General features: G+C 43.1%; 1 protein-coding gene and 5 non-coding genes across 6 annotated transcripts in view; 5 read left to right on the top strand and 1 right to left on the bottom strand.

The window, feature by feature from the left end:
• Nucleotides 1-36,390: 36,390 nt before the first annotated feature.
• trnad-guc (transfer RNA aspartic acid (anticodon GUC)) lies at nucleotides 36,391-36,462 on the top strand. The gene has a single exon. It is a non-coding gene; the product is annotated as a tRNA-Asp (tRNA).
• A 5,628-nt stretch (nucleotides 36,463-42,090) lies between these two features.
• trnas-gcu (transfer RNA serine (anticodon GCU)) lies at nucleotides 42,091-42,172 on the bottom strand. The gene has a single exon. It is a non-coding gene; the product is annotated as a tRNA-Ser (tRNA).
• A 291-nt stretch (nucleotides 42,173-42,463) lies between these two features.
• Nucleotides 42,464-42,547, top strand: trnal-uaa (transfer RNA leucine (anticodon UAA)). The gene is given in 2 exon segments: nucleotides 42,464-42,500; nucleotides 42,512-42,547. It is a non-coding gene; the product is annotated as a tRNA-Leu (tRNA).
• A 616-nt stretch (nucleotides 42,548-43,163) lies between these two features.
• Nucleotides 43,164-43,255, top strand: trnay-gua (transfer RNA tyrosine (anticodon GUA)). Its single transcript is given in 2 exon segments — nucleotides 43,164-43,200; nucleotides 43,220-43,255. It is a non-coding gene; the product is annotated as a tRNA-Tyr (tRNA).
• Nucleotides 43,256-47,761: 4,506 nt separating this feature from the next.
• Nucleotides 47,762-47,833, top strand: trnaq-cug (transfer RNA glutamine (anticodon CUG)). Its single transcript has one exon. It is a non-coding gene; the product is annotated as a tRNA-Gln (tRNA).
• Nucleotides 47,834-66,292: 18,459 nt separating this feature from the next.
• Nucleotides 66,293-72,089, top strand: part of LOC114429869 (NACHT, LRR and PYD domains-containing protein 12-like) — a 35,758-nt gene continuing 29,961 nt past the window's right edge. Inside the window, exons 1-6 of the mRNA XM_028398482.1 lie at nucleotides 66,293-66,298; nucleotides 67,820-68,021; nucleotides 68,242-69,280; nucleotides 69,329-70,105; nucleotides 70,195-70,368; nucleotides 70,457-70,630. Coding sequence (XP_028254283.1) covers nucleotides 66,293-66,298; nucleotides 67,820-68,021; nucleotides 68,242-69,280; nucleotides 69,329-70,105; nucleotides 70,195-70,368; nucleotides 70,457-70,630 — 2,372 coding nt within the window. The remainder of the gene's footprint in view (nucleotides 66,299-67,819; nucleotides 68,022-68,241; nucleotides 69,281-69,328; nucleotides 70,106-70,194; nucleotides 70,369-70,456; nucleotides 70,631-72,089) is intronic.

The raw sequence follows: 72,089 nt of genomic DNA, 5'->3' as shown, positions 1-72,089 counted from the left end.
AGTAGAGCAGGAGTCCTATTTATGTGCCTCATTTGTTGAACTTTAAACAGCATATTTATTAGATTTCTCCCTCAGACTTTGCAGGAGCAGGATAAATCTCAAAAATCAGAAATCTGAGTTTAGATTAAGGATTTTGGGGAAAGAAATTGTCTAAATTGTCAGAATTTAAAGTCAGAATTCTGAATTGAATCTAAATGAGCTATGAATATATGATTACAAAATAGATTTTTAATTTGTATGAATTTAATTTATTCCTTGAAAAATATATACTCCATTATTGACTGTTTATCTTACTGTGTCAGGTCCCCATTAAAATGTACCCCCTCTTGTATTATTTGAACCTATTGTGTGCAGAGGCAGCTGAGTGATACTATCACACTGTATTAAAAAGAACAAAATAATTACAGAGAGCACAAAATGAACTGAGGAAAGACTGCAAGCACCTCAAATAACAAACTCTACTCTCTAATCTGAGTTTTATGTGTTCAGGACCTCTGTGGGTGGATCTTGCAGGAGCTACCATGACTAAGATCTCTCAGAAAGTGTGTCTGGGCCCTGTGCAGGACTAGTTGACGGCCCATAGTTAGAGTTTTAAAATTTGAATGGGAGTGAAGTCTGCTAGGCAAAACTGTAGCATATCAATATGTATCTGCCATCAATAATGTATAGGAAAGCATGTATACTGATTAAATCACAAAACACGCTGTTATAAGTGTCCTATAAGGAAACACAGACACTAGGATCCATTTTCCTGCACACGCTGTGACAGTGCACTTTCTATGAGTTCAAGGATGAATTTGTAGTACTCAGTATCTGTAGCTGTATCAATAATAAATGAACAGTCATTTGGCCTGAGGATTGCTTCAGTTTACTGTCACTTGAAGCTAATGTGCTGTAAGCTATAGGGCTTGGTTTGTCTCTGACATCAAGCGGAGAGTAGGGAAATCCAGTTAATGCAGTATTGAGGGCATCCAAGTCTAGTTGACCTAAAAGAACTGAATGTTTAACACACACTTTATTTCTAATGGAGCAATGCCTTCAAGAATTACATGCATCATATCCTGAGGTGTTTGTTCAATCAAGTTAAAGGCTGGAAATTCTACCAGCTTGCTCTTCCTGTTGATGCCAAATGTAGTCTTTAAACTGTTCCTAAGATCCTCTGTATTTGCTTCTCAATGTCACTGCACTGCCGAACATGTCTTTCTAGTGTCCTTAGTTCAAAGTTGTCTTGGTCAAAATACATTTGCGTGTCCTTAAATGAACATTCACACTGCCGGCACTTACTCTAGGCTGAACCAACAGCCTCTTTAAATCCACAAAGCTCATGTTGTGCTAAGGTGTCTCCACATATCGACACTAATGCTCCAGATATTTCACGTTCACCAGCTGCAGTCTGAATATTAACACCATCATATAGCATTTTCAAGTCCTCATACAACCTGCCCAAAATTCCATCCACTCCACAATCAGACAACTCACTCTTCTTTGCAACAGCCAGTAGACGGATGCAGCAGGTTTTGATCTATATTTTGGATGAATGTTTCCTAATGTATAATAAAACATCAGCAACTTATTGTGGGAAGCATGAGATCCAATGCATTGCAGATTTCAAATAATGATCTGTAAAGCAGAAGGTGGGGCTGAAAATAAAGGCTGTGATTTCATGAGCTCTCCATCTATGATGTCATAGAGAGAGCCACTTCTGTATTTTTGTGGCTCATCTGTCAGTTCTAACACTTTTGGATGGGACAATAACTGTTCTGAACTTGTAATCAGAGGTATGTAATGAAAACATTCAGGAACTGTGGCAAGAACCCTTTTTGTCCCTTTTTCCTGCAGCAGGCGGTATAGCCAACAGAAAGCTCTGACTCCACACACTTGACATTGTTCTTAATCACATTGTCCTGTCTGTATGCTGTCCAAACAGATGTGAATGGATCCTCAATCCGGTCCAATACAGCCAACGCTTCCTTTTCAAGTTCACTTCCCTGATGTTGAAATACAGTTTGTAGCTGACTCCTCAGACTAGTCACCAACAGAGCTTGATATTGCTGCATTGCTGCCAAGACATCATTCACACCTCTGCAGAACAGACAAGAAATAAGAGCAAATTAAATACAAGCAGTCACAAGTTTTTAATTTATTGGCATGCAATCTCTATTACAAAGTGTATTATATTAACATCCACACAATGATGCTATTTAACTCATTATTAAGGCATTCAAAGTACATTCAAATCCTAATTAGATAGCAGAGAGCAAATACAAGGAATTATTAAACATCACATCTCATAGAGAAATATGCTGCAGCTCATTGACTAATAGGGTCACTGTAAATGTATTTTTTATTTTCAATATATATACACAATATTTGAAACACAATGTTTTCAATTGCAGGCATCAGCCCAGATGTGCACCATTCAGTGAGAGTTAGGCTTGTCCTTGACATGCAGATAATCAACAGAGCCACAAATCAAAACAGATGTAATAATGTTGTATGTAGACAGACCTGTGAAAGATGGTGCTTTCTCTTGCAGTCAACATAACAGCAGTAGCTTGTCTGGTCAGACGGTTACACCTGATGTCCTCCTTAAAAAGAAAATCACTGTTCCTCCACACAAAACATGATGCTGTTATTAAACTGGACAGGACTCACCTCTGACTGACTTGATGCAGAGAGTCTACAGGAAGACATGACCCCCTGTTTCCAGCACTGCTTCATCCGTTCGCTCACTGGTTTCCCCCGTCGCTCAGCTGGACTGTATGCCCACACGGTTCTGTTCACCTGATGAAGCTGCTGTTGTCTTCTCTCCCTGTGAATGGTTGCTGCCATGTTCAAGGTGTTCGCGGTGGTTTCTTCCAATGTGACCATAGTGAGTTGTAGACTCCATATTCTTTGGTGCATCCATCAATTCCACAAACAAAGTCCGGACTACGACTATGAGCAGTATTTATATGACTCAGTAAAGACTTGAGAGTGAGAGCTACAAACACAAAGCAGATAACACAGCGCCAAATCATTCCCTGTTTTTAGCCTTAGCTAGCAGCTAGCTGCCTGCTCTGCATGAAGCCGACCTGCTGACACGTCATGATGAAGGTACGTACCACAATTCCATGTCTTATAACAACAGAAACCACTTACTATTTATCAATTATCCAGATATGCCGATATATTATGAAGCAATATGACCTTATTTACGTAAATATAGTTTGTACAAATGCAAATTAAACGTATTTAGGCTTAGTGCCCCTCCCCGCTCCCTCTTGGAATATGGTACATTCCACCTGTCGCGTTTTTTTCCACTTGGAGTCCGTGAAGCTAAACTTTAAGCTAGAGGTTACCTGCTGCTGCTGTGAAATCATAATTCTCAACAAACTGTGGATGTCAGACTCATAAAATGGACAAACTGGACGAGGTTACACCTGCCACAGTCAGAGGTATGCTACAAGGGTTACTTTGATGTTGTGCTGGTGTTAATGGTGAGTTAATGTAGTTAGCCTAGCTTAACAAGTTGTGGATTCGCGGCTAAAGTTTAGCAGCTAAAACACATAAAACGGGCTAATCTAGTAATAGCTTATGTCTCATTGAGCTGTGGGGCCATTCTCTCAATGTCAAGGACTGTAAACACTGAAAATACAGCAACAACTGGTCATTTGTAAGACATGAATACATGATGTTAAGTTCACATACTACTCTTGAAGTAGAAGTAGCAAGAAATAAAAAATGTGGAAACAGGTGCTGACAAAATATCCTCACCTACTATGTAAAAATCTGAAGGAATTTAATGATAACCTCTGTTTCTTGGCCCTGACTAACTTTTCTGTTTTACAGCTGCTAATATTGGAGAAGACTTGATCCCATCGCTTTCCCGAGATGACGTTAAAGACCTCTTTCCTGGTCCTGAACATTTCTGGAGGCGCCGGGCTATATGGCTTGTAGTGAATCAAAATGAAAAGGTCAGATCTGTCTGTCACAGTATAACAGGACTGATAAACAGAACATGGTTCAATATCACTATCTGTTTCAAATACATTTTTCAAAAGTTATAAGTGTTTTTTTCATTCCCCAAAATGATCATGTGACTATGACAAAAATGCTCAATAAATGTTTGTGTAAATGTGTTTTAGGTGGATACTGCTCCGGAAATTCATCAATCTCCCCCACTGGAGGCAGTGACCTTTCAAAAGAGGAGGCAAATACTTCTAAATTTGTGACTATGTCCAACCCAGAATACATGGTGTTCACGGACAGTGAGCTTGAACAGGTGCGACGCTCCTACTTCGAGCAGAAAGAACTGGGAACTGAGCACAATGTGACCTTATCCAAGGAGCTCTTTTGCCGACTCATAAGAAACACTATGACTGATATGATCTCCATCGCAAGAGCCACAGAGGACTCCAGATACCCTGCCAAACATGAGGTGCAACCAAAGTTCCACCTTCCAAGAAACCACGGCAAGAAGTCAGTTCTGGAGATTCCAGTGCATCCACCATTATTCTGGAACATTCACCTGTTAGTTCCATGGGCATCCCAGTGTCACCTGGAGCCAGCACCCCAGTGCAAAACGGGACAGCAGTGATGAAGAATGTATGAATTGTATTAAATATAATTTTGGCTGAGTTCATTCATATGGCACATTCTGGACATTCAGCAGCTTTGGAATGTTTCACTATGTGTCCAAGAGTGTCTGTACTCTGGTCCAATATTTTACTTTTATATCAAGTAACACAAACATTAATGAATTAATGCTACCACTTACTCAGTTTATTATACTGACAACTTGCTTGTTTGGATATCTCATGTCCTCTTTCCATCATAATGTCCCTGTAATGTCTTCAGCTTGTTCAGTTGATGTCTGGACAGCCAGAAAATCCAAGCAAGACACTACAAGACCCTCCAAGAAATGTACAAGTCCAAAAAGCCAAACAAAGCTGCAGTAACTCAATTGCTGAACCTTGAATCCGAGTCTCGAAGACGCTTCATCACCTCTGACGTCTTAAAGGATTCTAGAGGCTTACCCTTGTTTCAGGGAACTGGATCACGTAAGTAATGTTGGTCCCACTTAGTTCACATGGCTCAGTTTGTAGCCTGACATAAATAGCATAATGTTCATATGTCTCACACATTATAGATTTGTTTGGCCTGATGGTGAATCATTTTAGATAGAATGTTAGACTTTTTTTAAATTCTTGAATCTGTTTTTCAGGTGCTTGACGAGCTGCTGCCAATTATCCAACCAACCAACTTCCAGCACATATCAGAGATGCAGAACAGATGGAAAAGCTTCTACTCAAAGGTCCAGTTTTATGGTGTGATGAAGAAGGCCATGAAGCCTCCAAAAACTTTGAATGGAGGTGAAGTCATGATGCATTTAGTTCTTTTTACATAATAATGTCTCAGTTATTTATGTTACAGTTACTTATAGTACCACATTGTATTGTGCCTTTTCCATTCAACCAGTGGAGCATATCACAGCTGTCTTCAGAGCCCTGCCACTGCTCTGTCCGTCCAGCACTATGCCACCAAAGAAACTGGGCTCAAGCAGCCAGGCTCTTTTCCATGTCCTTTCGGTAAGATTGTTCATAATATATTCCTGTTTTTCATACATTTTATATTTAGTTTAGTTACTTTGAGATAAACTTTGATCATTTCCAAAGTTCCAGGGGAAGGGGAAGTGTTTTCTACAGTGTGCTTAATGTAGTACTGACTTCATTGGCTCTAGCTGTGCTGCATTTAGCATTTGCAGGGCTGAATGCTAAGGGGATTTATTGTGACCATAGAATTTCTCTAATGTCCTCATCCAGGTCAAAGTTCTGTTTTTCTAATCTTCTTCATTTATTTGTGTCATCCAGACTTCTGAGGATCCTGATGGGTTCATGCAGCAGCGGGGCCTGTCTTCTCCTGTTCTGCTTGTTTCTGAGGACAACTGCATGGTCGCCGTTGGAAACACTCCAGTGAGCAGCTTCACCATGGACAGACTTAATGAGGGACTTCTCTACCTCATGGCATATTACTATGCCCTGCACATACCCAAAGTGCATTTCTACACTCCTGTCAGTACTGCAAACAGAGTTACACAACCATTCAGTCCACGAGCAGGATTTGACCCCCCACTACAAAGAAGCGATTGGTGAGTGGAAGTCCTTCCCTGAGTGAGTGAGCCCCTTTGTTTGTAGAAGCTTGTGTTTGATTTTCAAAGAAAAGTTCATCACACTCGTCACATTTGTTGTTGATGTTTTTTGGAATGTGGAAGTGGTCCGGTTTTGAATTAAATACAATATATTGAATGAAAAACTTTTGGTGTCTTGATTTAAGACAACTTCACTTATATTTGTTATACTGTTTTAAGAAATGATGTCTTATTTTAACTACATTTGTGCAGATTAAGGTGTCATTTCCTAAAGGTAATTTAGTAGATAGACTTAAATTCTAATTTTAAGTTACTTAATCTTAAATTAGTGGTTTTTCATTTCTAATTATTAATTGAAGGTTTTCTGTCATGTTTTAAGTTGCATTTTAGTCTTACAGAGCCAAGAATTTTGTGCCTATTTTAAGAATTCTTGTCAATGTCTGGAGTACATCTTCCAAATCACAACGGTGTTACAGCACCTCTGATTGACCCCACACCCCTGTGAATCACCCAGGAAGGGGAAGACCTTAACACACATGGAGGAGGCACATGTTAGCCCCAGTGGCCTAATGGATAAGGCACTGGCCTCCTAAGTGCAGAGGTCAGTGGACCAAACCAACCTGTGTGAAAATGCATCTCAATGTTTTCCCTAAAGAAGCAAAGTCCACATGTCGGTGTGTCTCAGCAGCTCACTGTTCATGAGCACTATGCTGCACGGTGAACTGATATACACTCTAAAAACTGTAAGCAGGCTCTACTCAATGTGGTGAAACATTTTTACACTTCAAAATATTAAGTAAACATGAAACTAATTATTTAAATATACTAACGAAACTGAGTAAATGTAAGTAGAAAAGTATATCTGTGGATGCTCTCATTCATCAGGTCAGAGTCATTTCCAAGAGTTTAAATCGAGGCAGCTGGACTCCAGGACTGTTTTTGAAGATGTTTCCCACTCCCCCGAGTGGCTTCGTCAGTTCTGCTACTGTTCTGGTTGGAATCTGAGTTTTATGTGTTCAGGACCTCTGTGGGTGGATCTTGCAGGAGCTACCATGACTAAGATCCCTATAGTTGGTTAATGGTCAGTTAACAACCGGAAAGTGTGTCTGGGCCATGTGCAGGACTAGTTGACGGCCCATCGTTAGAGATTGAATGTGAGTGAAGTCTGCTAGGAAGGGATGAAGGGACAGAGCTGTAAACAGGTGAGAGCTGATGCAGCATCACTTATTACCTGAGTTTCCCCTCAGGGAAGCTGCTGTTTACAAGCTGTTTAAAGAGAGAAGCAAGAAACCAACAGCCAACAGAGTGAAGGAGCTCCATCCGTCTGATGCACGTGCAAGGTAACCTCACCTTCTTGTTCTGGTGTCTCAAGGTGTTGGTTCAGGTATGTCAGCGCTGAAGTTACAACATAATAACTAAAGTCAATGCAATTATCTTTAAATCTTTAAATTGTGATTATGTGACTTAAAAGCGGACTATTATACAACAAGCCAAATGTGTTTTATTTACTTCATTTTGAAATAAAAAATATAAATAATTAATAATGGGTAGCAGGGTAGTAGGCTGCGTCATCCAGAGGATTCCAATTCCCTGAATGGGAAACAGCTGGTTTGGGACTTCCACATGCTTTCCTAATGGAACACATGATGTGTTTGTGTAACACTGGAGATGTTAGCTGTACATGTGCAGAACAAAGACATGACCCACAGCAGACCATCATGTTTAAGGAGCAGCAGGAAGTCCTCTTCTTAGTAACATTTAGGTGAATGGGACGGCACATTTGATGTTTGACTTCATCTATGAACACATGTCTGCAGCATGTTTACTGCATTTGAACTGTTACTAATGTCATGACGCCAGCTGTGTCAGCTTTGTTTCCCTTTAAGTCCTCCATCTTCCTGCTGCATGTACTTTGTTTTGTTCTTTGTTGCTGCCTCAGCAGTCTGAATGTGGCTCCTTCCTTCCTGAACTCTAACTTAACCACTAATAGAATTCCACCTGCTGTTTCTGTCACTTCTTTCATTATGAGTTAAGACTCCAATAAGTTCCATTAAACTCACAGTGATGTATGCAGACTTCATAGTAAAGCCTTTCTTCTTCATGCCTCCTCCCACCTTACCCATTAAGCACATGTGTTTGTTACCAGCAGCAACATGATTTTAGTAAAAAGCTCTTTGAACACTGTGCTCAGGGCTCTTGGTAGTTTCTGCTTCTTCTCCTGTGCTCCTCCAGACACTCCCAGTCCTCCCCTCTGACTGAGCTCACCTGCTTCCACTCCATGTTGATCGGCTGCCCTGATGGTTCTCACCTGTGTCCTTGTGTATATAATCCCCGAGCTTCTCCTGGTCCTTGGTCAGTGTGTGTTCCACTCTGTGTGTCCTCTTTGTTCCGGTCTCACTCTGTGTGTCTGCAGTTGTTCTCCTGGATTTGCAGTTTTTTTGTCAGCATAATTAAAGACTGTTGTTATTTTTTAAGCGCTCTGTGCCTGAGCATTTGTGTCGCATCCACGACAACCCCCTGACAGAAACTGATTCTCAATCAGTGTGGCTGACTTTTTGGGGCAATATTATAACAAATACTTATGAGACATTATATAAGAAAGACCCGTGCATCATGACTTCAGCTCCATTCAAAGCTTTAGGAGGCTTCATGGCCTCCATCACTCCATAAGACTGTTCCATCTGTTCTGCATCTCTGATATGTGCTGGGACATGGTGGCTTGGATGTTTCACTGCAGCTCATCTAGTAATAATGTGTAACACATACATGAACATCAAGCTGATCATGTCATGCTAAACTGAGTCCTTGGAAGAGAAAACTGACATCCATGCTGGACAATGAGTCCCACCCCCCGCAGGACACCCTGTCAGCACTGCAGAGCATCTCCCAGCTGTAGACTGTGTCCTCCTCGTCTTTACGCTGGTTGGATGGACTGTAGTTGTACTTGATTATGTCTCAGAATGCTGCCTTTGAAGGAGGTGCATGCATGTTGGTGAAGACGGGCATCCAGTTCGTCTTCACCACATGCCACAGCCTTCCAAAGGCATTCAGTCCATCAGTAAACTGGCTAATAGGCTTGGTGGTCCTATTATAAAAACAGATTTATATTACTGTTAAGTAGTGTGGCACCATCGATATCTTTGAAACAGGGATGCAGTAGCTGACTCCATGAGAACATACAAGAACTAATTAGCTAACCAGCTCTAAATGCATTCACTAGTTAACTAGTGCAACGTTTTGCCTTACTAGTGCAAGAAATAACATTTAATATCAAGAAATGAACTGAACTGATCCAGAGTCTGAGAGTGTATGACTGGCAACAAATAACAATTTCACTTTGTAGATTAAAGCAACATGTGCTTACACCAGAATCAGTCCTGTCAGCTGATATGAACAGGACCCCCCCCCCCCCCCCCCCTCCTCCTCCTCAGGTTCGGACAATATGTAGAAGTCCTCTATAAAAACACATAAATTCATTAAGTATGTATTCTTTATGTGTATAGGACCACTGTCCTCTGTGGACTCACTCACAACAAGGTCAGTGTGCAAATGGCTCTCTTCCTCTCTAACATACACACACAGTGTGTAGACACACAGTTATGTGCTAAAATACTCCCTAGAACTCCATATACAAGCCAGAAACTACACGAGCCACTAGTCCAACTCAATACTTCCAGATTTGTAGAGATCATATACATGCTACACAACTCAATGTGTGAGTAATCCAAGTATTCAGCATTACATTTTAGGGCCTGTAATCTGTATTCAGTAACTGAATACTTTTTAAAAGTATTCTTCCCAACACTGTTAGTAACATACGACACCAAGAGATGGACAAAACAGGCATTCACCTGGCAGTCCCCAAACACAGTGGAAATGAAATATGAAGGAGACAGACAAAATAATACACTGAGAGGAGGAACTACAGCTGAGTGAGCATACGATATAGAAGCTAGGGTACCGTTTCATCACAAACCAATGTATATGTTCTGGGCAACAGCATTTATAAAATATGCCTATTGTATTATAATATACAGACGGATTCTTGGAAATGTGTGTGTGTGTGAAAGATGATGTCACATTTTTGCGTCATTGCTTTTATTACAGCAGTAGCCCCTACAGGTGCATTATGAGGCACTTGTCTGTTGACTGTGAACATGAGAAATCAATCCATCTCTCATACTATCCAGTATAATTTATGATGTTGAGTGACTGAACAAAGCAGCATCTGCAGGGATTAATGAGGTTTTTCTGATTCTGCACAATATGCACTTTAGGACAGATTTAAAATGGTGGTCAGCCTCCACTCTATGAACCAGCTATTCACATTTTTTATATACATTTCTTGTTTACAATCTTCCAGTTTTTTTCATTTGACTCCCACAGGCTGCATGCACTCCCACCAGTCTCCTGGGCTTGAAATCTGCCATTTACAAACAGTAAGCGCCAGAGAGGAGGAAGGAGACGGCAATACCTCAGAAACAGCTCAGTCATTTCAGGGTAGGAGACTTTTCACAATTCCAATTAAGTCATTCAAATGGAAATATAATGAAATATAAAGAAAACAGAAACCTAGTCTGAAGGAAATATTGGCATTTGTAAGTCATACAAAATGTATGGTTTGTAAAAGAACTATAAAGCAAGGAGCAAAAACAAGTAAACACAGCGCTCAGAACCTGTGGCTGCGCCTGGCGTGTGGAAACGATTCGGAATTAGAAAATTCTGAATACAAGTTTGATAGAGCAGCATCTAATGAGCGTTTTAAGACTAAAATGGAGTCTGCAGCTTGAAATTTCTAGGAGGAGATACATTTGGCAGATGACACCGAAATTGCTTAATATTTGAAAAACTATCATTTTTGGAAAAAAACGTGAAGTTGACCCGGAATGTCCTCTGGGAGATGAACAACAGATGAACAACGGCAATCAAACAAAGAAGAAGAAGAAAGAGGGTGAATAACAAGAGTTGATTGCCTAGCAACGGCAAGTTGCCTAGCAACAGAAATCAAACAAAAAAGATGAAAGAGGGTGAATAACAAGTGTTTTATTGCCTAGCAACGGCAATCAAACAAATGAACTGAACAAGGAGAAGGAGGGGGAAGAGGAACTAGAAAGACGAGCACAGCGACAGCAGAAGTTCAACAGAAGTTTTCCACTGTAAGTGTTTTATTACATCTGAATGGCTGCTGCTGAGTCTCTGAGAGGTTTTATCAGCGAGCGGCTAACTGCTGCTGCTGCTGAAATATTGGGAGTGTTTGAACAAACTATCGTCCAGTACGAGGGAGAGCTGGACCGTCAGCGCAAACTGCTGGATCTGCTCCTGAAGCCTGAGATCAAGCTACACAGAACAGGTATGTAAACATGACAATGTCACGGAACAACAACGGCTCTGTGTGAAAAGAGTGACATTCAGCACATAGTGTTTCTGACAGGAGGACACTAACTTCATGACTTGGAGCTACAAATGTGTCCCTCCAGCTGTTCTCTCTCTGCTTTAGCTCCTCAGAGCTCTGTGCTTTGTTTATTTACCGTTGAAGTTACCGTCAGTTAGCATCAGAGATGCAGCGATTGATCGGCCATGACCGCCGTCCGCAGATCAGACTGAGATATGCCGATTTTATGCCGGTCAAGCGCGCCACATGATCGGTCGCGTCACAACCATTAGCTTACCTTAGCTTAGTTTAGCTTAGTTTAGCCTAATCCACCAGCTCAATCCGCTTGTGGAAGTGTGCTCACCTGTATGTGCGCATGTGTCTGCGTCCTATGTGCAGACTGTATGAAGTTACATTTAATCAGTGAATGATTTGCTGCCTGTCAAATAAGATAAATAACATAAGGCTGTTTAGTTTGTTTAATTAGTCAGCAGCTGTGGAATTATATAAGGGTACCTACGCACTGACATGATATAGAGCACATATGTACTCGATTGTATATGCTTACACTCAGAGAAAAAGGGAGTTTTTACACACACATACACCCTTACAGAGAGTTAGGGAGGATGTTTACATTACTGGAGCCCTTTTGTTATGGTGAAGGTGGACGTAAGATAAAGCATCCAACAGAGGGGGGATAGAGAGTGTTTCACAGTCATAAATAACAGTTAGACCAAGTATTATAATTGGTAGGTGGGAATAACAGGGCAACATGTCCCAATATGGGAATACCAACGAAGGTCTTGAAAAACTGTTTATATATTATGCAAATGTACCTCCACTTTTCAATAAAACGAGCCTGTGTCCAGGGAGGGGCAGAACACTTATGGACGGGAGTGAAGCAGACTGAGAGGCCTGTGGTCACTAGGTGTTCTCCCTTTTGCAAAAGGTGAAACTACAAAACCCAGGGTATTTTCTTTCACTCAATGTTCTGATCAGGGCCGGGTCTAGACAGGCATGTATGAGGGGGCAGTCCGAAATGTGAAGTGAATTGTGTTGTTAGCTGTGTCCAAAGCCAGCCTGGAGAAGTGGATTGCACTTTGTCAGGCCTTTATCTTCAGACCTGTCCAACTTGTGAGTCCCAGCTGAAGACTAAGCTTCTGCTGGTATAGCACTGAGGCACGCAATCCCCCTGACCACTATAAGGTGGATCCCTCAGGGGAAAACTGAAACATAAACATTGAATAAATAAAATATCCTTAATCCAGCTTTTATTAATCAACAACATAACATTTATCTGGATGGTCTCATTCTCAAAAACATGTAATCTAAAGTAAGTTTAAGTTTACAACACTCAAAGGTCTTATGAATAAAAGTAACACTTAAAAAAATTAAACCCTAGCAGACAGGCTATAGATCATGTAATGTTTTCTCTTTTTTATTATTTGTTTGTTGTAGTTGTATTTTTTAAAGCACTCTACTCCTGTCCACTTTACAACCACAGTCTCCTATTTCCCTTTGCAAAAACTTTCGTATAAAATGATGCATTGCAGTGTCTGTGTCCTGCTAGAGTTGGAGTGGAAATTAAGTCAGCTGGCTTTGTAGAAACTGCAGTGTGATCTGAAACAGAACAGAACTACAGTCTGAGGCTTTACATAGGGCTCTGTCAGACAGCGGTCATTTGTCTTCAGTCACATTCAGCGGACATGGACATGAAACCTGTCACTACACCGTTAGACCACGTGTTGACTCATTTGCATACGGACGCTGATTGGATGTTTACTCAGGGTGTGTGTGTGTGTGTGTGTGGCAAGACATTTGAGGGGGCACTGCCCCCTCTTGCCCCTGCCTAGAACCGGCCTCGGTTCTGATTACAGAAGACGGAGTCTGACAATCCGGGGTGACCAGGGAAGGTCACGACATTTTGGGGGCCCGTCCAGGATAGAAGGTAATTATATTCTTCTCAGATCCGTCAATTGAACACAGGGGTTGATTACGAACAGACAGAGGACACGTGGCGCGCCAACAATAAGGTGAGCAGACCTTTTATATCTGCATTGACTACTCTAAAGTTTAACATGTCCCGAGTCTTAGTAGTAATCTGCCTGTAAATTATACGAACATTGACTGAAACAAAAAAAAAGAGGTTAAAGAATTCTTGTAAGAGTAAAGATAAAGAATAAGAGAAAGGAAAAAGGGAAAAGGGGTTGCAAAATCCTGAGTGTGGCGACCGGTGCTCTGACGAGAGGCCGGAAAAGCTGGGTTTGAGTCCCGGGGCTTGAGGAACCCTAAATCACTAAAAAAAGAGAGAGGAAAAGGAACAACAGGCAAACACATGGTATGAATGTTGGAACGACTGGAAACTGAAACAACGACCGCACTAGTTAGGCGGAAGTTGTAGTAAGTCTGCAGGCTTCCAAATTACAGACGTATAAGATTCTGGTGTCGTGGAAGAGAGGCTAGTCTCAAATCCACTGGACTGAGTACTAGGGACATAGCGTGCCATATTTCTCAGTCGGCCTGAATCTAGACAGTGAAGAACACTGTTATAACTGTGAGCCGTCTAAAAGAGAGACGGCAAGAACAGATGAACTGTGAGTAGTTGGACCGGCTACAAGAACAGAGGAAAGTCCTGTGAGTTCAAAAGCACCCCTTACTGAGACACACAGCTGAGAGTGAAGCTGTAACACACACACATACTGAGCGCTCATATTATGGGTAATGCATGAATGAGAAATGTGGATGAGTGCCAGGGACGTGTGAGCTGAAGCAGCAGCAATGCTGGAAACCTAACTGGTGCTAACGTAAAGCAGTGGTCTGTTGAAGTAGGTTCACTCACGAACTGGATTAGTTTTTTCTTCTGATGTGTACATAGTTTGGTAGAGGACATAGAAACATTGTAACTGCAGTTTTGTAAATTTGAACTTAAACTATAGTTTTGTAATTCCTACGTGAGCACGAGATTAAGACTTTAATGACTGACGACATGGACTTAAGTGTGCACCGAGACACGACTGATGATGGGTGGGGTCCGCACAGCCCACTAAAGACGGTAGAAGAACAGCTGACGGTCTTAGGCGACATACTGAACCAGACTTATGACTCTAAGACTGCAGCGGCAGAAGTGATTCTTATGAAGGATGCTGTAGATAAGTTGTTGGCAGAAAGATGTTGTGAAAGTTGATGGTGAAAGATAGAGGAAGTTTGCAGAAGGAGTTCCAGAGAAAAGGGGGAGAGAGAGTAATACTGATGTACATCAGTGTCCTCTTAGACAACATGGAAAAAAGACACCCGCAGTGCACACAACATGCAGGAATAGCTAAGCGAATTCAGAAAACTGAACACATGGTCATGGGACACCAGCTGTATGTACTCACAACACATAGTGTAGTCGCATATGTAAACTCAGAGACATTCACACTCACCCCACTGACACAGGAGGCGTATGGAGGGGACCGGATGGACGACCCATACTGCCACCTGGATTGAGACAAACTGCCATGGAAGAAGCACATGGGCTAGGCCATGTGGGGGTAGCTCAGATGTTAAGAAATCTGGAGCACTGGTGGCACCCCTACATGAAAGACATGGCTCAGTATGTAATTTGAACATGTGATCAGTGTAATAAATACAATCCGAGACCAACCATCAAACCAGAAGCAGGACACTACCCACTAGAGGCCAAGACGGGCAAAGAAATCATCATTGACTACACTGACATGATTAACTCTGTGAGGGGATTCAGATACATTTTGATGTGTGTTGATGCATACTCAGGATGGCCAGAAGCCTGTCCTGCGAAAAGGGAGGACAGCAAAACTGTCATTAAATTTCTGATTAACACCTACATCCCTAGACATGGTTTTCCTGAAAAAATCAGATCTGACAATGGAACACATTTCAAAAACAAAGACCTCCAGCAGGTGGAGGCTATGTTGGGACTGAAGCATGCTTTTGGTACTGTTTATCATCCACAGTCTCAAGGAAAGGTGGAAAGGATGAATCAAACCTAAAACAAAAATTGGCTAAAATGTGCACAGACCAAATTTATATGGGTTCATGTATTAGTATTGTATTGATGTTCTGGTAATAACGCCATATAATCTACACCTTATGAGCTTCTTACAGGTCGACAGTTTCCTGGACCAGCTGGCCGGCTGAGACTGAAAGAGTATGTTACGACCCTGGCTCAGGGGGTAGCAACATGACAACACAGCAAGTGGTTTAAAATAAGATTTACATTTATTTACAAATTAATTTACAACAGAACTAACAAAATAAACAAAGTGGTGTGGTGTGGCTCTGCTCCTGCTGGCTGAGAGAGAGAGAGTGAAGAGTGGAGGAAGGGCCTTCTTATACCCTCAGCAGATGACCAGGTGCAGCTGATCAGTAGAAGGTCCCTGTTGATTGGGCATCTGAAACAAAGCACAGAACCAACCAAAAAAACGAACACCCCAGTGGACGTAACAAGTATGTAGTATGATATTAATATAAACCATAATGAATTTAAAGCTTTGGTGTTAGTATTTAGCCGAGTGGGTACTCCTGAGGGTCATCAAGAGGAAGTGGTCGGAGCCAAGGTGGACAGGTCCCTATCAGGTGACGGAACGCACCTCACACGCAGTTCGGCTGAGAGGAAAGGGGGACACCTGGTTCCACTGGAGCCAGTGCAGCTGCAGAGGAGCCTCAACAATCTCTACAGGACGTCCACGCTGATCTGAGGGCGCAGAAGTCTGAATCGGCTGATTCAGATACGGATCCTGTCACAAAAGGGGCAGAATAATCCCCTGACAGGAATCCAGGATCCCGGGTAGTCTAACCCCAGGGATCCGAAGAAAGAAAACACATCCTGCGGGACGAGAGGACCAGAGAACCAGGCGGGGCGCTGGACGATGAGGCAGACGGACAGGAACACATACATGAACTGATAAAACACAATTTTGAACATTCTAACTGTAGGATAATTTTCATTACATTTGAGCTGTTAGGAGTATCTGGGGGCGGGAACGGTGAAAGACCGACCGATTAAAATACCCCCACATACTATGATGTATAACATGTATTTGTTTTCTTGTTGGGATAACCATATTAGGGTTGTTCATAATTTTTTTGATCTATTGGTTACACTGCGAGTTCCCTGGACAGAGGTATAAACTACATATTCATTTTTTATATTATTAATCTTTATACTGCTCTACTTGTTACTTATATTATTTTTATATTATCCTATTGGTTATAATCATGGTTGTGGTTCTATTCCTCCTGACGGTCTATGTGTTGTTACAGATGGGTCAACACACTGTACTATTTGATCCATGCACTAACTCCACTATTACTTCCCGAAACACAGAATGGCACATGGTTCCTTGTCTGTGCTGTGTTTGTAGGTCATGACCCCTGTTGGATGGTGGGATTTTGGCAAACACATAGTCTGCCTAATACAACCACCTCCACAATCCCAGAGAGTTCAGCAGTGCAGGGAAGCTTAGTGACTGGTAAGAATAATGCTAATTCAGGAGGGGTTGTTATTGTATCAGGAACAGAAGGATTGTCTACTGCTCAATGGTTTCAGGTTGCTACAGGAATAATTGGTTTTTATTAGCTGAATAGTCAGCTAATGCATTCCAAGTTGATTGTGTGGTCTGCTTGGGACCCAGACCTTTGTTATAGGTGGTGCCAGCTTCTCTGACCACCGACTGTTTTATACTAGTTATGGCTCGCTCGGTTTCCCCTAAAAAATGCATGGAATGGGATGTTATATTCCCCATCACCAAGCTATCTGAGAAACATCCTGTGTTTTCCACAGTTTCTTGTGTAAACCTTATGGTTACAGGTGCAAGCTTAGGACAGATTAACGAGACATGGTGAATGATCACTAACTTTTCACTAACTTTTTATTAGCTTTGAACACATGTTTACTGTTTACCTACGCGCTGACATGATACAGAGCACATATTTACTCGTATGTATGCTTTTACTCAGAGAAAAAGGGGGACTCTCTACACACACACACACACACATACACCCTTACAGAGAGTTAGGGAGGATGTTTATATTACTGGAGCCCTTTTTGTGGTGAAGGTGGACGTAAGATAAATCATCCAACATAGGAGGGAAACAGAGTGTTTCACAGTCATAAATAACATTATGATAATTAGTAGGTGGAGATAAAGGGGCAACATGTCCCAATATGGGAATACCAACGAGGGTCTTGAAGAACTGTTTATCTATTATGCAAATGTACCTCAACTTTCAATAAAACAAGCCTGTGTCCAGGGGAGGGGCAGAACACGTATGGACGGGAGTGAAGCAGACTGAAAGGCCTGTGTTCACGGTGTTCTCCCTTTTGCAAAAGGCGAAACTACAAAACCCAGGGTATTTTCTTTCACTCAATGTTCTGAATACAGGAGACGGAATCTGACAATCCGGGGTGACCAGGGAAGGTCACGACATCAGCCATGTTGGTCAGTTTGTAACTGGTATCTTTATTGGTTAAGAAGAAAATAATAAGTGTACTCAGTAACGAATTGTGGTGTTAAAAATAGTGAAGTACATTATTTTGTTACATTTGTACTTAAGTACAAGTAAAAGTACTGGCTTAAAAATAAAGTACAAGTACCCAGAAAAACTACTTAATTACAGTAACTTGAGTATTTGTAATCAGTTACTGCCACCCCTGGACACATGCAGTCCACCCCTGGATATATGCAGTCCAGTGCAGTGAGGCATGCTCTGATCTGTACAATGGAGAAACCAAACAACTACTCCAAAAACTGGCCTTCAATGTTTGTCAAAGTTTGTCAAGATGCTTATGTTTAAGGCAAAAGCTGTGACCTTGTTCAAGCGTATTTTCACTCGAAGCCGTGAACACGTGTTAATCAGACAGATGAGGTGGCCGAGTGGTTAAGGCGATGGACTGCTAATCCATTGTGCTCTGCGCGTGGGTTCGAATCCCATCCTCGTCGTTTCATCTTTTAAGGTCAACGTCCTGACACAGGATCATCACTTGATGGTGTCATAAACATTCCAACTTAAGACAGTTTGGACAGTAGTACTGGTGTCCTATCTACACAGATCAGTCTATGGAGAAGTCCACAGTCTGTGCATTGGTCCAGCTGTAGGCATTAATGGAAAACCCACATTCAGTAGGTCAGGAAATGAGAATATGTGAAAAGGTTCAATATTGAAGACACCTGGAGCCACTCTAACCAGATTGTCCAGATTTACTCTTCGATAGTCTCCCCTCTGGATGGGTTGTCGGAGCAAGCACGGCGGATACAACTCGTAGTTTCCACACTCTTTATTTCACACTCACACACTACATGAATTGTGAGCTGGACGAACTTCCAACTGAACATTTAGTAACCTTTAGCTGAACTATTAGCAACGTTAGCTACATTAGTTCGTTAGTTACGTTAGTGTTAGTTAGGTTAGCTAGCTTAGTTAGGTTAGCTAGCTTAGTTAGGTTAGCTAGCTTAGTTAGGTTAGCTAGCTTTTAGGTTAGCTAGCTTAGTTAGGTTATGTTAGCTTAGTTAGGTTATAAAACCGACGCTTCGTGCCGGCTCCAACAGGTGTTGGGTGAAAGAATTTATTCTGCATGGTGTTAACATGCAGTGTGTTCAGATATATAAGTATTCATGTTTATATGTGTTTATCGCTTAATAATGTGATTTTCATAAGTGTTTATGTGTTAGGAAGTTTTATAGAAAATCAAAGTAATTTGAGGATACTGAATGTATTAATAAGTAATTTCATAGTGTGTCATATAACGTTGTTTTCTGCAATTCAGGCTGTGGCAGATGAGATCAGTTGTTTTTCTGTTCTCTGGAGAGAGCTCCGGTTGGTACGAGATGGTCATAAATTCAGACTAAGGACAGCAGCACCTCTGACCTGATAAAAGCCAGATTCTAAAGGAATGTGTTTTTCTCCTGAGTACCCAGTTTTATGGTCACCCCCAGATTGGACTCACAACCTATGAGATTTGAGGAATTGAAGTTTTACCTTATTTGGCAGTAAACACTAATGGTCTAGTTGCTGTATGAACCAGGGTCTGCAGGGTTAGCTAGCTTAGTTAGGTTAGCTAGCTTTTAGGTTAGCTAGCTTAGTTAGGTTACGTTAGCTTAGTTAGGTTATAAAACCGACGCTTCGTGCCGGCTCCAACAGGCAATCAGAAATAATAAACAAACCACCTGGAGGTTGACCGCCAGGGGGCAGGGTTGCAACAGTAGGACAGGTGGAACTGGGTGGCATAGTAGTAGCAGGGGCTACTGGTTGGGTGAAGGCGGTGTTACCAGCAACTGTGATACTGTCGTTAGCTGGCTCGGCATGCCCACTGGCTACGCTGGCACTACTGTTGTCTTCATCATCCCACTTATCCTCCAGTAGCTCCTTTTCCTCTTCCAAGGATAAAAAGAGCATCCATTTGTTCCTCCCATGCGGTCGATAATCTTTCCATGTATACACAGCGCTCTTAAGCTTCTGGAGTTTCCTATTCAGTATATAAACTTCTGGATCTTGCTTCTTCCATGAGTCACTCTGATCCCTCCTGAGCGCCTCAGCCCGATCAAAAGCTACCTTGTACTGCGTCACAAGAGCATCTATGTCTGGCTCTGCATACTTAGACCACAGGATTTCCAAGACTGAGCGCTCGGTTTCCGCAAACTTTCGCTCATTGGCATCTCTCTTCGCCAGGGCACCCTGTGACTCACTGTTGTCATCTGCTGGGTCTATTTGCCCCCGTGCTTCAATGTACTCATTACTAGCATCAAGGAGTTTCTCGTATTCGTCTCTCAGTTTTGTTAATTCACCTGACAAATCAGCTTCACTTAAACGGCCAGCACTGACGCTGAGGCGGTTTACTCGTCTTGTAAAGCTCCGTTGTGCGTTAGCACACTCTTGCTTTAAGCTCTCTAAATCAGGTGCGTTATCCATCATTTTTCCTCCAGACTACTGACTTGTAGCTGAATGGTCTCACTGTTACTGTCCACAGCTTCGCTGTGGGCTGATATCCTTTTGCAGAGTTGAATCACTATGTCACAGTTTATTTTCAGATTAGCTACAGCTCAATAGCAGCCCTTCTGTCTAGCAATCGCCACGTTGTGAGCTCCGTAGCTTCCAGTAATCAACACAGCTTTACTCACTACTATGATGATTACTCCGCCTTCCAACGGTCCCGTTAGCTCTTGCCTTCAGCTCTCCCGTTGTAAGACGTATTTGACGGTAGTTTCCTTCCGGGTCTTCGGTCCCGTCTGGTGATCCCCGTCTGTCGCTCTCCGCTCGGGGCTCGTGTCTTCTCTTGCACGGCTCCGACCGCGGTTTTATAACTGTCCAGATTTACTCTTCGATAGTCTCCCCTCTGGATGGGTTGTCGGAGCAAGCACGGCGGATACAACTCGTAGTTTCCACACTCTTTATTTCACACTCACACACTACATGAATTGTGAGCTGGACGAACTTCCAACTGAACATTTAGTAACCTTTAGCTGAACTATTAGCAACGTTAGCTACATTAGTTCGTTAGTTACGTTAGTGTTAGTTAGGTTAGCTAGCTTAGTTAGGTTAGCTAGCTTAGTTAGGTTAGCTAGCTTTTAGGTTAGCTAGCTTAGTTAGGTTACGTTAGCTTAGTTAGGTTATAAAACCGACGCTTCGTGCCGGCTCCAACAGGTGTTGGGTGAAAGAATTTATTCTGCATGGTGTTAACATGCAGTGTGTTCAGATATATAAGTATTCATGTTTATATGTGTTTATCGCTTAATAATGTGATTTTCATAAGTGTTTATGTGTTAGGAAGTTTTATAGAAAATCAAAGTAATTTGAGGATACTGAATGTATTAATAAGTAATTTCATAGTGTGTCATATAACGTTGTTTTCTGCAATTCAGGCTGTGGCAGATGAGATCAGTTGTTTTTCTGTTCTCTGGAGAGAGCTCCGGTTGGTACGAGATGGTCATAAATTCAGACTAAGGACAGCAGCACCTCTGACCTGATAAAAGCCAGATTCTAAAGGAATGTGTTTTTCTCCTGAGTACCCAGTTTTATGGTCACCCCCAGATTGGACTCACAACCTATGAGATTTGAGGAATTGAAGTTTTACCTTATTTGGCAGTAAACACTAATGGTCTAGTTGCTGTATGAACCAGGGTCTGCAGGGGGGCGGTAGATGCCCCTGTGGGCCGGCAGGCAGGAACGCCCATGGGGTATATCAATGTGTGAATTCCATGTCCAGTTGTTGTTGCGTTGTTCGTTGTTGCTGTGTGGTTGTTTGTTCTTGTTGGTTGTCCTGTTCTTGTGTTGTTCTTGTTTGGTTCTGTGTGTGCAACAACCCAGAGCTCTGCGACTCAGAATTTGCCTCATTGTTTAATAAATTATAATTTTGAGACCAGAATTTATCCGCTCCTTCCTTACAAACTAATTCAGGGGGTGATCAGAAGGAAACAAGGGGATTTTCACCCTGACAATTTGGCGCCCGAACAGGGACTCGAAGGAGTGTGGGTCAAACGACATCTTGCCTGACGGAGTGACTACTGGCTGGCCAATAATAACAAGGTAAGCAGATACCTGTTTAATCAAAATTCTGCACATTGGACAATCTAAATTAAGTAGTCACTGGGATGGGTACGGTGTTTTAGAGTTCAAATTGTAAGAGGCAGATTGTAAGTCTTAATAAGTGAAGTAAAATGAGATGAAGTAAAAGAGAAAATGAGATGAAGTAAAAGAGAAAAAGGAAAAGTGACACTGAGAGAGATATTAACCAATTAAAAATAAAAAGAATAAAAAAAGGGTTAATACAATAACGTGAATGAGCGTTATGTCATTGGGAGTGGCATCCCCCGCTATATTTGGACGCAAATATAGATAAAGCTCGGTTGAAAGCCCGAGGGAATTGATGACCCCTGAAACGACAGTGATGACCGCCTAAAGCTTAAAAAATAAAAAAAAGGGTCACACAGAGGAAAAGTGTCACAGTGATCACAAAATAATAAAGACAAAAAAAAGGATCACGAGAAAAGAGAAAAGAGAAGAAAATATATAGCCTATGGTTTAAGTTGTGTTTTATGTATTGAAAATTGTGTTTAATTGTTTTGACCTCGCGCCGTCGAGGAAAGGTGTTTACTCCGCGCCGTCGGAGAAGTGACCAGAGGGACAACAGAAGGCTGCAGCTGAGATGGAAGCAGCAGTGTGTACAGCAATGACAGGACAGGGAGTGAAAGGAGATGATAAAAAGCTGATAAAAAAGTGTGATTGCAACAGCGGAGAATAAAGTTAAACTAGAGAGAGAGAGAAAGGAGGAGATTATTAGATTATTAGTGTTAGAGACAGTTGAGTTGAAGGAGGCAGTGCAGGCTGATGAGGAGAGACGTGAGATTCTATATCAGGCATATCTGTGCTGCATAGATGATGATTGTAAGGAGTCTGGTAGTACCACTGACATTAAACAGGAAGTAGAGAGCGAGGGAACTCAGGGGGCGGAGATACCGTTTTCCCTATTCACCAGCCTCTGCTGTAGCTTCTGCTTCGCCTCAGACCCCACTTCCTGGGATGTACCCCATCATGACTGTCCCTGATGGGAGGGGGTGAGTAACAGACAGACAGACAGGAGTGAACTCTAGTCAACCTGGTGCCCAGCAGCACTGGTATAGACAGGCAACAGAGGTGGGGCTTCCCCTGTTGCTTCAGCAGGCCCAGAAAAATGACCCTGATTTACCAGGAAGTGATTCTGTTGCTTGGAAGAGACATGTTGTACACCATATGAATCTACACACTGACAAAGAGACCATGGAGATGAAAGGGCTGCAGACACAATTATTAAAGCTGCAGTTAGCTCAAGCTAGAAAGGAAGCAGCATATCAGAGGAAAATGAAGAAGTACACCCCTGCATCACAGAGGGTGGTTCAGCCTCAGCCTGCTCCCCCACCTCAGCCACAGTCCCCAGTTGTGGGAAATCTTGATATGTATTTAACCCATTGACAGTAAAAACTATGGACAGAGCCTCCGTGACGTCACCCGTTTGTTTCTGAAGAGCCGTTCTGAGTCTCAGTGGGAGGTTCCGGGACGTGATGATCGCCGCCATGTTGGCAGCGTCACGTCAACTAAAACTCCGAATATGGACACAGAGGGGGGGCACGAGCGGGGTTTAGGGGGGCGGGCGATCGTGGAAGCAGGAAACTCACGCTGTGATACGTCAACTGTCTGTCACTCAAGCGGCAACGCCCATAATTAGGCGTAATTTTAAGTCCGAATACAATTGAAACGAGTGAGTTGTAAAAAAATTCACCCCCCCTACAATTGACACTAGAAGAGAACCTATCATCTGAGACCACAGCGATTTTTTGTACCAGGCCGTAAACATGTTCTTTTCTGCTGTGAAATCGGCCATTTTAACATGGGAGTCTATGGGAAATTACTCGCTTTTGGAGCCAACCCCCAGCTGTTGCAGCGTGAATTACAAGTTTTGACACTTCCGCATGGGCTTCCACTTTGAGCCCCGAAGGTTGCCGCTTGATTTAACCCCATCTTGGGTCACCCGCCCCCACTATCATGGTGGGTGGGGTCAATATCATAGAGGAGGTAACTGGAGGGGAAAAGAGGGTGGCCGTGGGGGAGGGGGGCATGGAAAGGGTGGATACAGCGGTTTGAGTGGAGGTGACTGCTTCTATTGTGGAAAACCTGGCCACTGGGAAAGAGACTGTCACTACAAGCAGCCCCGTCAGTGACCTCAAGGGGCTCCCTGGTATCCTCCCCAGGGAAATGGCTGTCAAAGATCACACCGGCATCTCACATCATTTCGTCGGTTGGCTTCTTTTGGGAAACCTTTGCCATTCACAGAACTTGTGAAACTGTGTTAGCAGCACCACAGACATTATTTCATTCGCTCCAGCTCATCACCAGTGAATTTGATGGGCAGAGACTTGTTGATCAAAACTGGAACCTCCATTATGTGCTCCCCAGATGGATTAATAGTGACTTTTCTTACTGGACAGACTTTTTATGCTCCCAGAGTGTTGGAGTAGCTGGACAGTGGCTGATGAGAACCACTATGATACAGATGTCTTGTGAAGATATCTGCTGGACTCGTTTTTACCTGAGTCTCCTTAAGGGGGCGGTCTCCTCAGTCTATTCCAGCTGTGGAAACCCTGGATAATGTCTTTCTGACTCTATAGGCTGTCCACTGATCCCTGTAGGTTATTCTCTTCTATGACAGGTGTGAGGATCTCTTCTATCAGGAGAGGTTCTACCTCCTAATGAGAGGGACTACATTGGTCCATCACAGCAGATAAATTGTTTGTGACTGAGGAGGGAGTAGCTACTGACGTATAGTTAACACCAGAACAGTTTTAAATGGCTCAAAATGGCAGATAATAGTGTGCCACTTGTTTGCTTAGTCATTGTACCACACATAATATTATAGAATTAGGCTCCATGGTTAGGAAATGTAAAGCTATTTCTAATAAATAGGCACAGAGGATAGGTGTTTAGAATTCTTCATCCTTTAAAGCTTATTAGGTTGCCATTCATACAGTAGAGGCATAATAAGGCTCAGGAGATGTTAGCCACACTACCACATAACATCTGGTCTTCATCATTTACTGATGTAGGTTTTGTGCCTCCTGTACTCTTGTCTCTTTCATTGTCTCAACTTCCATACGATCTGGTTCTCCTAGATCACTTAGTTCCTTTATATCTTGATGTTTCTGAAACAGGTGGAGTTGTGAATGGTGTTCTGTTTCAGAAAAAAGAGGGTGAAACAGGTATTAATGCATTTTGAGTTTTAAACCGGATGATAAACTGTTTGATTAACTATTACATTCCACAGCATGGATTCCCAGAATGGATCTCATTTTAAGAGTTTAGACCTGGAAAAGGTGGAGCAGACTTTAGGCCTAAAACATAGGTATGGTGCAGTATATCAATCATAGTTACAGGGAAAAGTGGAAAGGATGAAACTAAAACCTAAAACAAAAATTGGCTAAAATCTGTGCACAGACCAAATTTATATGGGTTCAAGTATTATCTATTGTATTGATGTTCTGGTAATAACGCCATATAATGTACACCCTATGAGCTTCTTACAGGTCGACAGTTTCCTGGACCAGCTGGTCGGCTGAGACTGAAGAAGCATGCAGTATGGTATTAATATAAACCATAATATAATGAATTTAAAGCTTTGGTGTTAGTATTTGTATTAAAGGAGAAAGGAGAGATGGAGAGTCCAGAAGGAGCCACACACAGCTGAGTGGGTCCTCCTGAAGGTGATAAAGAGAAAGTGGTCGGAGCCACGGTGGACGGGACCATATCAGGTGGTAGAGAGGACATCCCATGCTGTGCGGCTGAAAGGGAAAGGAGACACCTGGTATCACTGGAGCCAGGATGGACGCTGGCCGACATTAGAAGGAGCAGGAGGAGGATAAAATAAAAGGGGCAGAATAATCCCCTGAAACCAGGAGTGTGACCAGTAGGTAGTCTACCCTACTTGGTTGAAGAGGATGAGACGGTGAATAAACATACATGAGCAATCATCGGGATCAGCGTGGGACTAAGAGTGATAGGCGAAGTTAAGCGCATCACTCCAACTAAGGGTGATAGGCGAAGTTAAGCGCATCACCCCACCAGGAGACGAACCACAGTCATCAGTAAGGTCAGCTGTCGAGAGGAAGGTCTAAAGTTTCAGGAGCAGAGGTTCTAGGTCCTGTTACCAAGAAGACTCCAGCTGACAAGATGGGACTGTGGGGTAACTGGAGGGAGTTGGGAGCTTGTGTTTTCATGTCAGTAGTTATTGTATCTTTGACTTTATTTTTGTGTGAACATAATTATTTTGTCAGTTTTCCAGGATCCAATGGTAAGTCAAATCCAGGGCCCAGCACACGCAGGGTGAGGAGAGCACCAGGGACAGGAGGAGATGCATGTGTGAGAAACGGGGGAGGTATAGAGTTAGACTACTATAAGGGTTCAGAGTTCTCTTTTATCTTTGATTTGTGTGCAGTAATCAACTGCGGGGGACATAATGTGTCGTGGAGACAGTATGGAGAAGTTTGTGGATTGGGGTGGCAGCACACAAATTGGGCACCTAAAAAAGCTAAAACCACCTCAGGCGGGCGGATCTTGTTCAGTGGGTATTTCCATATACAAAGAGATTGGAGCTGCACGCAGAATCCATTATGTTATCAATTACTGGCCTGGACCACAACCCTTATGTTAAATCTTCCGGAGTGCCTGGCCAATGTTGGGACTCCAAACCCGACATTGTAGTCCATGATTACACTAAGCTCACCCCGTTTGCTGTATTAGTGTAATCTACTGCATATGAGGATGATAATATTTGGCTCGGATGGTAAAACAGGTGAGGGAGCAAAATATGTCAGATTGTGTTGCCTGTGCATCAGCGAGACCCTACCTGTACACTGAACCTGCCCCATTATATCCAGACGATGCATGGGGATCTGGTTTCCGACGGTAAGGTCACTAAAGCTTTAGAAGGTTTGAGAACTCTTTCCAGTACGTTACATGAGCACTCAGGGATAGATAACCACTGGACAACTGGCTGATTAGGGTGATGGGACCCTGGAAGGCGGTAGTATGGTATGTCACTAATGCACTTTTGCAGCATTCTTGGGCATTTTGACTACATGTGGTTGTTGTTGTATTCCCTGTGTGCACTGTTTAGGTTACAGGTTAATTGTGTCAGCAATTGAAAAGCAGGATTCAGGTTTTCATTCTCCTTCATATCAGATGCCTCTGCTGGCAGCAGAGGTGCCCAAGCCAGGTAACGACGACGACGAGGAAGATTTGTTGTGAGCTCTTATAAGAGCTCAAAAGAGGGAATTGTAGGGTGAAAGAATTTATTCTGCATGGTGTTAACATGCAGTGTGTTCAGATATATAAGTATTCATGTTTATATGTGTTTATCACTTAATAATGTGATTTTCATAAGTGTTTATGTGTTAGGAAATTTTATAGAAAATCAAAGTCATTTGAGGATACTGAATGTATTAATAAGTCATTTCATAGTGTGTCATATAACTTTGTTTTCTGCAGTTCAGGCTGTGGCAGATGAGATCAGTTGTTTTTCTGCTCTCTGGAGAGAGCTCCGGTTGGTACGAGATGGTCATAAATTCAGACTAAGGACAGCAGCACCTCTGACCTGATAAAAGCCAGATTCTAAAGGAATGTGTTTTTCTCCTGAGTGCCCAGTTTATGGTCACCCCCAGATCGGACTCACAACCTATGAGATTTAAGGAATTGGAGTTTTACCTTATTTGGCAGTAAACACTAATGGTCTATTCGCTGTATGACCCAGGGTCTGCAGGGGGGGGCAGTAGATGCCCCTGTGGGCTGGCAGGCAGGAACGCCCATGGGGTATATCAATGTGTGAACTCCATGTCCAGTTGTTGTTGCGTTGTTCGTTGTTGCTGTGTGGTTGTTTGTTCTTGTTGGTTGTCCTGTTCTTGTGTTGTTCTTGTTTGGTTCTTTGTGTGCAACAACCCAGAGCTCTGCGACTCAGAATTTGCCTCATTGTTTAATAAATTATAATTTTGAGACCAGAATTTATCCGCTCCTTCCTTACAAACTAATTCAGGGGGTGATCAGAAGGAAACAAGGGGATTTTCACCCCGACACCTCTCAGGGAGTGTTGTGTTGTTGCTGCTGTCTCTCCCCTGTGTGTGCAGGAGGTTGCTGGGTGGAGCTGATCCTGAGCTTATGCAGCTCTCCTGTGCTGACGAGCTGGAGACGGTTTAAGAGTTCCCAGTCTGTTTGCTTCACTCTCTCTCCCCGTCTGGTAGGGGTGGGCGATACTGAAGATTTCAGTATCGCCGATACCAATACCGATACCGATACTTTTACTTTGAAATTTCATGATCATAAATAATTATTTTTTTGCCTTCTTTTTTTGCCTTTAAATAGATTATCGTGATTAGCAGAATAATAATACACAAGAAACATTTGTTAAGTAAATCAAGCTGCAAACAAAAGTGCAGAACTGTATAAGTTTGAAATTTTAACTTCACAATCATGTCAGCAATGCTCCTTGTGACAGCCATGGCTCTTTGTGAATCGTGTAGGTGAAACAGCATGACTAAGATACTTTTATAAAAGTTTAACACCTACCTGCATGGAGCCTAAATATGAAGAATAAAGATCCTTCAACAGTTATCACCAAAGCATAATTATATTAATCATACTGAAATACATATCATTATATAAACTTATATAATTACATTATTAGATGTATTTTGGAATTTGAGAAAAACAAGAGTTATTTCAGCTGGTGATATGATGACTGTCAAGTCATTCTGCTAAAATTGCATGTCTTATCACTGCACTCAGAAAGACACCATTAATTCATGCTGCAGATTACTCAATCTAAACCTTCACTTCTTTAAATCATCTACCTGGATCTTCATGAGTGTTGTGCAGTAAAGCCTTTGTCAGTGACCACTGTCTCTGGTTCATGTTTGGGGATCTGCCTCTTCCTCCTCCCTCTGTTTACTCTGCAGCTCCGCTTTGGGCTCTGCTGCTTTATGTTTGTGTAAATGAGTTGTGTTTCCACAGTGGCAGGTCGCTTTCCTGCACCTCACAAGTAGCAGTTTGTTCTTCTCGTCTGTCGCTGTGAAATAACTCAGCGAAATAACAGCGCTCCTCTTCCTCTCTGCTGTCTCCATGATGCTAGCCGTACTTTACAGCCAATCAGGAGCTCCGTCTGCTCCAGCAGAGTGGAGAAGGAGGGGGAGGGGCGGGGTGTGCCTGCGCACTGAGCAGAGTGAGAGAGGAGCGCTGTCTGCACCGCGAGTAAATACGAGTAAAGTTGCTGAAGGTATAGAAGAGAAACTTCCACAGAAATATCGATCTCATCACGCTAGTATCGAGTAATTACTGATCCCAACTTTGGTATCGATACTATCGATATTTAGATCGATTCGCCCACCCCTACTTTCAGAGACTTGGCTCTAAACTCCCTCCTTTACCTACTCAGCAGCAAACAGCAGGAGCTGACAGACAGCATTGGCAACTGCCTGGTGAACATATGGAGCATTTGGCAGCTAGAGAGGCAGATGTAGAAACCAAAAAAACCATAGAGCCAAAGGAGAGTGAATATTGGGCTTACGTTCACCAGGTGGACAGAGACACAGCTCCATATGAATGATGTTCCAAAACAGCTGGCTGTGTAAATAAACAACTGTTTGCTATCAAGTTAGAAAAAGATGATAATGACATTGTTGTGCTGACAAAAAGGGCTTAATTTAAGAGAATCTGACTCCTTCAAAGCTGCTTCACATACCATCATATTTTTCATTGGAGGCCTTTATGTACAGCATCAACATATTTTTCATATCAGTGGTTATTAAGATTAAGAAACCTTTATTAGTCCCACAATGGGCAAATTGCATAATAGTGATAAGAGACAGTCTGCTGTCCTTGACAAATAAATGCCATTAAATTCCATGAAGTTCGGCTGTGTTTGGGACAATATTAGTGCTTCATCACAGCTTTTAACCTGGGACTGTTGTGGATGTCACTTCTGTTCTCTGTTTGTGGTTTTTCTTGCCTGCCTTTTGTTATTCTTATTTCCTGATTGTATTACTATCCTTCCTGCCCTGACCTCTTTTGTATGTGTCTCTTCCTTACCTTCCCTCTGTTTCCCGCCTCTGTGATTACCTGCTCCTCCCTAATTTTTTCCACCTGTGTCTCGTTGTCCCTCCTCTTCTTAAGTCCTGTGCTCAGCTTTGTCCTCTTTGGATCATTGTTCTTTGTACCTGTGTCATGTGTTTGCCTGCCGTCATGTCCTCCCTGTCAGTTCGTCCTCCTGTTCCTCTCTTTGGATTTATTTTGGTTTGGTTAGTGTTTTTCCTTGGTTTCATTTTGTACTTTGGGTTTTTCCTTTGGAATTCATTCTGAGGTTTTGCTCCCAGCCTCTTATGTAGTCGAGTCCTGACTTGGTGTTTTTGACCTTTTAAAATAAAGCTCTCCTTTTGTTGGATTAGCACTATGCTGCATTTGGCTCCTCTTTAATCACAAACATAACAGGGAGGTCCAGACACAGATTTTAATCAGACACAAAGAGACACACTTAAAAGCAATTTCCTGTAAATGTGTCACATGGGTGTCACCACTGCTGCCACTAGGAGATCCCAAATGAACGTGACATCACTGCATCCTGGCCGTTTCCAGCCTGATCCACGGGATGTGTGTACAGGTGCTTTTAATGTGGTTGTTGTCCAAATGTCAGGGCATTATTCTGCCCAAAATGGAACCTTGAGATGTATAGTTTATATTATTGTTGTTATTTAGCGTCACTAGGGGGCACCAAGGTTATTTAGGGAAGCACTAGACACAGGTAGACCAGAATGCACCTGGGTGGGCAAATGTTTTTTTACCAGCACAGGAGAGACAGCAGCGAAAAGGTTTGTCTGGTTGTCTGCCTGAACATGGACAAAATAAACCTGACATCAAAATGATTTTAAGAATGGACATTGAGTTTTTCCTACCTGCGTAAACCAAATGTCAGAGAGAGAGCGAGAGAGCGAGAGAGCCAGTCACTGCACCTCCAGTTTTGATGTATTTTCCTTCCAAATGTTTGGCCTTATTGAATGAGTCTGCAATAGGACAAGCACAAAATACAGGATCAGTTACTATTACTTAAACATGTATATAAACAGACTTTTGCAAATAGCAATCACACTTGGGGACAACAGTGGCGAAGTGGTATAGCAGGGTTGTCTAGTAACCGGAAGGTTGGTGGTTCAATCCCAACTCCTCTCTAGTCACTGTTGTGTGTTCTTGGGCAAGACACTTCACCCTAGCCTGTGGCGCGCCTTGCTAGTCATTGTATGATGCTGCTTAGCAGCAGCCGTAAAGAATTTCCCTCTGGGATTAATACAGTATCTAAAAAATAAAAATAGCTTTTAAAAATGTCACTTCACCTTTGCAGCTGTTATCTATACTTTCTACTCCACTACATTTCTCCTTATATGGAACTGCAGACTTGTAGATTACAACCTAAATGAAAACTTGTTGAGCTAGCCAGGAGTCGATCTAGAATCTTCTCAAAAAATTATTTAAGGTTTCAAAACCTTTTTTTCGGGTTCAGATTATGGCAGGATTCTAATCCCATAGTTTGTTTGTATGTGATTTTGTGTTTACAGACGCAGAGCTAGCAAATTTTAAAAAGGCTCTATCTACTTACTAAAGGTACAATTTGACCAGTCAAGGATTCTAATGACTACATAACACATCCTTTATTACATAAACGTGTTGTAAACACATGTATTGAACAAATGCACTTGAAAAAATAAAATCAGATAAAAATCATTATGACATATATGTCACATCGGCCCTTTAGCCAAAAAATCTGTGAAAAAAATGATGTGACATTATGATGAAACTCTCGAGGGTTAAAAGTCTCTCCTTCGAGCCAGATTTGAACCAGCGACCTAAGGATTTCAGCGTTTGGGTGAGATGAGAACAAGATGCCCGAGCACAGCCGAGCGTTCATAGTCGACTCAAACACGGGTCATCTGTGCTTGATTTGAAAGTCAGGATTGTGGATTGGATTTGTGTGTTCATAAAGACCTGAAAAAAATCAGACCAGATTTTCCTCATCCTGGAATGCAGCTTAAGACTTTGTGGTAGTATGGCCACTTTACATCTTGATCATACTAGAATAGAATAGAGCAAGGCGTCTGGACTTGTAGAGTTTTCTTGAAGACGTTTCGTTGCTCATCCAAGCAGCTTCAGTTTGGTGGGGAAACATGGTTTATATGTGGTTACAGACCTCAGTGGGTGGGTCTGGGTAAAACTCACAAACAACAGCATTTTAATGACCCAGTTGAATCTGTTTATTGGTCTGTATCCAGTAACCAAGAAAATAAAACTACAAAAGTTGTGAAAAGAAAAATCAAGCAGGAACCCTGCTGGGCAATTAACAGTTTAGCACAGGGCAAACTAAGGAGAACACAAAACTATCCAACTCAAGGGATTTTCAGAACTATACAACAAACAAAAACCTACTCTAACAGAGCAAAACATACACAAGGCCCAAACAAACTGAAAACTACTCCACAGAGCGACTCACTTACCCAATAGAAGATGTTGGTTACGTATTGTAACCCCAGATTCTATGAGTATAGGCGCAGCCCTTTAAGGCTATCGCTAATGGGTTCATCCCTTCGCACGCATGCGCAGCACTGAAAGATTTTATCACCGCCCACCTACTACGTGGGCCTCACCTCGAGTATAATTTGGACTGAGACCGGACAATTGGCTCCCAAATAAAAAACGTCTTTTTCTTCAGCCAAATATAGGAACCAGTGAGGCCCTGGAGGGACAGCATCAGATGACAGATATGCCTGTGAGATCGCCTCACACACACAGCAGCTGTGCGCGCCACATAACAGGACAACGCGCGCACCGGACAGAGAAGGTGAGATGTCCTCTCCTCATCAGAACTGTGAGGAGGAGGGAAAAAACCATCCAACGTTATCACCCTGGATCTGAAAGAGCTAGTGATGCTCTTAGGTATAAAAGTCGGATAAGGACGCAACACAGCTGAACTGCCATCCCCCTGAATCCTGAGGCAGGAGGGGGCCACAGAGAGGTCAGATAAATCACTGACTCTCTTTGCAGATGTTAAAGCCAACAACAAAGCAGTTTTAATAGACACAAACTTCAGTGAAACTGTATCCAGGGGCTCAAAGGGCGCCCTGGTTAGTGCGCGTAAAACTAACGCCAAATCCCACTGAGGAGCAAAGGAGACACAGGCCTGTGTCTCCGCACTCCCTTCAAAAAACGCTTTGTTAAAGGATGGCTAAAAACTGTTCTGTCACCAAAACCCTCATGACAGGCAGACACCACAGCCGCGTAGGCTTTAATTGTACTAAAAGCCAAGCCTCTATCCAGCAACAGCTGGAGAAAAGACAACAGAAGAGGCAGGGGGCAGCTGGTGGGGTCCACACTCCTGTCAATGCACCACTGCTGGAAAGCAGAAGTGATGAAAAAATGAAAAAAGAAAGGAAAGTTGTGGAAACTTTGTGAACATATCTAATTTATGTACGTATTTCAAGATGCAGAAACTCAAATTGACACTTTTAGGATTTTCCTTTGGACCACAGCTTGGATTCGAACCGGTGACCACAGGAATGCTAGTGTTGGAGGAGAAATAAGTTATCATTTAAAACACTGCCAATTGAAGCCAATTGAATGATTTCATCTGTTATGATAATATTAAAGGTAACAGCTGAGACATTACACAAAACTTTCAGGGGTTCTTCCTGTTGTTTCTTGCCACTGTTACTCTTAAGGAGGGTCATTCTCTGGCTCCAATCAGATGACATCACAGGGCGCTGCCGGGTTAGGGGTTTGATTCCAGAATTTTGTTACCATTCCGGAATCCTACCTATCATTCTGGAATGGGTGGATGGATGTCTATTTCGGAATGCTGCCTCTCATTCTAGATTTCTGCCTTTCATTTGGGAATGCTTTCTTTCATTCTGGAATGCTTTTCATTAAAAAAAATGACTAATAAAGTGAAATAAAATAAATATACATTTGAAAAAGCACAGGAATATAAAACAATACAATAAAAACACCAGTCAGGAGTAAGAACAATAAAACAAATAAAAGTCAACAACTCAGAGTTAAAAGCCAGAGTAAAAAGATATGTTTTAAGTGATGGCTTAAAACACATAAAAGAATCCATCTGTCTAAGGTGCAGAGGCAGTTCGTTCCACAGTTTAGGACTAGAGAAGGAACGGTCCCCCCTGAGTTTTCACTGCGTTTTTGGGACGACCAAGAGAGACTGGTCAGCTGACCTGAGAGAGCGAGCAGGGCAGTAGAGCTGAAGCATGTCCGACATGTACTGAGGGGCGAGAAGACCATGAAGGGATTTAAAAACAAATAAGACAATTTTAAAATCAATACGAAAACGAATCAGGAGCCAGTGCAATGACTTAAAATCAGAGTAATGTGCTCACGTTTCTTAGCCCCAGTTAAAAGCCATGCAGCAGCATTCTGTACAAGCTGCAGTCATCCAAGTGAAGCCTGGCTGAGCCCAAAATAAAGTGCATTGCAATAATCTAACCGATTCGTAATAAAAGCATGAATTAAAATCTCAAAGTGATGCCGAGAAAGGAACGGTTTGGCTTTGGCCAGTTGTCTCAGTTGAAAAAAGCTCGCTTTGACAGCTGCACTGATCTGAGCATCAAGTTTCAGATTGGACTCCAATTTTACACCAAGATTTGTCACTGTGGACTTTTCAGGACACCCAAATCTACAACAGCAGCAGAGGCATCACTAGGCCCAAACAGTGTGACCTCTGTCTTAGTGTCGTTAAAATGTAGCAGATTTGCTGACAGCCAGGATTTAATTTCCTCAACACAGTCTAGAAGTTGTTGAACAGTTTTGAAATCGGCCTAAAATTTGAGAGGACAGAAATGTCCAGACCAGGCTTCTTGATTAAAGGCTGCACCACAGCATGCTTAAAACCATCAGGGACCGTACCATTTCTCAGACTGCTGTTTATAATATTGAGCACATCTGGAGGGATACTGTTGGAAAAACCTCTTTAAAGAGACGGGGTGGAAGAAGATCCTTAGGGGAACCAGAGGGCTTCATATGACCAACAGTTTTCTTTAGCAGATGCAGACCAACAGGCTCAAATTGGTCTAATACAGCAGGGGGAGTGATCGGGTTTGATGGGTTAGATAAAGTATGAGGGCTCTGGTGCTCTCAACCTTGCTAATAAAAAAAGTGCAAAAATGTCTCACATAGATCATCTGAAGCTTCCAAGCAGGCTGTTTTGGGAGCATTGATAACATTGTTGATGGTTTTAAACAGAACACGGGGATTGTCACAGATGAAAGCAATAATGGAGAAATATTTAGTTCTTTCTTTTTGTACAGTTTTCTGATAGTTGCGCCAGCTGTCCTTTAAAATTTGAAAAGACACCTTTAACATGTCCTTTTTCCACTTTCTCTCTGCTCTTCTACTTTCACGCCTGGCTGCGCATGTGACGTCATTCAGCCACGGCTCACAGACTAGGTTTTGGATGCCTAGTTTTCACCGGAGCCACAGAGTCTAAGATGGACAGGCATTTAGAATTAAAACAGGAAAAGAGTGCCTCTACGTCTGCGGTACAAGGATCAGCAGTGGACGTTTGACTGAATGAAGCGGAGAACTGAGAAGCAGTGGAGGACCCTGTGGTCTGGTGGTGTCGGTTCAGCACCTTGGACAGCGATGGACAGGAGGACAGGAAGGTCCAGCTGTCTCAGCTGGGACCTGTGTGTGTCTGTGTGTGTGTGTGTGTGCCCATGCAGAAGTGTCAAAACTTGTAATTCACGCCGCAACCACTGGGGGCTGGCTCCAAAAGCGAGTCATTTCCCATAGACTCCCATGTTTAAATGTCCGACTTCACAGCAGAAAAGAACATGTTTACAGCCTAGTACAAAAAACCACTCTGGTCTCAGATGATAGGTTCTCTTCTAGTGTCAATTGTAGGGGGGGTGAATTTTTTTACAACTCACTCGTTAAAATTACGCATAATTATGGGAGTTGAGTGACAGGCGTATCACAGTGTGAGTTTCCTGCTTCCACGATCGCCCGCCCCCCTAAACCCCGCTCGTGCTCCCCCTCTTTGTCCATATTTGGAGTTTTGGTGGACGTGACGCTACCAACATGGCGGCGGTCATCAACGTCCTGGAACCTCCCACCGAGCCTCAGAACGGCTCTTCAGAAACAAACGTGACGTCACGGAAGCTCTGTCCATAGTTTTTACTGTCAATGGGGTGCACACACACCTGCAGTCTGCCCACAGTTACTGACGTAGCCACTCCGTCACACCCCAGCTGACACATGACCGCACCAGGTGGCTGCTGCTATGACAGATGGTGGTTGTCAGCGTTCCTCGTTAGTATAGTGGATAGTATCTCCGCCTGTCACGCGGAAGACCGGGGTTCGATTCCCCGACGGGGAGAAAGACTTTTACCACCAGATAGGATGATACTGACCCTGTACATTGCTGCTGCAATAGAAAACATTTCCCAGTTTGGGATAAATAAAGTATTTGTTCTGTTCTGTTCTGTTCGTCTTGTGTCTTGTGAGCTTTAGATTATATTATTTCTTGGGCTCTGTGTTCTAAGAGTCTGAAAATATGTGGTTTCCTTTATTTACAGTGGTGCATGTCATGTGACTTTACTTATGCAACATGTATGATAATGTTCTGTCTCCTCTCGTTTCCAGACTGTCTGGAGGACACACAGAGTGGACATGGGTCACAGAGTGCTGCTGCTGTTTGTGTCTCTGCAGCATGGGCAGCTGCTCCTGCTCCACTCGTCACCGGCTGATTGTTCACACCTGTGATCAGTCATCAGCCAATCCTGCTGCAGCTTCCATCTAGTATATGTGTCCAATGGAAGCTGAGCAACATGTCAGCTACACACATAGAAACACTACACATAGTTTGTCATATAAATAACATGGATTGAATCATGTTGTACAGTCAATGGAAACAAAAAGCACTGAGAGTGGTGCTGGTAGTGCAGCAGTGGATGGAGGCTGAAGTGCTGCCACCTAGTGTCAATATTTGGTATTAACTCTGACTACATATTCCACCTTTAACTCTCTGCCATATATACTGTGCCATGTGTGAAGTGATAATAAAATGTGAATGTGAATTTATTGTAAAGAACTTTACTTATTATCCCTGTTATAAGTGAGCAGTGTGTGTGTGTGTTTGATGGAGTGTGTAATGTCTGCTCAGTGTTACTGATGCTGCTGTGTGTGATCTGAAAACTGATCAAACTGTGATGTGTCTGATGCTGACAGAAGAATCAGAGGTCAGACAGTCGGATCCTCCTCTGTGACACCTTTAACATCATATCAGAAATCTCTGTCTGCTTCTGGTACATGCAGCTGATCACCAGCAGGGGGCTCACTGCTTTGCTGTCACTCAGGGGGCCTGCTCTGTCTGCCACTGGGATATGATGAGGTGAACTTCAGAGTTTGAATGGATTTCATTTGTCATGTGTTTATGATCATTTTATGAATCAGTTCAAATAAAGGAGACTCACTGAAGTCACAGTTTAGTGTTTTAATACTTATACACACTTATTTTGAAGCTGCTATCAACTTGATGAGTCTTCCTGTTGAAGCACGAGGCAGGACGTGTGTCAGAACATCCATGAACTGAGTAGATTAAGAGGAAAAGCTGATGTGTCACAGCTGCTGGTTGTGTTCTTTCAGTGTCTCCATCTTGATGAAATGAGGCGTTTTACTTCCTCCAAGTAGAGTGGACCTGGCTCACAGAGTGCTGCTGCTGTTTCTGTCTCTCTGTGAGCAGCATGTTAAACAGCAGGCTCTGAATAGTGACGTCATGATGTCACAGTCACATCAGTCTAATCTCCCAATCTGAGAGAGCTGTCATCAACAGCAGGAAGTGCAGGAAGCTCATGGTGTGCAGGCCTCTGATGTGTGGAGGCTGTCGGCTTGTAGCAGCCAACAAGAAGGGAGTTTGTAAAAGTTCTCTGTAACTTTAGATGTGAGGATTCAGAAAGAACTTAGATCAGATATGTGCAGCACTTGTGCAACAGATACTCCAACAGTGACAGCTCTTCTGAAGAAAGCCTGAGGAGCTGAGACCTGGATGAGACACTGATACAGCTTTGCTCTGCTGACAGGAAGGATGAAGGCTGACCACACACACACACACACACACACTGACACACACACACACACACACACACACACACACACAAGGGTTTTTATGGTTTAGATGGACAATTTCTCGAAACAGGCCCGAAGGTGGTTTAGATGGGCTACCCTTTCCCATGGTCCTAGAGCTATGGGAGTTGGCTTAGGTAGTTACTTTATTAATTAATTCAGAACTAATTAATTACTAGATTCTATAGAAATGCCACCCCAAACACAAAGACATGTACAGTGATGATTATATAAGCAACCTTTTTATTTAAATAATGTGGAACACACATATGAAAATAATATCTTAAGGAAACATAACAAATAATCAAACATAAAAAACAATCAAAATACATCATAGAAATATGTACTCTCTGAAGACTGTCCACAGTGGTGGAAAGTAACTAAGTATTTGTACTTTGTTACTGTACTTAGGTAATTTTTCATGTATTTTTTATGTATCCCAAGAAAAAACAATCCTTGAGTCCAGTTGCCTCAATTTAAACTCTTGGAAATTGAAAGTAAGTACTTAAGACTTTGGTTAAGTAGGATCATTGATGTAGCACGTCTACTTTTACTTGAGTATATATTTGGCTGGGTAATTGTACTTTCACTTAAGTACTAAACATCAGTACTTCCTCCACCACTGACAACACAAGATATGATGACTAGTATTGTTATTAAGTTTGTCCACAGTGCAGGATCATCAGTGAGACCTGGACACCTTGGAACCTTCCTCTGTTACCAGGTCAGGTGCTGGAGGAGCAGAGGAAGGAGTGGAGGCTCTCAGGTGTTGGACTGCTGCTGGGACGTCCTCTGGAGTTTCCTCACAGGGCTCCACATGACCTGTGTGGTATAAGACCATAATGATCAGCCTGATAATTAACACTGTAAATAATCCAGATTATACCTTCATCTGTGGAGGCTGTGGCATCTTCATGAGGAGACACAGACAGGTGTTTAAGCACAGCACCTGATGAAAAACATTTAAAAAAGCCATAAAATAACACAACTATATGACAATAATTAACTAGCTTGTCATTTACAGAGAAACACCTGAGCATTAATAAACACTAAATAGACTAAATACATACATTAGTTTTTCCTGCTGTGGTTTAGAGCTCATTAACTCTAACAGTAAGTTGTAACAGCAGCACTTAGCTTAATGCTAAACAAGCTAAAGTAGCATTAGCATAGCAGCTACACACTGTTGCTGCATGAGCTAACAAGCTACTTTACAGCTTCATTCACGTTTTTATACGTTTAAGTTCATTCAGTTAATCATGTCATTATATTGACGTTTGTAACTCATTTAGCAGACGTTTGTACGCAGAGCGACTCACAGTGAACATTCAGGCTGCAGCATGAAGGAGGCTGTAGTGACGTGAAGCCTGCGTCTCTAAAAGTGTTCTGTGATACAATGTGAAAAAGACAAACAGTGGTGCAGTAAGATGAGGCTGAGCTGTGTCACAGACTCTTCCCTCTCTTGTTTTGTCCTCTGCTCCTTTCCTTGCAGCCTGCAGTGTGTGTGCTTCCTCCTTTATTTTGAACAGCCGCTCCGCTTCTGACTTTATGTGGAGGAGGATTGATTTTGGAATGAGGAAGCTGCAGCCTGCAATTCCACCACTAGATGTCAGCATTGCACAGCATTGGTGGTTCAGTTCAGATTGAGAGAATGCAAAGAGTGTGCAAAGCTGTCATCAAAGCAAAAGCTGGCTGCTTGGAAGAATGTCAAACATCAAACATATTCCACATGTGTTCCTTCATAGCTCTGATGTCTTCAGGATGAATCTACAATGTAGAAAGTCATAAAAACAAAGACAAACCACTGAGTGACTTTTGACTGGTACATTTAAAATGTCATCATATGTCCTAACCAGCAGGGGGAGCACTGATCATAAACTCTCTGTCTCACACGTTATTGTCATGTGTTTTTATGGAAGATGATGCTGACTGTTGTTTTCTTGCTTCTCTCTGTAAACAGCTTGTAAACAGCAGCTTCCCTGAGGGGAAACTCAGCTAATAAATGATGCTGTAACCTCTGGGACTTGATCTGCTGGGTGGGAGTCCACTACATTATCCATCCATCCTCATCCATCCAGCTACACCCTCCCTCCTAAAATGCAGGCTGGAGGATGCAGGCATCGATCCCGCTACCTCTCACATGCTAAGCAAGAGCTCTACCATTTGAGCTAATCCCCCTTGTATAAAGGGTCAATTGCAAGTCAATCAGGACTCACTGCACTACATGAAGTGTACTAGTGAAGTATTGGAAGCATCAGACTTTTAATCTGAGGGTCCAGGGTTCAAGTCCCTGTTTGGGCAGAACACTTTGTACTCCCTCTTGCTTGTACACCCCTTCCCTCTCTGTTAATGTGCTTGGACAGAGCTCTGTGAACAGCCAGCCTCTTTGTGTCTTGCCCTCCTCGTGCAAGGTGTCAATGGTCGTCTTTTGGGCAACTGTCAAGTCAGCAGTCTTCCTGTGGTTGTGCAGCCTACAGAACTAGACTGAGACCATTTAAAGGCCTTTGCAGGTGTTTTGAGTTCATTATCTGGTTAGAGTGGCTCCAGGTGTCTTCAATATTGAACCTTTTCACATATTCTCATTTCCTGACATACTGAATGTGGGTTTTCATTGGTTGTCCGTTATAACCATCAAAATTAAAAGAAATAAACACTTGAAATATTTCAGTCTGTGTGGAATGAATGTTTGCATTATACAGCTTTCACCTTTTGAATGGAATTACTGAAATAAATCAACCTTCTGATGATATTCTAATTATATGACCAGCACCTGTAGTGGTGTTTTGTTGCAGCCTGTGGGGTCACCATAGAAACCAAGCTATTTTTTATTTTGCTTAGAGAGCACTTGAGAGCACTCCCTAATACTTGTTCTAGTTTCCTGAGTAATGAGAGAGTAATGAGTACCCTAATTAAGACACCTGTGTGATTCTCCTTTCACTCCTGTCAGGGCAGATCCCATGTATTTTAATGGGGGTTGCACCCTCCAAACAACTTCTCTTTTTGTCCAAACCGAAGCCTTCATACCAAAAATAAGAACACCGTCAGAATCACAAGAAGTTGCTCTAAACACAGTATAATTTTTATGTGTATGATGTCAAAGATGTGGAGATGGTGGCGAGTTACACAATATGGCTGCTCTGCTTCTCTGTTTTTGGTTTTACATGATGTCTTAATGGAAGAATGACCAGCACTCTTGCCAAATAACTGGATCTACAGGCAAAACGGTTTGGTGTTCAGTTTTAAGAGTGACACCATCAGAAAGCTAACTAGTGTTCCTTCGAGCCGATATACAAATTATCCCAGTTATCTCCACATTGAGGGAGAGGTTGTGGTCTCTGCACCACTCGGCCAGAAGGTGCATCTCATTCCTGTAGTTTGTTTCATCTCCACTGGAGATGTCGTCCACAAACTTTAACGTGCAGTCATGGGTCAGCAGAGTGAAGAGGAGGGGGCTCAGCACACATCCTTGGGGAGTCCCGGTGTTCATTGTGATGGTGCTGGATGTGTTTCTGCCGACCCGCACTGTCTGAGGTCTCCCGGTGAGGAAGTCCAGCAGCCAGTTGCACAGCAAGGAGTTCAGCCCCAGCTGGTTCAGTTTGTTGATGAGCTGCTGTGGGATTGTATTCAGACTTAAAATTACGCATAATTATGAGCGTTGGCGCTTGAGCGACAGACGGTTGCCATATCACAGCACGAGTTTCTTGCCCGCCCCCCCCTAAACTCAGCTAGTGCTACCCCTCTTTGTCCGTGAGTTTGAGTTTTGGCGGACACAACGCTGCCAACATGGCAGTGATCAGTGTGTCCCGGAGCCTCCCACCGAACAAACGGGTGATGTCACAGAAGCTCTGTCCATAGTTTTTACTGTTGAACTTAAAAGACAACACGACGAGGATGGGATTCGAACCCACGCGTGCAGAGCACAATGGATTAGCAGTCCATCGCCTTAACCACTCGGCCACCTCGTCTGTTAGATCACTACGTCTTCACAGCTTCGAGCGAAAACACACTGCAAAACTCGAACAAGGTCTTAGAAGTGCTTACTGTCATGAACTTTCCTCCTCAGTCTTTGAAGGAAAACTTGTTTCTGTCACAGCTTTTGCCTTAAACATAAGCATCTTGTTTGAAGACAAACTTTGACAAACATTGAAGGCCAGTTTTTGGAGTAGTTGTTTGGTTTCTCCATTGTACAGAACAGAGCATGCCTCACTGCACTGGACTGCATTTATCCAGGGGTGGCAGTAAAAAAGCAGCTTTGTGGCTCTGTGGCACAATGGATAGTGCATTGGACTTAAACAGGAGAAGTGATTCAATGGTTGTGGGTTCGGGTCCCACCAGAGTCAAAGTGCCTTTTAACTTCCTGTGGCACCGTCCTTCAGGGTGGATACCTGGCTGGAGTGGCTTCCCCAGGAAGCATACCATGCAGTGATTCTGTCCATTCCCATGAAGTTTGCACATACTCACAGCAAGAACAAAGGGCTGTCAACCAGTCCCCCTCCAGGAGTTTCATAGTCGTTAGCCAGTCGTTAGACACACCTGCCAGATCATCACAGGTAGTTATGGAAACATTTAGTGCTATTGTTTCTAAGTTTGACCCAGACCCACCCACTGAGGTCTGCAACCACATATAAACCATGTTTCCCACCAAACAGTTAGAACTGATGAAGCTGCTTGGATGAGCAGAGAAACGTCTTCAAGAAAACTCTACAAGTCCAGACGCCTTGCCTCAAAGTATATATTCTATTCTATTCTAGTATGGTCAAGATGTAAAGTGGTCATACTACCACAAAGTCTTAAGCTGCATTCCAGGATGATGAAAATCTGGTCTGATTTTTTTCAGGTCTTTATGAACACACAAATCCAATCCCCAATCCTGACTTTCAAATCAAGCACAGATGACCCGTGTTTGAGTCAACTATGAACGCTCGGCTGTGCTCGGGCATTTCTTTCTCAGCCCACCCTTTGATAGCTCAGTTGGTAGAGTGGAGGACTGTAGTGAGACAAATAAAACTGAAATCCTTAGGTCGCTGGTTCAAATCCGGCTCGAAGGAGAGGCTTTTAACCCTTGAGAGTTTCATCATCATGTCACATCATTTTTTCACCGATTTTTTGGCTAAAGAGCCGATGTGACATATATGTCACAATGATTTTTATCTGATTTGATTTTTTATCTGAAGTGCATTTGTCCAATACATGTGTTTACAACACGTTTATGTAATGAAGGATGTGTTATGTAGTCATTCCAATCCTTGACTGGTCAAATCTTACCTTTAGCAAGTCGATAGAGCCTTTTTAAAATTTGCTAGCTCTGCGTCTGTAAACACAAAATCACCTACAAACAAACCAGCCTGTTTCCTTAAGGACCCACGGTGACATAGGTGTCACCGGTCCTTTAGGACCCCAATGGTACAGCAAATCACTCATTAAGGAATATGACATGCAGTTTTTATTTAGTAAACAATGTTTGGCTTTTAATCTTAGTGAAACTGAGGGAAAATCGCTGCATATCAATTTACGATGAATGAATTCCTCGATAATTTGCATCCCTATTCTGACCTGGAAGATTGAGAAGATCGGACCAGTTGTATTTTGGAATATTTGAATGCTTTTTTGTGGAATACTTGATGCGGCCCAGCCTCACCCAGCCTCGACCCCCATCGCCCCTCCGGGTAAGTTGAGTTTGAGACCCCTGCTGTAGATCTTTGTTTAAAAAATGTAGTAGTGCTGTCAGGGTTTTGAGTCTGGGCTTTTATTTTGGTAGTTTATTTTCTGTTTGCATTAATTTGAGTTTTACTAGTTACTTCCTGTTTTATTTTGGTACTTGTCTTTTCCCTTGTGTTTCAGGTCTGGTGACTTCTCCTTCCTCATGTGTGCTCCCTTCCCCCTCATGTGATTACCTGCTCCGCCCTAATGTGCTTCACCTGTGTCCTATTGTCTTCCCGCCCTCCTGTGTATAAAGTCTGTGTGTTTCCTCCCTCTTGTTGCCAGTTCGTTTTGTGAGTATTCCTAGCGACACAGCCGTCCAAGTTGCCTTTCCGCGCTTGTGATTTTCCCTTCGAGTTTTTCAGTGAGTTTTGTATTTCCCTGTGAGTGATCTGTTTCTGGATCTGACTACTGTTTTTGCCTTTGCCCTTTTGATACCTTTGCCTCACGGACTGAACTCTTGTGTACCGACCATTGCCTGCATTAAAACTGTGATTTGCCTTATACTTCCGGCTCCGCTGCATCTGTGTCCTCCATTTTGTATCGGCCCTGACATTACGAACTGGCCAGAAATGGACACAGCAGACGTCGAGCCAGTCCGATCGGCGCTTTCTGGGCAAGGCCGCCGATTGAGACAGCAGGAAGAACAACTCGAGTGTCTCCACCAGGCTCACGTGGAATTATCGGGAACAACCGAGCGACAATTCGCTTCCCTGAGTGATCAGATCGGCAGGCTCGCTCACCAGTTACAACAGCAGCACCTTCCCGTAAGTCCAGCGGCTATTCCAGCGCACCCCGACGTCGCCGCTCCTCCGGCGCCAGTTCAGACCGCCATCTTCCAGATTCCTGTGGCTCTCCCAGAACGTTTTTCGGGTGAAACGGGTGATTGTCGTCCTTATATCACCCAATTCCGACTCCTGTTCGCTCGACAGCCCTCCGCCTTTCCCACTGATGAATCGAAGATCTCCTGTTTCATCTCTCGTCTGTCCGGGCGAGCCGAAGCGTGGGCTACGGCGGAGGTGGACAACGCCACCCCCAGCTGCGATACCTACGAGACCTTCGTTGCAGCTTTCACCCAGGTCTTCCAACGATCCCGGCCCGGGAGGGAGGCCGCTCGGTCTCTCTTCAACATCTCCCAAGGGAAACGCAGCGTGGTGGACTACGCTATCGAGTTCCGAGCTCTGGCTAGCGACAGTGGGTGGAATCCTACTGCTTTGGTGGACGCCTTTTAAATGGGCTTTCTGAGGAACTGCAGGACCGACTTATTTCCGTGGATTATCCCTCAACACTCGATGAACTAATAACTCTGGTGACGAGGATCGAGTATAGACTTTGGGATAGGAATAAGTCCTCCATATCTCATACAAAGACTAATAACCGGAACTCCTCGCTAACCCCCTCTCTACCATCTTCCACAGGTGATTCTGCTATTCTCCACAGGACTGCTATTCAGGCTGAAGAGCCCATGCAGCTAGGACGGAATCGACTCACGCAGGCCGAACGGGACCGACGGATGAGGTCTGGTGAGTGTCTTTACTGTGGTCAGAGGGGTCATGTGATTAGAGAATGCCCGGTTCGCCCTTGCTTGTCAGTAACTGTGGGTAACCTGGCGAGCGGGGGCCCATCTCCCGCTAACTCCTGTACTCTAAACGCATCTATTGTTTTTCAGAATGGCACGCTCCCAGTTAAAGCTCTAGTAGATTCCGGTTCAGAGCAGAACCTCATTGATCATGAGCTAGCCAGGCAGGTAGGCATCACCATCGAACCACTCAATTATTCTGTTCCAGTTACTTCTCTCAATGGCCGTGTGGTCTCGTCTGTTAAGTATCGTACAGCTCCGGTTCACCTTATAATCTCTGGCAATCACCACGAACACACTAGATTCTTTGTATTCAATTCACCCAATAACCCAGTTGTACTTGGCCACCCATGGTTTGTCCTTCATAACCCTGTGATTGATTGGCCCACCAGCCGGCTCATCGGCTGGGGGGACCACTGCCATGCTACCTGCCTGCGCTCAGCTCTACCCCCTTCCAGTGACCCCTCTGGCCCTGCTAAGGCGCCGCCCTCACCAGATCTATCCTTAGTCCCACCCGAGTATCACGACCTAGCTGAAGTTTTTAGCAAGGACAGAGCTCTCTCTCTTCCTCCCCACCGTCCTTATGATTGTGCCATCGACCTCCTGCCAGGTGCTACCTTACCCAAAGCACAGCTGTATAGCTTAGCTAAACCTGAGCGAGAGGCGATGGAAAATTATATCTCTGAGTCCTTAGCTTCCGGTATAATTCGGCCATCCACTTCACCGGTGGGAGCCCCATTCTTCTTTGTGGGAAAGAAAGATGGGACTCTCCGACCCTGCATAGACTACAAAAAACTGAATGCTATAACCATAAAGAACTGCTACTCTCTGCCGTTAATGAACTCTGCTTTCGAGACTCTACAGGAAGCTCGAGTATTTACCAAACTGGACCTACGAAGCGCCTACCACTTGGTGCGTATTCGTTCGGGAGATGAGTGGAAAACAGCCTTCAACACACCTTTGGGACATTTTGAGTATCTGGTAATGCCCTTTGGTTTAACTAATGCTCCTGCTGTTTTCCAACACTTAATTAATGATGTTCTGAGGGATTTTCTGCATCGTTTTGTTTTTGTGTATCTCGATGATATCCTGATCTTTTCTAAGAACATTACCGAACATCGGCGGCATGTTCGACAAGTGCTCCAACGCCTGTTGGAAAACAGGTTATTTGTGAAAGCACCTAAATGTGAGTTTCATTCCTCCACAGTGTCCTTCCTTGGTTTTGTTGTGGCTGGGGGGGAGATGAGACCTGATCCAGATAAAGTCAAGGCTGTATTGGAGTGGCCTACTCCAACCAACCGTAAACATCTTTTATTTTGGTAGTTTATTTTCTGTTTGCATTAATTTGAGTTTTACTAGTTACTTCCTGTTTTATTTTGGTACTTGTCTTTTCCCTTGTGTTTCAGGTCTGGTGACTTCTCCTTCCTCATGTGTGCTCCCTTCCCCCATGTGATTACCTGCTCCGCCCTAATGTGCTTCACCTGTGTCCTATTGTCTTCCCGCCCTCCTGTGTATAAAGTCTGTGTGTTTCCTCCCTCTTGTTGCCAGTTCATTTTGTGAGTATTCCTAGCGACACAGCCGTCCAAGTTGCCTTTCCGCGCTTGTGATTTTCCCTTCGAGTTTTTCAGTGAGTTTTGTATTTCCCTGTGAGTGACCTGTTTCTGGATCTGACTACTGTTTTTGCCTTTGCCCTTTTGATACCTTTGCCTCGCGGACTGAACTCTTGTGTACCGACCATTGCCTGCATTAAAACTGTGATTTGCCTTATACTTCCGGCTCCGCTGCATCTGTGTCCTCCATTTTGTATCGGCACTGACAAGTGCATGCTGTTGTTTACTGAAACTTGGCTAACGGTGCTAACACTGAACTCTAACGTTGCGCTAAATGGATTTCAGTTGGCGAGGACAGACAGGACAGTGGAGTGTGGTCAGAGGAAAGGAGGGGGGCTGGTAGTGTTTGTTAATGATGGTGTAATCCTGGACACATCACTGTCAAAGAACAGATCTGCAGTAAGGACATTGAGCTGTTAGCCGTTAGCATGAGCGCTGATTGATTAATGATCTACTGTAGTGCTGTGTGAGTCCTCAGAGGACACTTCTGTCTTCATTTGAAGCTGGTAGGTACAAACTGCACCACTGCTAGCAGGAGCTCCTTTGTTCTACACCTGGACATCAGCTCACTCATTTTAACAACTGACAGACTCCATTTCTGGAAAGACAGACCATCTGGACAAGACAGGTCTGGTTCTCTTCCAGTCAGGTTTACTCACAGAGGAGGTTCCATGGTGTAATGGTTAGCACTCTGGACTCTGAATCCAGTGATCTGAGTTCAAATCTCAGTGGAACCTTTTGTTTGAACAGTTATCCTGGTGTCCTTTCTACACAGTTAAGTCTATGGAGAAGTCCACAGTCTGTTCATTGGTCCAGCTGTAGTCATTAATGGACTGAAGGCCATGAAGGAGGCTGTGGTGCTGAATCCTGCTGCTTGTGCTGGATGATCCAGTTATAACATGGAATCCTCTGCTGCCCATGCTGCTATGTCCTGCTAGTACTCATTATTCAGGAAACAAGAACAAGTATTAGGGAGTGCTCTCAAGTGCTCTCTAAGCAAAATAAAATAGCTTTGTTTCTATGGTGACCCCACAGGCTGCAACAAAACACCACTACAGGTGGTGGTCATATAATTAGAATATCATCAGAAGGTTGATTTATTTCAGTAATTCCATTCAAAAAGTGAAAGCTGTATAATGCAAACATTCATTCCACACAGACTGAAATATTTCAAGTGTTTATGTCTTTTAATTTTGATGGTTATAACGGACAACCAATGAAAACCCACATTCAGTATCTCAGCTGGATGGATGAGGATGGATGGATAATGTAGTGGACTCCCACCCAGCAGATCAAGTCCCAGAGGTTACAGCATCATTTATTAGCTGAGTTTCCCCTCAGGGAAGCTGCTGTTTGCAAGCTGTTTACAGAGAGAAGCAAGAAAACAACAGTCAGCATCATCTTCCATAAAAACACATGACAATAACATGTGAGACAGAGAGTTTATGATCAGTGCTCCTCCTGCTGGTTAGGACATATGATGACATTTTAAATGTACCAGTCAAAAGTCACTCAGTGATTTGTCTTTGTTTTTATGACTTTCTACATTGTAGATTCATCCTGAAGACATCAGAGCTATGAAGGAACACATGTGGAATGATGTAGTGAACAAACAGTGTTAAACCAAGCAGAATATGTTTGATGTTTGACATTCTTCCAAGCAGCCAGCTTTTGCTTTGATGACATCTTCACACACTCTTTGCATTCTCTCAATCTGAACTGAACCACCAATGCTGTGCAATGCTGACATCTAGTGGTGGAATCGCAGGTTACAGAATCAGAAATTACTTTTTTTATCGTCGAGGGGAAATTCTTGTTTGTTACAGACAAATAGAAGAAAAGATCATTGAAATATGAAATAGAAATATTGAAATACCTAGACAGCATTTAACACACACTTTATTTCTAATGGAGCAATGCCTTCAAGAATTACATGCATCATATCCTGAGGTGTTTGTTCAATCAAGTTAAAGGCTGGAAATTCTACCAGCTTGCTTTTCCTGTTATTGCCAAATGTAGTCTTTAAACTGTTCCTAAGATCCTCTGTATTTGCTTCTCAATGTCACTGCACTGCCGAACATGTCTTTCTAGTGTCCTTAGTTCAAAGTTGTCTTGGTCAAAATACATTTGCGTGTCCTTAAATGAACATTCACACTGCCGGCACTTACTCTAGGCTGAACCAACAGCCTCTTTAAATCCACAAAGCTCATGTTGTGCTAAGGTGTCTCCACATATCGACACTAATGCTCCAGATATTTCACGTTCACCAGCTGCAGTCTGAATATTAACACCATCATATAGCATTTTCAAGTCCTCATACAACCTGCCCAAAATTCCATCCACTCCACAATCAGACAACTCACTCTTCTTTGCAACAGCCAGTAGACGGATTGCAGCAGGTTTTGATCTATATTTTGGATGAATGTTTCCTAATGTATAATAAAACATCAGCAACTTATTCTGGGAAGCATGAGATCCACGTGCATTGCAGATTTCAAATAATGATCTGTAAAGCAGAAGGTGGGGCTGAAAATAAAGGCTGTGATTTCATGAGCTCTCCATCTATGATGTCATAGAGAGAGCCACTTCTGTATTTTGGTGGCTCATCTATCAGTTCTAACACTTTTGGATGGGACAATATCTGTTCTGAACTTGTAATCAGAGGTATGTAATGAAAACATTCAGGAACTGTGGCAAGAACCCTTTTTGTCCCTTTTTCCTGCAGCAGGTGGTATAGCCAACAGAAAGCTCCTCTGACTCCACACACTTGACATTGTCCTTAATCACATTGTCCTGCCTGTATGCTGTCCAAACAGATGTGAATGGATCCTCAATCCGGTCCAATACTGCCAACGCTTCCTTTTCAAGTTCACTTCCCTGATGTTGAAATACAGTTTGTAGCTGACTCCTCAGACTAGTCACCAACAGAGCTTGATATTGCTGCATTGCTGCCAAGACATCATTCACACCTCTGCAGAACAGACAAGAAATAAGAGCAAATTAAATACAAGCAGTCACAAGTTTTTAATTTATTGGCATGCAATCTCTATTACAAAGTGTATTATATTAACATCCACACAATGATGCTATTTAACTCATTATTAAGGCATTCAAAGTACATTCAGATCCTAATTAGATAGCAGAGAGCAAATACAAGGAATTATTAAACATCACATCTCATAGAGAAATATGCTGCAGCTCATTGACTAATAGGGTCACTGTAAATGTATTTTTTATTTTCAATATATATACACAATATTTGAAACAATGTTTTCAATTGCAGGCATCAGCCCAGATGTGCACCATTCAGTGAGAGTTAGGCTTGTCCTTGACATGCAGATAATCAACAGAGCCACAAATCAAAACAGATGTAATAATGTCGTATGTAGACAGACCTGTGAAAGATGGTGCTTTCTCTTGCAGTCAACATAACAGCAGTAGCTTGTCTGGTCAGACGGTTACACCTGATGTCCTCCTTAAAAAGAAAATCACTGTTCCTCCACACAAAACATGATGCTGTTATTAAACTGGACAGGACTCACCTCTGACTGACTTGATGCAGAGAGTCTACAGGAAGACATGACCCCCTGTTTCCAGCCCTGCTTCATCCGTTCGCTCACTGGTTTCCCCCGTCGCTCAGCTGGACTGTATGCCCACACGGTTCTGTTCACCTGATGAAGCTGCTGTTGTCTTCTCTCCCTGTGAATGGTTGCTGCCATGTTCAAGGTGTTCGCGGTGGTTTCTTCCAATGTGACCATAGTGAGTTGTAGACTCCATATTCTTTGGTGCATCCATCAATTCCACAAACAAAGTCCGGACTACGACTATGAGCCGTATTTATATGACTCAGTAAAGACTTGAGAGTGAGAGCTACAAACACAAAGCAGATAACACAGCGCCAAATCATTCCCTGTTTTTAGCCTTAGCTAGCAGCTAGCTGCCTGCTCTGCATGAAGCCGACCTGCTGACACGTCATGATGAAGGTACGTACCACAATTCCATGTCTTATAACAACAGAAACCACGTACTATTTATCAATTATCCAGATATGCCGATATATTATGAAGCAATATGACCTTATTTACGTAAATATAGTTTGTAAAAATGCAAATTAAACGTATTTAGGCTTAGTGCCCCTCCCCGCTCCCTCTTGGAATATGGTACATTCCACCTGTCGCGTTTTTTTCCACTTGGAGTCCATGAAGCTAAACTTTAAGCTAGAGGTTACCTGCTGCTGCTGTGAAATCATAATTCTCAACAAACTGTGGATGTCAGACTCATAAAATGGACAAACTGGACGAGGTTACACCTGCCACAGTCAGAGGTATGCTACAAGGGTTACTTTGATGTTGTGCTGGTGTTAATGGTGAGTTAATGTAGTTAGCCTAGCTTAACAAGTTGTGGATTCGCGGCTAAAGTTTAGCAGCTAAAACACATAAAACGGGCTAATCTAGTAATAGCTTATGTCTCATTGAGCTGTGGGGCCATTCTCTCAATGTCAAGGACTGTAAACACTGAAAATACAGCAACAACTGGTCATTTGTAAGACATGAATACATGATGTTAAGTTCACATACTACTCTTGAAGTAGAAGTAGCAAGAAATAAAAAATGTGGAAACAGGTGCTGACAAAATATCCTCACCTACTATGTAAAAATCTGAAGGAATTTAATGATAACCTCTGTTTCTTGGCCCTGACTAACTTTTCTGTTTTACAGCTGCTAATATTGGAGAAGACTTGATCCCATCGCTTTCCCGAGATGACGTTAAAGACCTCTTTCCTGGTCCTGAACATTTCTGGAGGCGCCGGGCTATATGGCTTGTAGTGAATCAAAATGAAAAGGTCAGATCTGTCTGTCACAGTATAACAGGACTGATAAACAGCACATGGTTCAATATCACTATCTGTTTCAAATACATTTTTCAAAAGTTATAAGTGTTTTTTTCATTCCCCAAAATGATCATGTGACTATGACAAAAATGCTCAATAAATGTTTGTGTAAATGTGTTTTAGGTGGATACTGCTCTGGAAATTCATCAATCTCCCCCCACTGGAGGCAGTGACCTTTCAAAAGAGGAGGCAAATACTTCTAAATTTGTGACTATGTCCAACCCAGAATACATGGTGTTCACGGACAGTGAGCTTGAACAGGTGCGACGCTCCTACTTCGAGCAGAAAGAACTGGGAACTGAGCACAATGTGACCTTATCCAAGGAGCTCTTTTGCCGACTCATAAGAAACACTATGACTGATATGATCTCCATCGCAAGAGCCACAGAGGACTCCAGATACCCTGCCAAACATGAGGTGCAACCAAAGTTCCACCTTCCAAGAAACCACGGCAAGAAGTCAGTTCTGGAGATTCCAGTGCATCCACCATTATTCTGGAACATTCTCCTGTTAGTTCCATGGGCATCCCAGTGTCACCTAGAGCCAGCACCCCAGTGCAAAACGGGACAGCAGTGATGAAGAATGTATGAATTGTATTAAATATAATTTTGGCTGAGTTCATTCATATGGCACATTCTGGACATTCAGCAGCTTTGGAATGTTTCACTATGTGTCCAAGAGTGTCTGTACTCTGGTCCAATATTTTACTTTTATATCAAGTAACACAAACATTAATGAATTAATGCTACCACTTACTCAGTTTATTATACTGACAACTTGCTTGTTTGGATATCTCATGTCCTCTTTCCATCATAATGTCCCTGTAATGTCTTCAGCTTGTTCAGTTGATGTCTGGACAGCCAGAAAATCCAAGCAAGACACTACAAGACCCTCCAAGAAATGTACAAGTCCAAAAAGCCAAACAAAGCTGCAGTAACTCAATTGCTGAACCTTGAATCCGAGTCTCGAAGACGCTTCATCACCTCTGACGTCTTAAAGGATTCTAGAGGCTTACCCTTGTTTCAGGGAACTGGATCACGTAAGTAATGTTGGTCCCACTTAGTTCACATGACTCAGTTTGTAGCCTGACATAAATAGCATAATGTTCATATGTCTCACACATTATAGATTTGTTTGGCCTGATGGTGAATCATTTTAGATAGAATGTTAGACTTTTTTTAATTCTTCACTGAATCTGTTTTTCAGGTGCTTGACGAGCTGCAGCCAATTATCCAACCAACCAACTTCCAGCACATATCAGAGATGCAGAACAGATGGAAAAGCTTCTACTCAAAGGTCCAGTTTTATGGTGTGATGAAGAAGGCCATGAAGCCTCCAAAAACTTTGAATGGAGGTGAAGTCATGATGCATTTAGTTCTTTTTACATAATAATGTCTCAGTTATTTATGTTACAGTTACTTATAGTACCACGTTGTATTGTGCCTTTTCCATTCAACCAGTGGAGCATATCACAGCTGTCTTCAGAGCCCTGCCACTGCTCTGTCCGTCCAGCACTATGCCACCAAAGAAACTGGGCTCGAGCAGCCAGGCTCTTTTCCATGTCCTTTCGGTAAGATTGTTCATAATATATTCCTGTTTTTCATACATTTTATATTTAGTTTAGTTACTTTGAGATAAACTTTGATCATTTCCAAAGTTCCAGGGGAAGGGGAAGTGTTTTCTACAGTGTGCTTAATGTAGTACTGACTTCATTGGCTCTAGCTGTGCTGCAGTCAGCATTTGCAGGGCTGAATGCTAAGGGGATTTATTGTGACCATAGAATTTCACTAATGTCCTCATCCAGGTCAAAGTTCTGTTTTTCTAATCTTCTTCATTTATTTGTGTCATCCAGACTTCTGAGGATCCTGATGGGTTCATGCAGCAGCGGGGCCTGTCTTCTCCTGTTCTGCTCGTTTCTGAGGACAACTGCATGATCGCCGTTGGAAACACTCCAGTGAGCACCTTCACCATGGACAGACTTAATGAGGGACTTCTCTACCTCATGGCATATTACTATGCCCTGCACATACCCAAAGTGCATTTCTACACTCCTGTCAGTACTGCAAACAGAGGTACACAACCATTCAGTCCACGAGCAGGATTTGACCCCCCACTACAAAGAAGCGATTGGTGAGTGGAAGTCCTTCCCTGAGTGAGTGAGCCCCTTTGTTTGTAGAAGCTTGTGTTTGATTTTCAAAGAAAAGTTCATCACATTCGTCACATTTGTTGTTGATGTTTTTTGGAATGTGGAAGTGGTCCTGTTTTGAATTAAATACAATATATTGAATGAAAAACTTTTGGTGTCTTGATTTAAGACAACTTCACTTATATTTGTTATACTGTTTTAAGGAATGATGTCTTATTTTAACTACATTTGTGCAGATTAAGGTGTCATTTCCTAAAGGTAATTTAGTAGATAGACTTAAATTCTAATTTTAAGTTACTTAATCTTAAATTAGTGGTTTTTCATTTCTGGTTTTAGAACAAAATGGTTTACTTGAATGTTTTCTGTCATGTTTTAAGTCGCATTTTAGTCTTACAGAGCCAAGAATTTTGTGCCTATTTTAAGAATTCTTGTCAATGTCTGGAGTACATCTTCCAAATCACAACCGTGTTACAGCACCTCTGATTGACCCCACACCCCTGTGAATCACCCAGGAAGGGGAAGACCTTAACACACATGGAGGAGGCACATGTTAGCCCCAGTGGCCTAATGGATAAGGCACTGGCCTCCTAAGTGCAGAGGTCAGTGGATCAAACCAACCTGTGTGAAAATGCATCTCAATGTTTTCCCTAAAGAAGCAAAGTCCACATGTCGGTGTGTCTCAGCAGCTCACTGTTCATGAGCACTATGCTGCACTGAACTGATATACACTCTAAAAACTGTAAGCAGGCTCTACTCAACGTGGTGAAACAGTTTTACACTTCAAAATATTAAGTAAACATGAAACTAATTATTTAAATATACTAACAAAACTGAGTAAATGTAAGTAGAAAAGTATATCTGTGGATGCTCTCATTCATCAGGTCAGAGTCATTTCCAAGAGTTTAAATCGAGGCAGCTGGTGTCAGGGTTTGTGTAAGGAGGTGAGGACACAGTTGCAGGACGCAGAGTGGTTAAAATCCAAAAGAGTCTTTTATTTAAAGGCCAGGAGGGCAAAACAATACAAAACCAAAAATCACACTTAGCGTGGCAAAACTAGATTCAGAAAAAAAGGCACATGGCATAAAAGGCAAGAGCAAAAACAAGGCATGAACGAGGCTTCTACCTGGAGCCTGGTGGGGTCAGGCAGAAGTACATGGAGTAGGCAAGGATCTAGGCATGGCATGGCATGGACGAAACATGGAACAAAACAAACCCTACACCAGACGAGACGAACTAGCAAGGACAAAGGGGAAGACGCAGACTATATACAAAGGGACCAGGGAAGACAACGAGGCACAGGTGACACACATGAGGGCAGGGCTGGTAATCAACAAGGAGGGAAAACACAGGAAGCAAAACTCCAGACAATACACAGGGAGGACAGGACTACCAAAGTAAAACAGGAAACACAAGACAAGACTAGACAACTAAACACAAACCCAGGAAAACAAAACACCAGAACTACAGGAAAACAACAATAACTAAGCACAGATTAAACTAAAAACCCAAAACAAGGACATCAAAAACCATAAATAACACCAAGTCGTGACAGCTGGACTCCAGGACTGTTTTTGAAGATGTTTCCCACTCCCCCGAGTGGCTTCTTCAGTTCTGCTACTGTTCTGGTTGGAATCTGAGTTTTATGTGTTCAGGACCTCTGTGGGTGGATCTTGCAGGAGCTACCATGACTAAGATCCCTATAGTTGGTTAATGGTCAGTTAACAACCAGAAACTGTGTCTGGGCCATGTGCAGGACTAGTTGACGGCCCATCGTTAGAGATTGAATATGAGTGAAGTCTGCTAGGAAGGGATGAAGGGACAGAGCTGTAAACAGGTGAGAGCTGATGCAGCATCACTTATTACCTGAGTTTCCCCTCAGGGAAGCTGCTGTTTGCTGTTGCATCATCCAGGGGATTCCAATTCCCTGAATGGGAAACAGCTGGTTTGGGACTTCCACATGCTTTCCTAATGGAACACATGATGTGTTTGTGTAACACTGGAGATGTTAGCTGTACATGTGCAGAACAAAGACATGACCCACAGCAGACCATCATGTTTAAGGAGCAGCAGGACGTCCTCTTCTTAGTAACATTTAGGTGAATGGGACGGCACATTTGATGTTTGACTTCATCTATGAACACATGTCTGCAGCATGTTTACTGCATTTGAACTGTTACTAATGTCATGATGCCAGCTGTGTCAGCTTTGTTTCCCTTTAAGTCCTCCATCTTCCTGCTTCATGTACTTTGTTGTTTTGTTGGATATCCTGTTTTATTGTGAAAGGACTCTTTCCTTCCTCTTGTGTGTCCCTCCTTGTTGGTCAGCTGCTCCGCCATGATTGTTGTCACCTGTGTCTTGTTAACTCTTGAACACTGTGCTCAGGGCTCTTGGTAGTTTCTGCTTCTTCTCCTGTGCTCCTGCAGACACTCCCAGTCCTCCTCTCTGACTGAGCTCACATGCTTCCACTCCATGTTGATCGGCTGCCCCACCCTGATTGTTCTCACCTGTGTCCTTGTGTATATAATCCCCGAGCTTCTCCTGGTCCTTGGTCAGTGTGTCTGTTCCAGTCTGTGTGTCCTCTTTGTTCCTGTCTCACTCTGTGTGTCTGCAGTTGTTCTCCTGGATTCACAGTTTTTTTCCATGTTATTTCTTTTGTTATTTGAGTTTCTCTTTTTTGGGTGTAAGTTTATGAACTCACCTTTAAGTCTCCAATAAAACCAGTTTATTTCACAGACATTTTTTTCAAGTAACAATTGTTTTATTTGAAACCTCGGCTCTGAAGGTGTTCATATAGATGCATAAAGGCCTGTTCAACAGCAGCCACTTTTCTCCACTTGGTGACACACCGGCTGAGAAACCACTGGCTCCATCTAGTGGGCCAAGTTGAAACTGCTATGTATTCAGATGGTTCAGCTCGATCTTGTGCGAGTGCGAGAGTCATTTTTAACATGTGCTCAGTTATCTTGTTTTATTGGTTATATCTTGGAGCTGGAAGGTCAGGTCTTTTTTTGTCATTATTATTTATAATAATTCAGCTCTCAAGCAGGACACATCATTCCCTTCCCCCCCAAAGCACCTCCTAGTCACCCCATAGTCCCACAGCAGCTCATCACCAGTGTGGATATTCTTAGCGCTGCAAACAGGATGACTTCCTGCTGCCCACTGGGTAAATCCACCAAACTCGTGCGGGGTGTGACGTTGGGATTTTTGGGGGAGTGACTTTAACAGGACCCAGGCTCCCAACACCTCTGCACAAGTGGGTTTGTTCTGCCCCATCCTGCCTGGATGCAGGCCTTGAGGGGGGTCTTGAAGAACTCCTCTACTTTCTTCAGTGGTGTAACATTTTGAGCTACAACTTCTCATCTTCTGTCATAAACCGTGGTCACTATTGTTCCCAGTTCATTGACATATATTGTCCAAGCTGCTGATTGCAGCTTTAGTTTTCCAGAAAAAGTGAGCTTGATGCCTTAATAAACTTGACCCCTCCATCTCCTGAGGGTTCATTAAATGATGACATTGCACCACCAATAAACAGCTCCACACCTCCAGAGCCTTCGTTCTCTTCACATGCCTCCAGCACTGCCCCTGCCATAAGCAATTTCCCTTCTGGGATTGTTAAAGTATTTCTGATTCTGATTCTGAAGCCCCCTGAAAAGGTACATATGTCTATCCCAAGCAAGTGGATAGTTCAGGATGAAAGTCTGAAGAGGAAAGTTTAAAGGCAGAATCAGGAATCTGTCAATAAACTGAAAGAACAACTACTGAATACAGTTACTGAAAGATCTGTTAACACTTTTCGACCCAGAGCACCCAAAAAACAAAAACAAGCACTCTTCAAGACCTTGACAGAGCATATAATGGCAACAGTGATGAAATGCACAGGATGTCTGACCGGCAGCTCATCAGATACAAACCATTCTACATCACTGATCACAACACCTGTGCATGCCATCAACATGGAAACATGAGGCTTTAGACTATAACTGTTTCAAAGAGAGGATTATTCACAACATATTTCCTCCACTGACTGAACAATATAATGTAATAATAATAATGATATTCTTTGTGAGCCTTTGTGTTTTTATATGAAGGCTCTAGCAGGAGTATCACATAACCCAGGAAGCGCAGCATGCACAACCTCGGCCCTGAGCATATCAGCACATGCTCCTAGTGTGGACATGACACCAAACCCTTTGGCATTTTCACAATCCCATCTGCAGAGGATTGCAAATGGGAGTCCCCCTCTCTGCGGTCTTGGAGAGGTAGATGACCTTGTGGCAAATAGCCCCCACCTCCTCAGTAACCCGATGGACGATGTGGTGGTGCGAGGCATCCCGAACACCCTTGACACCACTCTGTAGGACACATATGTCAAAGTCAAGGCCCGCGGGCCGAATCCGGCCCGCAAATGAATTATCTATGGCCCCCGGGATGATATTTGATTAGTATTAGAACCGGCCCGCAGGCCGTAGCCGCCCGCTGGTGTTTTGCACGCACCAATACTACATTTCCCACAATGCAACGGTAACCCGCGAACTCACTGCAGCGCAGCAAGTGGACTTTGGCTTCATCATTCATTAGCAGTCAGAGCAGACGTCAACTTTCAGCTACCTCCTCCCCAAAAAATGGCTAAATGGAAGGTGGATGCTGAGAACAGGGGGTTTCAAGCTCGGTGGGAGGCAGAGTACATGTTCACTGAGGTAAATGGCAAACCTGTGTGTCTTCTGTGTGGAGAAAGTTTGGCTGCAGCCAGAAGAGGAAGACCAAGGTCTCTATTGTGGCACCCCATCCGTGTCTTCTTTCCTGGTGTAGAAGCTCCAGCAGCACCGCCAGGGACTCTCTGCTCAGCCCGCCGGAGCCGCCTCTCCTCTTTGCTCTTTTATTTGGAAATGGATTGTCCGTGTCTCCATGTGTGTTACTTGCTCTGGTTTTCCCTCCTGTGTGATTGTGGGCCGCCCTGATCATTGTCACCTGTGTCTCTTCACTCTCGTCTGTCTTGTTGCTCTGTGTTGTGACCATATTAGGAAGCAGAGGACAGAGCAGGGAAGCAGTGAGGGGCAGATACCTCTGTACATGTGTGGCATCCCTGTGTCTTTCTGTTCTCTGTGTTTAGTCTTTCTTCACACATCAGGCAGCTTTGTCTCCTCTGAGCTCCTCATTTGCTGTTATTTTGGGGCACCTAATTAATGTAGGTTAAACTTTAGGCTGTAGAAAAATGAATGGCTTAATGTTTGATCAGGTTATGTCAGTCGACATATATGACAGGTTTTAATGTAGGCACAAACATCCTTTAATAAGAAAGCAGCAAGCTGGTAGAGGCAGGACTGATGTGTTCCACTAGTGTCAGTAAAGCCGGAGAACTAACGGTGGATGAGTTTAATAATAATTGTATAAAATGTGTTGTTCTGCTGTTTGTGTATCGACCGCTCTTCTGTCTCGATATTTGTCACGCTCATGTAAAAGAGCACTGAAATGTGTGCTTAGGTAAAGTGCTTGTTACATTCAGAACATGATTTAATTATCTAACATTTAACATTTCAACAGGTGTACCCAGCGCCACACTAGACAAAGAATAGTATCCTCTCAACAGTCATTTTTATGATATAAAACGTTCATAAAACACACCAAAGTAACATACAAACTGTCTCGCTTCAACTGTGAGTCAATATGAACTAACATGTCTAAGGATGGCCCTCTGACACCCGAGGCTTCGACACATGCGCGGTAGCTCATAAAGCAATTGTTTCGAACCACTGTGCCAAGGCTTGCTTCGGTCACGTGACTAGTGACGTTTGAACCACTTCAGTGACGTTTGAAGCAGTTGAGTGCTTCGAACCATGTGATTGGTTCGGTTTGTCATGTGAATCACCAATGAACCCCAAAACAGACTTTCCTATGCATTTCAAGTATTCTTAACACAACATATGTGATTATAATTATTATTTTATATTATCAGTAATTTTCCATGTCAAATCCCATAGCAGTGCAACTGAAATGTGATATTATTTCTATATCCGTCATAGTCAAACGTAAGTGCCTGCTTTAGGAAAAATCATGTGACTTACGTCATATGAAACACTTCACTCCTTTACACAGGATCGAAACCCTGTCACTAGGTTTGTGTTACTTACTGCAATTAAACATCTAAACAATATATTAGTACAATGGTAATAACATCTTTCTTTAATATATGTACTGTATTGTGTTAGCTTGAAACCAGTGAAACCTGTAGTGGAACGAGACTGTGCATGGGCAGTCAAATCCCAAAGATCCATGAACCAATAACACACACCGCAGTTCATTTTATTCACCACTAGATGTCCTACTCGAGCTACTGTGTCATGAAGCCTCGAGTAATGAACCTTTTTCTTGAATCAGGTGTCGAGGCTTTAACATCACTAACGCATGCCGTCTGTTTTTAATCCCACCATTCGACCTAAGTATAATAATGACTACATGAACGTCTCTTCATTCAGACAGCATTGTTCACTAGAACACTGTGCAGTGACACAGCTCCCCATCAGCTTCAAGTAATGTTCTCACTCTGAGCAGCAGCCAGGTTCAAAGTCTTTAATGCAGCCATAAAATGGTGGAAACCTGTGCAGTAACATGTTATCATCCATCACTGATTAACAAGCAGAGATCCAATGCAGCTGTAGAGATTGAGTTATGATGCACAGATGGTGTTCAGGAATCATAAGAACATTTCTAACAGCATAAAATGAAGTGTTTCCAGAAACCTGCCTTCATATTGTATAAACTGAGAATACCTCATCTGCTCACTTCTTTCATCCACCCACAATCAATCTGCTCAGATTATTCATTTTCAGGATCTGGACCACTGTGCTGGCAGAACAACCAAAGCATTGATGTGTCTGATCGTATCAAATAATATTTTCTGCAAATTTGTAAATCTGTTCTTTGCTTCTGTCACAGTCTCTCTGTGGGTTGTGATCTAACTACACAAAGTCCTCACACAGTTTATTCATAGTAACAGTCAGATAAGAACATCAAATGTTACATTTATAGCGAGTGTAAATGATGTGTGGAGCTGATGGATTTGTTTTCACTGAAACACACTTTATTAAGAAGGTGTGTTTCTCCTTCCTTACAGTCAGATCAAGGTCTGTAACTGTAACTGATAAGAACTCTGTGCTGGTTCAGTCTGTGAATGTTTGACCTGAGCTCTTTGTTCCAAAGGTCAGAACACTGTCATCATGTTTCCTTAAAGAAGCCTTGAGTGTGACGATGAATCCAGACAGCTGAGCCTTTCTGTGCATCAACAGAGCGTTGAAAAGCTGCTGCTGTGAGTTCCATGTTTGTTCTTTCTCTGCTGTTTTCCTGCTGATGGACGTCACCTTCACTCCTCGGCTTCATCCAGATTCTTTTCTCCATCAGGAGGTAACTAACAGCAGTTTATTGATCAATGTTGTTGTGTTACTGTGACTTTTGATTGTGTTTGGTGTGTGTTTGATTGTGTGTGTTTGATTGTTGTGCTTCACTTGGAACATTTACTGTATCTGTTCGTCTCGTGCCGATCATCTAATTGTTAGAGATCTTTGTGTCATTCTAACAGACAGTGTGATTCAGCTAGTGAGAGGCGTTCACTGTCCTGTGTTCAGAGGACGACTGCTGGCTGCTTCATACAGTCATTAAACATGTTCCAGATGTTTGAAAATGTTCACAGTCAGCATGAAACAGAAAGTCTGTCATCAAACTGCTCTTTGTAGAACAATGCAGCATCTGTTAACACTGTGTCTGCATCATGTGTTCAGTCAGACACTTTTGACTTTTTACATTCTCACTGTGTCACTCATTCATGTTAAACTGTAGATGGAGCTTTTACTGAGCAGCAGCCAGGTTCAAAGTCTTTAATGCAGCCATAAAATGGTGGAAACCTGTGCAGTAACATGTTATCATCCATCACTGATTAACAAGCAGAGATCCAATGCAGCTGTAGAGATTGAGTTATGATGCACAGATGGTGTTCAGGAATCATAAGAACACTTCTAACAGCATTATGAGGCCGTCTCTTAAAATGAAGTGTTTCCAGAAGTGATGAGCTGAAAACTCTCAGCTGTTTTTTAAAGCTTGGAGAAAGATGGAGGTCCTGCTTATAAACAGTCCAAAAGCACTTTTTGTGAATCCTACAAAAACATAGTTTTATAGATAAGTTACAATCCAATGTTTCAGACATCATATGAAATCTTTAATGTAAAATGCTTCTTCACTGTTTATCATGACGTTATTTCTAGACTCTCTGTACTCTGACCCATGTTTACTTTGTCTCCATCTGCTGGTAGAATCCAGAGTGACAGTGGTATTCAGTGGCGTAAGTGTTGGGGGGAGTGTTGTGTTTGTATGAAGGTGTGTGCTAGCAGGTCCCAGGTGTCTTTTTAGTCATTTCATTTTAGTCTTTTAGTCTTTAAAAACGTGAGGTCAGTCCTGATCCGGTCCTTTTGGGATGATTAAACATTCCAGTCATTAAGTCACAGCATCTGCTCACGTAAACAGCTGCAGCCATTTGCTGAAATCATTTCAGTTATTTTTTGTACACACAGCACCCCATGTTGACAGGAAAACATTTCTGCAGATGAAAAAACAAAAAGTGAAATATGATTCAGATGGTTCTAACCTTCAGTCCAGCTGTGTCTGTGGACATGATGAGGAAAGACACACACCTGTCTGTATAAGACCTTACAGCTCACAGTGCATGTTAGAGCACATGTGACCCGCTGACAGTGAGTACAGTCTTCTCTCTGTACACCACACTCTCTGTTATGATTGTCTTCACACCTCAGTGCGAGTATTTGGGTTTTTACTGACCTGACCTTTGACCTCTCTGACCTCACAAAGAGGGCAGAGTCCAAAGGTCAGCACCAGTTCCTCTTGAACACACCATAAACCAGCTGATAGACTGATGATCTTTATTCTTTGATTGATCCCAAACTGGGAATTTTTTTAATCTGAGCCAACAGTCAGTTTAAACCTGTTCAGAGTTCCTAGGAAGTCATGTGACCACAGAGGTTCCTCCTATGATGAAGTATAAACACCCTGAACACTGACTGCTCTCTGCTTCGTCACAGAAACCAACACAGGTAAGACTCACTCACTGGGAAGGAATAATGAGAAAATGCTTCCAACATGTTGAGTGCAGAGTTTTAATGTGGACATTAGCTGGATAGATCAATAGGAATCAATGGCTTTATGTTATCATGTTCTATTATAAAGGTGACATCATAAGGTCACAGGTAAAGTATAAAAGTGTTGATGAAGAGAGAGAAAAGGCTCAAAAGCCTACAAGTGGCTGCTTAGTGCCAAAACCACAGATATGTTTGCAGCACACTGTAGCAGCAGCAGGTGCAGGGCCCACATCAGTGCAGAAGCAGGTCCATGGAGTGCACAGGCCGTCAGAGTGCACACAGCTTTAATGAGCAGCAGAGTAGTAACACAGAGGGAGGAGGAGGAGAGGCGAGAGCCAGCAGGGACCGGAGCAGGAGTCAGAATAGCTCCTGTCAGCCGGTAGAAGTACGGGAGCAGTAGATGAGTGACTGTTGCCTTTGTTGCTTTGTTTACAAATCGTGCTATGACTTGTTGTCATGGTGACTTGGTGTAAACAGCACATTACATTTAGCAGCGTTTCTTTGACGGCCACTTTAGCTTCAAGATGGGAATGGTGGCCCTGTGGCTGAAGGATTCAGATGTGACCAGTCATCGATCTGTGCTGATCTGCAGTTCATTGATTGCTGAGCTCCATCTAGTGGACAGACAGTAGAAGTGAATCAGGAAATGTCTTTCAGACACTTGATGACTTTTATAGCAGATGAACAGCTGTTTCAGAACAAGTTGTGTTACTGTAGTGTTTTTCTGTTCCACTCACAGCAGACTGTAGAACTCTCAGGTCACATGATCAGTGAGGAATGCAGGGAGTGTCAGAACCGGTCTGACAGCTGGATGACACTGCACTCATCACTTGTATCTACTGTTAACCCATTCATGGCCACAGTGGAGTTTGTATGATTTGACAGCATTTAAACACCTGCTGTGAAAATGTCGGTTTGTTCTGAGTTCATCAGATCAGACTACTTCCAGGACTGACGCCATAGAGACATACTGTAAAGACAATCAAATGAACTGGACCTTCAAGGAGGGTCAGTGGGTGCCTGTGGGGGGACAGGGCACCCTGCTGATATAATGGTAGGAGAAACACTGATGTCTACAGCTCTGATTATCAGCCCTACACACTACAGTGTGGACTAGCTGCACCACCTGCTAAACACAAAGGTTGTAGGTCTGGTCTTAAAGGTGGAGGTGGTGTCTGCCTCTTTAATCCAGATTTACACCTGGTTCCAGAGTGAGGGCTCCTGGTGATTAAAGGCTTCCCTACAGGGATTCATAAAGTACCGTATTTTCCGGACTATAAGTCCCACTTGTTTTCGTCCTTTGGCTGGGGGTGCGACTTATACTCAGATGCGACTTATATATTAAAATATAGAATTAGTCAGCCTGTGTCCTGACGTCTCATCACAGATGTGATGGCAGCTGTTCTGTCCCTCTCCTGACGTTCTCTAGCTTGTCCACACTTTGAGCTCCGAGCATTCATGGAACGTGTGCTTGCAGCTGAGCCTCAGACCTCACCTGGCAACAAGGAATTCTATTTTCTGATTGGTCGATAGGTCGCTAAGTCCAGACAGCTATATGAGCGCACAGCAGTCACCTTTTACTCATTTGCAGTATATTCATAGGAGTTTCTGTGCGGTGAAGCTCATCATTTCTCAGTGAGGACTTGTTGAAATGTCTCACTCTCAGTGCCCTGCAGCCGCACCATTTAAGTTAAGAGGAATTCAAGAGGTTGGTGCACTATTAGTCATAGTCCGGTGGACTTGTACTCGGTGCGCCCTATAATCCAGAAAATATGGTCAATCTTTCAGTCAGTCTGGTTCTGACATCACTCCGGCCACATTGCAGAGGTGGAGCTGCTCTGCTCATGATGTCACTGCTGCTGTAAAAACACAGACACAGACATAAGAAGTGCACAAAGTGTTTTGCAGTCATGTAGCATGTGATGCAAAGCTGACAGATGAAAGTCATGTCTGAAGCAGCACAGTGCATTTCCATCTGCTCAACACAACAACACAGGTCAGAGTCACACTGTAACTGATGCTTCACAACAAGTTGTGTAACTTCTGGTGTTTTTCTTTACAATCAGCCCTCAGGTCTCATGATCAGTGAAATATGAAGGAAGTGTCAGAACCGGTCTGACAGCTGGGTGACTCTGCACTCAGACCTGTTCTATCCACTGTTAACCCATTCATGTCAGTGTTGTATCAGGTGTCCTGTTTTCAAGGAGTGGTTTCTGTGGAATTATGTTCATTGTTCATTTTCTGTCAGACAGACTGCAGCAGAACCAGCAGCTCTACACATGAAGGTGGAAACTTCTGAAAGTCAGGACTGATTCAGTAGGTGAGAGTCTGTCAATATCTGATCAGTTTGATATTTACTGCCTGTAACTGATTGATCTTTATTGTAGTTTCAAACTGAAAATCAGAACAAACGTCTGTTCTACAATCGCTCCCTGTATGAAATTCAGCAGCTTTAATACAGGGAGCATCAGGACTGGTCTGATGGCTGCATGACACTCTTTGTTCTACTGTATTTGTGTGAAGGTGTGAGCTCTGCTATGAGTCAGTGTGAGGACAGAGAGGAGGGAGTCCCTCCCTCTAAAAGCCCTCTGTGTGGGGACCATGAGAGCCGGACCAAAGCTCAGAGGTAAGAGGACCGTCTCTGACTGTCCATGACTCTTCTCCATGTCAGAGCTCACACTCACATTATTCACACATCTGTGTGTTCAAGAACAAAGCAGCAGCACACTGCACACTCTGCTGGACCTGGACCTGGACCGGTCGATGGATGAGCCCATTTATTTCAAAACTGTATATTTATGCAGAAATACAGAAGCTTTTACAAGCTTTCCAACACTACTGTAGCTGTTAGGCCTATATTTAGCTTGGACCTAGTCTCTTCCTCCTTCAAGTCTCAGGGTCCTGGTTTGTTTGGGTCCTGCATGCACACACCTCAGTCATGCACACCATACACTGCTGATTATGCTGACTTCACAGCCTGTACAGAACTCTAATGTGGATTCTGTATATCACCAAAATGGAGGTCCGAAACCAGACGGAATGATGATTCTGTCTGGACCCTTTTCTGATAATTCTGATAAATTCATGAGAATAAATCTTTTCATAGAGCATTTTATTCCCACAGTCGCAGGGACAGTCGGCGTGTCTACTCCAGTCTACTCCAGTATATGATTATAATATGACAATAACTCCCTGCGCATCAGAGCAGAGAGGAAGAGACGGGGTTGACAGCACGGCTTGTTCCAATGAATGAAGGTTGATGGGGAAAACCGTTGTTTTAAAGTAACACTGTGGCATGAAATAAAATAATATAAGTAGCGACTCAAAGCACCACTACAAAACAAAGTGCCTGAAGTCCGAGTTGCGGGGCGCAAAACAACCGAACTGCAAGCCCAGTAAAGTTTGTTGGCAGAGCAGCCAGTACAGCAGCAAAGAGTAGTGAACTTCAGACAGCACCAAAAATAAATAGTAATAGGAAGGCAAAAAGTGAGATGCTCTGCTATGTTCTTTCCTCACTCACTGCCACACTACCGACTAGCTGCGTGCAGGAGGCCTTCTTTTATGAAACACGCCCACACCACAGGTGGCTCACTAACAAAAATCAATCAACAAGTCACAAATCAAGTGTATCACAATGAAGCAAAGGGGGGAAATACATTACTAAAGAAACAATCATTGAGAGCACCGTTCAACAGATGGGCCCATGCTCACATGCTGTCGTTGAGACATTATTTGAAGGAAAACAAAAAAATACACAAGCTGTGTGAAAAATTGGCAGAGCTTAAAGCAGCTCCACCATGCCTGTAAACATTTCCTGCATTGAAAACTGACAATAGATATTACTGAAACATATGAACATGTGGACATAGGGGAAGCTAATAAGACACAAGCTAGACATCAGTTCAGACCTTTGACTTGGAGGAAATGTGAACAGCTGGACCTCAGGGACTTTAATTGAACCCCTTGGTCTAAATCAATGTGAACATATGATGACAGTGGAAGTGGAATGGAACTCTTAAAGCTGTGCTTCAGTCATTAAAGCAGCAGCAACAGGTTCAACATGAGCTGGATGTGTGGAGTTGGGATAGTTTTCATTTTTAATACAACAATGCTTGTTTGTCACCAGTCTGTTGACTGTTGTGTATCTGTTTAAAGTGAAAACACATCAAAACACTTAGTGAAGTGATTGTGTTGTTAAATGCTGATGTTTCTGTCACAGACTGCAGCAACCCAGTGTTCAGACTCCTGCTCAGGACGCCATATTTATGGTGAGTACAAACAGCTTCTAACTACAACACAACAGTCCTGGTGCTCTACAGAGACCCAGAGCCTGACCCCTGAGCAAGCATTCACAGAGACAGAACTGTGGTAGTAATACTTATAACTACAGCAGCTGTGCATACACAACACTTCATATCTAATGTTGTAGATTCAAGTAATACATGTATGAACATAAGCTGTAATATCATGAAACACTAAACTGTTATTCTGCTCCTCAAAGTCTGAGAGTTTATACTCTGTTGTTCTGTTCCAGCTGCTGGAGGAGAACATTGTCAGGTTTGTGAAGGATGAGCTGAAGAAGGTCCAGAAGCTCCTGAGTCCAGATTACCCAGAATGCTCAGAGAGTCAGAGGGAGGATGAGGAGGATGAAGAGCAGAGGAGCAGCAGAGAGTCATTAGTGCAGATCACAGTGCACTTCCTGAGGAGGATGAAGCAGGAGGAGCTGGCTGAGCGTCTGCAGAGCAGTAAGAGGATTTGAAGAGCTTTAACATGATGGAAAGAGGAAATGAAGTTTACATTTACACACTCTGCTGTTAATATGATGCAGACATCTGTGAATTCTTCTGACTGAAAACACAAACTGTTTGTCTACAACTGATGAACAGATTTCATGGAGACAGAAAATATTTATTTGACACATTTATTGTAGCGTTCACTTATTAATGACATTTATTGTTTGTTCAGGAACTCGTGCTGCAGAGTGTGGACGTAAACTCAAGTCTAACCTGAGGAAGAAGTTCCAGTGTGTGTTTGAGGGGATCGCTAAAGCAGGAGAGCCGACCCTTCTGAACCAGATCTACACAGAGCTCTACATCACAGAGGGGGGGACTGCAGAGGTCAATGAGGAACATGAGGTCAGACAGATTGAAGCAGCATCCAGGAAAGCACACAGACCAGAAACAAGCATCAGACCAGAAGGCATCTTTAAAGGCTCACCTGGAAGACAGGAACCAATCAGAACAGTGATGACAAAGGGAGTGGCTGGCATCGGGAAAACAGTCCTAACACAGAAGTTCACTCTGGACTGGGCTGAAGACAAAGCCAACCAGGACATCCAGTTCACATTTCCATTCACTTTCAGAGAGCTGAATGTGCTGAGAGAGAGAAAGTTCAGCTTGGTGGAACTTGTTCATCACTTCTTCACTGAAACCAAAGAAGCAGGAATCTGCAGCTTTCAGCGCCTCCAGGTGGTCTTCATCTTTGATGGTCTGGATGAGTGTCGACTTCCTCTGGACTTCCACAACAATGAGATCCTGACTGATGTCACAGAGTCCGCCTCAGTGGATGTGCTGCTGACAAACCTCATCAGGGGGAAGCTGCTTCCCTCTGCTCGCCTCTGGATAACCACACGACCTGCAGCAGCCAATCAGATCCCTCCTGACTGTGTGGACGTGGTGACAGAGGTCAGAGGGTTCACTGACCCACAGAAGGAGGAGTACTTCAGGAAGAGGTTCAGAGAGGAGGAGCAGGCCAGCAGGATCATCTCCCACATCAAGACATCACGAAGCCTCCACATCATGTGCCACATCCCAGTCTTCTGCTGGACCACTGCTACAGTTCTGGAGGACATGTTGGAAACCAGAGAGGGAGCGGAGCTGCCCAAGACCCTGACTGAGATGTACATCCACTTCCTGGTGTTTCAGACCAAAGTGAAGATGATCAAGTATGATGGAGGAGCTGAAACAGTTCCACAGTGGAGTCCAGAGAGCAGGAAGATGATCAAGTATGATGGAGGAGCTGAAACAGATCCACAGTGGAACAAAACCAACAGGAAGATGATCAAGTCTCTCGGAAAACTGGCTTTTGATCAGCTGCAGAAAAGAAACCTGATCTTCTATGAGTCAGACCTGACAGAGTGTGGCATCAATATCAGAGCAGCCTCAGTGTACTCAGGAGTGTTCACACAGATCTTTAAAGAGGAGAGAGGCCTGTACCAGGACAGGGTGTTCTGCTTCATCCATCTGAGTGTTCAGGAGTTTCTGGCTGCTCTTCATGTCCATCTGACCTTCAGCAGCTCTGCTGTCAACCTGCTGGAACAACAACAAACAACATCTCTGTGGTTTAAGGTCTTTAGAAACAAACCTGAACTAAAACACCTCCACCAGAGTGCTGTGGACAAGTCCTTACAGAGTCCAAATGGACACCTGGACTTGTTCCTCCGCTTCCTCCTGGGTCTTTCACAGGAGACCAATCAGACTCTTCTACGGGGCCTGCTGACACAGACAGGAAGTAGCTCACAGACCAATCAGGAAACAGTCCAGTACATCAAGGAGAAGATCAGTGAGAATGTGTCTGCAGAGAGAAGCATCAATCTGTTCCACTGTCTGAATGAACTGAATGATCGTTCTCTAGTGGAGGAGATCCAACGGGCCCTGAGATCAGGACGTCTCTCCACAGATAAACTGTCTCCTGCTCAGTGGTCAGCTCTGGTCTTCATCTTACTGTCATCAGAAGAAGATCTGGAGGTGTTTGACCTGAAGAAATACTCTGCTTCAGAGGAGGCTCTTCTGAGGCTGCTGCCAGTGGTCAAAGCCTCCAACAAAGTTCTGTAGGTGGATTTATGAACCATTTCAAACATGGCTGATTTTTATATGAACAATAAAACATTGACTTTGTGTTCATTCTTTTTTTTCTCAGACTGAGCAGCTGTAACCTCTCAGAGAGAAGCTGTGAAGCTCTGTCCTCAGTCCTCAGCTCCCAGTCCTCTAGTCTGAGAGAGCTGGATCTGGATAATAACGACCTGCAGGATTCAGGAGTGAAGCAGCTGTCTCACGGATTAGGGGGTCCAGATTGTAGATTGAAGACTCTCAGGTCAGGATCCAGCTTGTTGATCATCAGTTAAATTCTGCTTCATGTTCATGTTGAAGATCTGTTGGATTTTCATGTTTTGTACCTCCAGTCTGTCGGGTTGTCTGATCACACAGGAGGGCTGTGCTTCTCTGGCCTCGGCTCTGACCTCCAACCCCTCCTATCTGAGAGAGCTGGACCTGAGCTACAATCATCCAGGAGACTCAGGAGTGAAGCTGCTGTCTGCTTTACTCAACAGTCCAGATTGTAGTCTGAAGACTCTCAGGTACACAGAGACCACAGAGCATGAGTCCTCCTCAGTCTGTCAGTTTAGCTCATATATCCACAGCTGTTGATGGATGGACTGAAACTGCAGAGAAGAAATAATCACTGATCCCTGATGTTCATCTTCCTCCATCATTAAGTGTCCATCATGTTAACTTCACTTTTCTTTATACACGTTCTTCATGTCAAAATACAAACAGACTGATTTTCAGTCACACTTAGTGCAGATCAAATACAAAATGATGCCCTACTTATTAATGTCCTCAGCTGTAAGAACCACTGAATTATTTCCACAAACAAATGTTCCTGAAACAATCCATATGTGAAGCTTCAGAGGAGACAACAACACAATGGTAGAAGGAGGAGTTCCTTCAGTCAGAGACAGAGAGCAGGGAGACACTACAATATTATCACTGTAAAAACTACACACAGACATGAGTGAATGTATTTATTTGAAGTGTGTCAGAAACTCTTCCATCCATGACACATGTGAACCAGGCTTGTGTTTGCATATAGAGTGAAAGGAACAAACAGTCAGAGACAGTGTGGCTTGTTTGCTGCTTTGGATAAATGCACAATGCTGAGATCAAACCTACACTGTTGCTGCATGAAGAGGATTTTACAGTAAAGCACTGACAGAGAGCAATATTTCACAGAATGGAGGACATGAATAAACACAGAGCAGATCAGGAGAGACTCTTCTGGAGTCGACACAGATGAGTGTAAATGGCCTTGCCAGAAGTTGCTCTGGCTATCCAAACAGCTAAACATGGATCCAGAAACTCCACAGACTCCGGGGGACGTTCAATGTTGTTTACTGAATCAAATTTTGTGAAACTGTAACAATACAGAAAAATACATATCAACACATGCACCAATAATAACTGCACACTACAGGTAGCTTATTAGCACATGTAAACAAGAAAATATGCCAGTTACCTTAGCGATTAGCATCGCGATTAGCATCGCGATTAGCATAAAGTCTGACACATATTTATAATACCAGGCGTGCTATCAACATCAGCGTGTATTATATCTGACTATTCTCTCAGCGTAGTACTTACAGACAATGCTTGTTACGAACCACATGGAGAAACCTTAGAAATAAAGCATACACGGTGAGTGAGACAGCGAGACCATCTCAGTGACTTCCTGTCTGAGTTCTTCTTCTACGTCTCAAAAAGAACGAACATAAAACAACCAGTAGATGGCGCATTTTACTAAATTATAAGCATAACATTGTCCACAGCGAACATAACACTCCCCGCTTGGGATTACAATCATCCCACATTTTAAATAATCAATAACAACTACTTTACCCAGAGGATAACAGTAAAACCACTTCAGTGACAGGGCGACAGAAAGTCCTTTTGATACCAGCATGAGAAGACGTCACTTCAACTTTCCTGACTAATCCATCTTGGCTTGGAAAAGTCTTTGTGATAATAGACATAGGCCAC

Source organism: Parambassis ranga, unplaced genomic scaffold (genome assembly GCF_900634625.1).
Source record: "Parambassis ranga unplaced genomic scaffold, fParRan2.1 scaffold_21_arrow_ctg1, whole genome shotgun sequence".
Taxonomy (NCBI): Eukaryota; Metazoa; Chordata; class Actinopteri; family Ambassidae; genus Parambassis; species Parambassis ranga.
This window is presented reverse-complemented; position numbering and strand designations above follow the sequence as displayed.